Below are 72,089 nucleotides of genomic sequence, written 5' to 3' on the forward strand. Positions count from 1 at the left end.
TGTTGTGTATGACTCACAACAATGAATTGTTCAAAGACCAATAAAAATGCCTTTTAAATTTGTGATAGACATCAAGCTGAGAGATGTAGTTAGTGAAGTGGAAATAGATTCATGAGTCCTAAAGATTCTTAAAAGCTGAAATTATCAACTAAAATTTAAAAGATGAGATTTAATAAGGATAAATATAAAGTCCCACAAGCTGTAAAAACCAACTGCCCAAGCACAGTGGGATAACAGTAGGTCATTCAGAAAAATCTTGGGGATTTTAGCTGATGGGTGGAAACTCATTTTGAGCTAACATATAGTCCATAGTTTCAAAAAGTCACAGAGTCGTAGAATATATTATTACAGGAAGCACAGCGTCACAGCCAAAATATGCCCGCCTTTATTCCCTACTGCCTGGAGCACATTTTGCTCACATTTGAGTAATACATGTTTAGAAGGATATTGACACATTTCCACATCTAGAGAAAGACATCAGAGATGAAAGGAAGGATCCATGACTTTATAGAAAAGGTAAAATCTGAAGATAGTTAGCTTAATGGAGAGAGATATTGAGGGCAAGGACATGGTAGATAGCTTGATATAGTGTAAAATTTTTCACATGGTCTCAAACTTCACAGGAAATTATAAGATGACAAAGTTTAAACGTAAGGAAGAACATTCTAGAAATTATCAATAAAATGGTAAGCCTTATGAAGAAAAGAGATCCCTGTCATTAGATGAATTGAATGCAATGACTGTCAGGTAAATTGTAGAGACTTTCTTGCATCAGTTGGAGGAATCTCCTCTATGACAGTTCTAATTCTAAGACTCTGTGATTCTGTAAACACCCTGGTGGCAGAATATATATGTAAACAAGCTGTGCAATTATTTTCCTCTGGTGAGGGAAGGTCAAATATATATGACCTTAATATATAGAGATCTCTTCTATTCCCAAAATTCATCCATTTGTTTTGCAGTCTATATTTGCATTAATACTTGTTCTTAAAAATCAGTGACCACTTCACACCCACTAGGATGACAATAATAATAATATTAACATAAACAATGATAATTTTTTAAACAGAAAATAACAAGTGTTGGCAAGGTTATAGAGAAATTGGAACCCTCATACATTGCTGGCGGGAATGTAAAATGGTGCAGCCACTGTGCAAAACAGCTTGGCAGTTCTTCTGAGAGTTAAACACAGAATTACCATGTGACCCATCAGTTTCACTCCTAGATCTACCCAAGAGCGTTGAAAACATACGTTTATACAAAAACTTGTATGTTAATGTTCATAGCAGGATTATTCATAACAGCCAAAAATAAAAACAATCCAAGTGTCTATCAACGACTGAACATACAAAGTGTGATATATCCATATCGTGAAATATCATTCAGCTATAAAAAAGTAAAGTACTGTAAGTACTGTGATACTACAAGATGGAGAACTTTGAAAACATGCTAAATGAAAGAAGCCAGATACCAGGGCCACATACTGTATGATACCATTTATATGAAATATCCAGAATAAGCAAATCCATGGAGATAAAAACTAGATGATTGGTTGCCAAAGGCTGGAGTGTGGAGAGGTAATAGGGAACAACTGCCTTGGGTATGAAGTTAGTTTCTTTTGCGGCGGGGGTGGGGGAATGAAAATGTTCTAAAATTAGTTTGAAGCGATGATTACACAACTTCGTCAATGACCTAAAAACCACTGAGCTGTGTAACTTTAAAATGGCAAATGTTATGTTATGTAACTTATGTAAAAATACCAATAAAAAGTACCAATAACAAAGTGAATTATTTGGGATATTCCAATTTCAAAAGGAGAATACATTTAAAAAATTCGGACACATTTCAATTTTCCAACTTTTCCAAAGGATAAGAGGCATTTGCCCCAGCTTTGCTTCCTTCGTGGCTCAGCTATTTTACCATTCTGAACAGCCATATGTTTTTATAGATCGACATGAAATATGCAGTCATTTCAAAGCAATTTTTAAAATAAATTATGAGGATTGTTTTCTAAATTTTCTTCCCTGAGTTTCTTCTAACTCTTTCACCATGGTTTTCCCTGAACCCACCAATTGAGAGTGTAGGTTTCTGAACAGAGAACTGCACAGAACTGGGGAAATTTGAGGGCTGGCAACAACTTTGGCAGGTACTGGTGACCTTCACAACACAGGACAGGGAACAGGAGATTCCAGGTAAAGTAAGAGAGAGCCAGAAGCCAGCGTGGCAAGGCCTCACATTTAGAGCTAAAATTAGGAAAGAGCATCAAAATTTCAGAGCAAGATGTTTGGGAGGTCAGTGCTGTTCCTTTGTGAAGAACATCAGCCTTTCATTTTCTGAAGGATGGTGTGGGGACAGAGCCAGAAGTGCAGTTTCCAGGCTCTCGCCCTCACATGGAAAGATGCTGGCTCAGGTAGTAAATGGCCAACTGTGATTGGATGGCCATCAGCTGTGTCTAGTTGGCCGTCAGCTGTAACCAGTGAGCCATTGCCCACTAATATAACTGCCATGGCTACGCTAGCAGAAAATGGGGGCTAGCAAGAAGATGGTGGCTGAGCTAGCAAGAGCGGATTGCAGCTAGCAAGTGAGGTCGGTTGCCAGAGTGAAGTGGACGGCAAGTTGCGGATAGTGTGGCTCCTGCTTCCTGTGTCTCCAACCCAGCTGCCAGCGAGAATATAGTGGTATGACTCCCCTATCTATGGCTCCGTGGGTGTTCTTTTTTGGCCTCTCCATATCCTGTGTTCTTATGTGGGTAGCGGAACCAGAGACCCCACATGACACCCTGCATGACAGATGGCTGTTGAGTTTGGGTCTTCTTCTTCCATATATTTTTAGTTTGTTACTAAAACTGTCATTACTTCTTAGCACCTTATAAACAGAAAAAAAAAGAAAGGGCTATAACTCCTCTCCTCAGCAGTTAAATTTCTGGAGGGCAATGACAGTCTACAGAGCTGGTTGGTGTCTGGTATACAGCCGCTGTATACATTTTGGCACAGTAGATGCTTTTAGATGATGAAATCAGTGGCATGAAACCAGGTGTTTGTGGGAAGTTCATGAGTTTTCACTCCGTGACTGACTTCAGTAATTTGGAAAGAGCTACATGTGGATGCCATGGAAATACTCTTTCAACCCTTTTATTGTAAGTGATGAGAAATTCAAAGCACCTTTCTGAACTGAATCTAATTCCATCTCGAGTCTATTATGGTGAAACCGCTAGATGGCACAGTCACACTAGATGTGATCAATCTTTAGCATATAAAACAACGTATCTTTCTAGATTACTTCATCAGATACTTAAGGAGCTGTAGTTTACTTCTTTTTCTCCCCCCCCACCCCAGAATTTTCCTACGTGTTAGTAATTTATGTCTTCCAGACCATGTAAATACAGATGTCCTAGAATTAGTCATCCAAGTCAACTGTTCAGTGACTAAAACTGGGCTGTAAAAATGATCACTTCCCTTTGTTTTCAGTTCAAGTATTTTGACTAGTCCTTTGCCATACATTCCTTTATTTTTCATACAGTTACATCATTGCCTGGGTCTCTTTGCTTTTGTAAACATACTGATGGGGAGGAAAACTACCATCTTTAATGTGCTGGAAATTCTTTGACAGTACATTAATTTCCTAACCCTCTTAAAGATGTCACTCATTTTATTTGGTACAGTGTTAGGGAGTTCCAGCTTTTGGAAAGATGTTAGAGAAAAGAAATGTCCCAAGACACAAAATAAATTATTGCTTTCTTTACCCAGTTTTGTCTTTGTCTTTTAGGAAAAAAAAAGTGGAGGTAATGTTTTATTCCACAGTCAGAGGCTGAACCAGCAAGACCAGACATGTTAGTGAGATTGTGTCCTGGAATCACTCGGGAAACGTCATCTCCCAGTCTAAGCCCCGCCCCAGCCAGCAGCCCCTCTGGAGCCAGACACACTCAGGCCCCCAGAGGACAAGTATGGTAGGGCATCATTTGGAGCCAAAACAAGTTAAATAATGGAAGAGACTTAGGCGTAAGAAGAGAGAAATGAGATTTATTTAGCCTGAGGTCACAGTGCCACAGATATGGCTGGCACGAGGCTTCTCATGTGGAAATGCAAAGCCAGACTAACCTGCAGGTTTAAAACCCTGCTGGAGACTTGGTTGTTCCACTTCTTGGCTGGGTTCTTGCTGCTGTCCCAAGAAATGCTTGAGTTTGGGGGTCTCACAACACCTGAAGAAGAGGCCCCGCTGAGGTGATGGCAGCCCCTGGAGTGGGTGGTGTTAAGGAAAGTGTAGCAGACCCAACACAAGAAGGTGGAAGGTGAATGGGATAAAGTAGACATATTGGCCATGCTTTCCTCAGTTCCTGGATGGTGCTCAGTTTCCATAAGCAGAGGACAAAAAATAATAGACTAAATCACAAAACAAGACTGTAACCTAGATTTTGTTGTTGTTGTTTTTTGTTGTTTTGGGGGTTTTTTGTAGAAAAAGGTTGAGAAACAGCCCTCAATTGTGTGGAGAATACTTTATGCACTATTTATAAGTATGTTCCTGAGGTCTCCAGAGATGACCTTTAATTCTAGAAGTATATGGTTAAAGACTTTTTTTCTTTTTTTACTGGTCCTGTTCTTGGTATATAAAAAGAAAGTTGTGGTACTTTGACATTTATTAAAAGGTAGCGTTCTTTTAATTTTTGAATACGTTGGATGAATTTTTATACAGTATTGCATTTTTTTATAACTGTGATTTACTTTTTATTTTTAAACCCCATCTTCCTATCTGTTCTTTTGATCTAGATGTCATGGAATAAGTTGTGACATTATACATTTACATCTTAAAACCGTGTTCTGGGGTTATGGTGCTCTGATTATTTATTTTTAAATGATATGTCCTATGAGAAAACACAAATACTAAAGTAGGGATGGATTCAGTTTTGTAATAAAGTGAATTCTGGGGTGGCAAAGATTTACATATGATTTATATTTGGCATTAGTCATAACAAGTAATGCTGGCTGCAGGTCACAAAAAGCTCAACATTTCAGTGGATTAACATAGCAAAGTTTTATTTCTCACTCTCATGACAGTTTGGCGTGGATTTCTTGGGAGGCCGGTGAGAGCTCTGTTCCACACATTCATTCTGGGATCCAGGCTCTTTATAACTGGTGGTTCTGTCCTCTTCTCGTGCCTTATTTTCCTCTACTAATGCTCAGCGGGTGAGCAAAGAGAACAAGAATGAACAAATAAATCATGCTCCATTTAACTGCCTCAGTCTGGAGGTGACATACATTATTTCTGCTTACATTACATTGATGAGAACTAGTCCCAGGAACCCATGTCAGGAAGAAGAGAACCTAGATGTTGGTATTAAATAGTCTGGTATTTACCACACATGTATACCAGCAATGTAGAATTCAATAAGATATAAAACTATTCGTTTCAGGGTAAGAAACATCGTTTTACTCCTTGATGTACTTTTCCAACAGACCCAGCCCTCTCACACCAGGCCCAGTTAGGCATAAGCAAAATCTGGCCATGGGAAATAGCTTCCTTTATCTAGCACTTGTCTAGATTAAGGAATCTTGGTGAAGTTTTGAGCAAAGAATTTTTCTATAAAACAGCATACTTTTTAAAGTTGATTTAATCTAGTTCTTAAGAATTCAAGCTTAAGTCCCTTGTTAGTGTGCCAGCCTACAGGATGGCCTGCAGCCATTCTTGCCCCCTGATATTCACACATTTGTATAGCCTCCTTCCACCATGAATGGGGCTGACTTGGGTAACTGACACATATTGTAAAAACGACAGACTATGACTTCTGAGAACAGGTCATAAAAGTCATTGCAGCTTCTACCTTACTGTCTCTTGGGGGAAGCCAGCTGTCATCTTGTAAGGACATTTAAGAAGCCTCAGGGGCAGGCAGCTACCAGGCATGGAGCCAAAGACCCAAGGTGATGGGTTAAAAAAAAAAATCTTCATGAAGAAGAAAGATCTTAAGCAACATGATGGATTCAGAAGCTCATGAAAAGAGGCCACAAATCCTAATATCTTCAAAACAAGACCTATCACCTCATATTACAAATGTTGGTGAAATGAAGCATTAAAAAGAAGAAGAAGGAGAAGCAGAAGCAGAAGAAGAAAGAAGAAGAAGGAAGAAGAAGGAAGAAGGAAGAAGAAGGGAGAAGAAGGGAGAAGAAGGGAGAAGAAGGAGAAGGAGCAGGAGGAGGAGGGAGGAGGAGGAGGAGGGAGGAGGAGGAGGAGGAGGAGCAGGAGGAGGAGGGAGGAGGAGGAGGGGGAGGAGGAGGAGGAGGAGGAGGAGGGAGGAGGAGGAGGAGGAGCAGGAGGAGGAGGGAGGAGGAGGAGGAGGAGGAGGAGGAGGAGGAGGAGGAGGAGGAGGAGGGGGAGGAGGGAGGAGGAGGAGGGGGAGGAGGAGGAGGGAGGAGGGGGAGGAGGGGAAGAAGAAGCCCTATGGAGAGATCCATATGAGGAGGAAAAGGCCTCCAGCCAACAGCTGACACCATCTTTGGAATCAAATGCTCCAGTTCCAGTGGGGCCTTCCGATGACTGGTGCCTGGCTGAGCTCTTGACCTCAACTTCCTGAGAGACCCCCAAACAGAACCACTCAGCTAAGCTACCACCCAATTCCTGATCCACAGCAACTATGTGAGATAACATGAAAGGTTGGATAATTAAGTTTGTGAACTTTCTACCATGCACTTACACATGGTTATTGTTGTTTTAAGCCACTAAATTTAGGAGTAATTTATTCTGTAGCAATAGCTAACTAATACAGTTGTACACACACACACACACACAAAATGTATATGTATGTACGTATGTATGTATGTCTATATATACAATCTATTCTCCTGATGTAGGGTGGTGGGTTGACAGTAGACAAAAAGCAGAAGAACGGACCCCTTGATTTCATCCCATTAGTCAGCAATGTATTTGACTTAAAGAGATTCACTCTCTGCTTTTTTAATGTTCATTTATTAGTATATAAATAACCTTAACTAGAGTTCTTTTTTTAATAAGAGAAGGAGGTCATTTAGTTAAGTAGAATATCATTCATTTAAATCTTCACAGAAACCTTATTCTGGAGATTATTGCCATATTTACAGGTGAAAAAATGAATTCTTAGAGAGTTTAAATTGACAGATCATATTTTAAATGACAGTCAGTATTCAAAATCTGGTTGGTGCAATTGTAGAAACTGTATGTTTCATTCATGTTGGTTTTTAAGCCCCCTGAAGTCAACTGTACTTCCCTATCAGGAATTGAGACCCCCAAGAGGAGGGGCAGTATCCATTTTGGAGCATGGTACATGCTGGGCAGTGAGAGACTCAAGTTTCAGCTTGAAGTCAGTTCGGTGCAGTTCAGTAACTGCTTATTAACCACCAACTTGGTAAGTAGCCCCGTAGGTGCTACCAGCCTGTGGATTCTTGATGGTAATAATAGTGATGACAATAGCATGGCACTCGCTGTATGGCAGATACTAATTCATTCACACGTATTGACTCATTTCATTCTCACAACAATACCATGGTAGGAACCATTATTAGCCCTATTTGACTGATGAGGCACCGAGGCAAAGAGGGATGAAGTAACCCTCCCCAGATACCCCAACTGTAAGGGGTCGAGCTGGGACTCCAACCCAGAGAGGCTATAGTCTTTGCATTCAACCTGTGCCATGTACATTTCCAAGCTGCTTAATTGACAAAGTTAGGCTTGTACTATAAATACTGGTCTAGTAACCCTCTGTTATGGGCTGAATTGTGTCTCTCCAAAATTCATATGATAAGCCTGAACCACCAGTACCTCCGGAACATGATGGTATTTGGAGAGAAAGCTTTTAAAGCATTACAGTGGGTCCTAATCTAATCTGACTGGTGTCCTCATAAGAAGAGAAATTTCAAGTATACAAAAGACACCAGGGGCCATATGCACAGAGGAAAGACCATGTGAGGACACAAGAAGGTGGCCATCTGCAAGCCAAAGAGAGAGGCCTCAAAGGGAACCAAACCTGCTGACACGTTGGTCTTAGATTTCCAGCCACCAAAATTGTAAGGGAATAAATGTTTGTTGTTGAAACCACCCAGCCTGTGGTGTTTTGCTATGGCAGCCCTAGCCACCCAAAAACACCCTTTCCCCTCTTCTTCTCCACCTCCATCCTTGCCATGCTTTCTTCTATCCTGCCCTTCACTTCAGACGCCACTCCAGCCACTGCCCACTTTTGCTCAGCTCACCTGCACTGATGCCTTGTGGTCCGCCATGCTGCTTATGTTTACATGATAACCTGTGTTGTCTCGGACCTCTGGGAGCCCTTGGGTGTCTTTTGCTCCCTGCTAGAGCTATATCGGTGCTGAACTGCTGCTTTCCCCAATCTCACTGTTATGGACTGAATGTTTGTATCCTTCCAACTTTGTATGTTGAAACCCTACCCCCATGTGATGGTATTAGGGCATGAGGCCTTTGGGAGGTAATTGGGTTTAGATGAGGTCATGAGGATGGAGCCCTCATGAATGAGATTAGTGCTCTTACAAAAGTCAGAAAGAGCTTGCTTCTCCGCTCTGCCGTCCATTATATGAAGATGCCATGAGAAGTCAACAGTGTGCAACCTGGAAAAGGCTTCTCACCAGAACCTGACCATGCTGGCTCCCTAACCTCAGACTTCCAGCCTCCAGACCATAAGAAATACATTTCTGTTCTTTAAACCATGCAGTCTACAGTACTTTGCTATAGCAGCCTGAACTGACTAAGACACTCCCCAACTTTGATGCAGCCTGAACCAGTCTCCAGATGCTTAAGACAAAGAAGCAAGAAGGTCATTTCAATATCCTGTGGAAAGCTGAAAGGCATATGAACTGGAGCCATGGGAGTACAGATGAAAGGCCTTTTGCCCAACAGGCCCAACTTTTGGAGAAGAAGGCAATGTCTGATGTGGCTGTGAAGAGCTAATCCTGGTCAACGTCAGTAATGGGAAACAATGTCCATGGGCCAAATCCAGGCAGCCTCTGTTTTTATACAGCCTATGGGCTAAGAATAGTTTTTATGTTTTTCAATGATTGAAAAATAAAACAAGAGAAGAATAATAGTTTGCAACATGTGAAAGTGACATGAAATTCTAATTCTCTGTGTCTATAAGTCAAGTCTTATTGGAACACAGCCATGCTCATTTGTTTGCATATTGTCTGTGGCTACTCAACTATGAGAGTTGAGTAGTGGCCACAGAGACTGTGTGTCCTGCAAAGCCTCAAATATTTACCATCTTGCCATTGATAGCGAAAGTGTGCCAACATCAGTCCAGGTAAAAAGGGCACTCCAAGCAGAGACATGAGATGAGAAAACATAGTGTATACAGAGAACTACCTACTATGAACAGTGTTATCAGAGCAAGAAGGGTGAGGCAGGGATAGGTGGGGAATGAGATCGGGGTCACATCATCAGAGTGGCCATTGGCCTTGCTTGGACATTGCTTCATGCATAATGGGAGGCTCTGGACAGCAGGGAAATGCATTAATAAGAACCAAATGTGAAGGCCAAGTTGGGGAGAGGTGGCCATAGGCCACTGGATAGCTTGAGGGGCTGGAGGCCCACAAGTGGAAGAACAGTATAGAAATCACGGAAAAGGAGCCAAGAAGGAGGGAAGAAACCCTGCTTGTCAGGCAATTTTGCAGAGGAAAAGTAACCACCCAGGCATCAGTGTCAAGCCATCACTACTCTTTCAGGTACTCAGTTTATATAAATAAAGGTGTTAGTTTCGTTATTGATTTTTCAAGTCCATAATGAGTATCTCCAGGGGGAAGTCACTCTTTAGCATTTTCTTAGATAAGGGACTTGAAGATATGATAATGTACCAAAAGGCACTTTAGAGTCAGTAAAGTACCATGAAAATGTCAGCTGCTATTGATCAACAGAAACAAAGTTAGGCCTAGATGGTTAAATATCATCTTTTCTTCAATACTTATGACTATTTGCAGTTTATCCTAAAGGTGCTTATTCTCAATTCACAATGTATCACTCCTCGTGATACAATGCAGCACGTGGTTTTTGCCCACAAATTATTAGTTTGGCAAACAGGTTAACTACCTCTTTCCATTCTATTAAGGGAGAACTAGTATAACCATCATCCATTTGATAAGCTCTAGATAATTATACTCAATTTCTTTTTAGGAAGGGAGTCTAAAGATGCATGACTAATTTGGTTCCTCTTTGGTAATTAATCATTCAGATGTTCTTCCAGTAAAGAGGTGAACTGTGGGAGGGAAAAGCACTTTGGGGAATCTTTTTAACCTCAAGTATACCTGAGGAGCATTGAGTCTCGGGCAGTAAAACAAGCAAATGGTTAGGCAGCCATATGAAATGCTTTCTCAGCGCTATTTTGCCTTCATTTACGTTTTTTGGGGAGGAATGAAGTCAGAATAATTTTTAAATAAGAAAGATGATAAAAAAAAAACCCCAACCCATTAAAAGGTACAAATTAAATATTCATGAATATAATCCCACATCCTTAGTGGGCAATCTTCCATGAGGAGGTGGGATGCCCCCTGTTTATTCAGAGAGGGTCATCAATTTCACTTGGAGCCACCCCACTGGTGGCAGTCTCCGGTCCCAACTTTCCACATCCTGCATCTCAATACAACCATCTTTTGAACCTCAGCACTGCCTACCATGTCTGTATTTCTTTACTGTTTGGATTTCCTTTTTAAACCATTGTCACAAATGCAAACTTAGGTTAGGGGAACTGGCCATTTACGCCCAAGGAGGAAATTCTCACCAGTTTATTTCTGGGAGGAGGGCAGACAGCAGAAAAGCAGGGTTGAGGCAGTAAACATAAAGTAGGGTGTGTTTTGAATTAACTAGGGAATATGATATTTCCACCGGCCGTGAAAGCCAGTGACATGAGACCAACTCCCATGACCTTTCTCGCTACAGTTAAAATGGTGACTGATAGTTTCTAAGGACACAGTCTAACTGTGGGAGAGTGTTCCAGTCACCACAGTAGGTGGCAAGAGTACATGTGAATTAACAAATGATTAGACAGAGAATAAACGGTCCTAACCTCTCTCTTATGGAACCTCTCTCTTATAATGACCTGAAAGCAGGACCCACCACATGATTTGTGGGGTCCAGTACAAACTGAAAAATACAGGGCCCCCTGTTAAAAAATTATTAAGAATTCCAAGACTCGAGAGCAGAGCATTAAACTGGAGCCACCACTTCGGAGTGCAGGCCCTGGGCAACTGTGAAGGTCACATGCTCGTGAAAGTGTAAGGCGGCTTTCAAAATGTGTCTAATTTACTCAAAGAGAGTTAATTCACCCACTCAGAATTTGTCTCGTAGAGCAGGATTAAACTGTCCTGAAATAATTTTTCTTTATGAATGCACTTACGATATGTATATATCGAATTGATGCAAATGGACTTTTGTCAGTGGGACACTCATCCTGGGGAAAGAGTCACCGAGGCCTGCTTGATGTGCCTGCAAGTGTCCCCATGTTGGCAGGCAGGATTTAACACACTTTAGAATTGTATTATCTTTGGAAAAAAAACAAAACAAAACAAAATAAAAACCTGACATATACGGCTTCGAAAATACACTTAAATATTTAGAAATTCCATTTCCTTTGTTGCTTTCTCTTTTAATAGAAATCTACTCACTACCGTCTGCTATTACACTCAAAAGTTTGGTCTATTTAGGTGTTTTATTGAAAAACTCTCTCATTGAAGTTATTTGACAAGTCAGTATGAGGAGCAATTAGTGTGACTTTTAGCCACAAGACAATGGGTCAGTAGGTGATGCAAATATTTCAAGTTTTGAAAACTAGCGTGGATGTGGGATCAGGCTAAAGGCGGAAGCCTTGGACGTGGGGGAGGAACCTGCAGATGGGGCATCGCAAAAGATAGAAAGTACCAAGGAAATGTGCTCTTAGAAGTGATAGAGGCTGGAGCACGAGGGTCCCAGGGCAGCTAAGCAGGGAAGAGGCTGAGATGCTAGGTGGGCAACCAGGTTAGTAGCCCCTCTGCATTCTCACACCTGCTTCCGGCCATAGGCCAGGTAACTGAATACTTGTAGAGTGGTACCGCGCCAGGCAGCAGCAGCACTTAGGATGGAGACAAAGGGTAGACCTGGCACTGGCAAGACGACAGACCCCACGAGCACATTTAAGGTAGGTCTCTGCTCAGCGTGTGCCGGCTAACATTTCATTGGCCAGAGCAATTCACATGGCTGCACCCCAAGTGTGCCCCTAGGAAAGTGCAATTCACCCACGCTAGTAGAGCTGGTCCTCCAATCATGTCATGTCATTCAGAACGAAATAATGTTGATGAGAAAAAAGCAAATTGATTCCCTCTGGGGCCAGAACACAGAGGGAACTCTGTGTTCTTTCCATGTCTGTGTGGGTTTTCTCCAGGTACTCTGGTTTCCCCCCACATGACAAAGATGTGCACGTTAAGTTAACTGGTATGTCCTAATTGTCCCATTCAGAGTGTGGGTGTGTGTGCTGTGCCCTGGGCTGGAAGGGCGTTCTGTCCAGGGTAGGGTCCCACCTTCATTCTGAGATGCCGGAGAGGTTTCGGCCACCTGAGACCCTGAACTAGAAGAAGCGGGTAGGAAGATAACGATCTTAGTTATTTTTATTCATCTTTCTTTTTCTCTTATAATTAAAGTTTATTGGGGTGACAATTGTTAGTAAAGTTACATAGACTTCAGGTGTACAATTCTGTGATACATCATCTATAAATCCCATTGTGTGTTCACCACCCAGAGTCAGTTCTCCTTCCATCACCATATGTTGGACCCCCTTACCCTCATCTCCCACCCCCCTTACCCTCTGATAATCACTTCTTCATCTTTCCTAAACGTATTTATAGCTCACATTTATTTCAATGTTTAATATTAGAAGTGTTTGGGGTCTTTATTTAGAAGTTTGGTGATGTCCTTGTGACCAGACATATGCCGTAGGAACTTAACTCTGTTTATATCAATTAGCCTGTGGTAAAAGTGGTTTTGTCATAAGTTGTTTCACTTGAAGTTCTAGTTTCCAAGAACCTATCAACTATATTCAGTGAAAACTTACTGCATAACACATGGTTACATGGCCAAGGGGGTAAAGAATCGAGAATAATCCAGATTGATGACAATGCGGCCAGGACAGTGCCCGCTGTCCTCGAAGGAGGGCTTCCCACCACAGGCCCTGCTCCCCTCCCCAACTCGTTTTCACAAACTTGGACATGAGTCTGGCTTATAGAAGCCCACTAGGGGGAGATAGGATAAGAAGGCCTCAGGCCATGGTGCACCTCCCTGGGGGTGAAGAGAAGGAAGCTGCCTGTGGTGAAGCAGGCGCGAGCAGCTCTGATGGGTTCTGATCTCCAGGCACCGTTCCTTCAGTTGCACTTACACCTTGAATACTGAAAAGACCTGTTCTACTGCTCAGAACATATAGGACAAGGCTAGGGTCTCATCCCTGGCACAGTGACTGCTGGGGACACCAGAAGGAAGAAGTAGGACCAGCCCATGGGCCAACAGTGAGCCGGGAGCCATGCTTATTGAGGATATCTGGCAACAAAATGGAGCTTCCCAAAGTCTAGAGTGTGAGGCATTCATTGTCTATCCCTCCTCCAGGCCAGTGAAGGCTGGTGTGACTTTGGCTTGGCTGCTGGAACCAGACAGGAAATGGGCCAAGGTGAAAAGGGAGGTTTTGCTCATCAAGGCTGAGACAGCAGGTGGATTCTAAGGGAAAGTTTGGCAGTAGAAAAGGTGCAAATGGGTTGAAGAGATGGAGCCTAGAAATATCAGGGAGTCAAGAGCATTGGGGCAGGAAGGTCCATTGGGAGACCCTGTGCCAGGCCCAGGGGTAAGGCAACTGCATAGGGCACCCAGCCCATTAGGACAGCTACTCCATTTTACCAATGAGAATTATAGGGCCTGTTAAAAATCAATGAAAGGGCAATTACTGTAATGCCATTAGGATTATACAACACACTCATTTGAATTATTTTTTGATTATATGGCCGGTTGGTGCCCTGATCCCTAAATCAATATTTGGATAAAAGGGCTTCTACCATGTGAACTGAGAATCAGGATCCAGAGTTCTAAATTTTTTTCCAATGAGCAAATAGCCAATTTATATGTGCATGGTGCCTTTAAATATTTGCACTAAGCTGTGCAAAGTTAGCAGGAATTCCTGCCGGCTGTGACCTTGGGGACCATCTTGCAGGAAAAGGCTGCAGCTATAACAATGACAAGAACTGTACTACTCCAGCCTTGCCCTGAGGCTTGGTTGCTGAGCCAGCTGCAAGCTGTGTAGGGCTGGGGGCGGGGGTGGGGTGTGTAGGGTGGGGTGGGGTGAGGGGCTAGCCCTGCCCTAGTTCCTGCCCGAGTAAGACCTGCCTGCAGAGCTGCTCAGGGGAGATAAGCCATTGTGAACCAAGAGGTTAATATTCTACCCAGGTTCCCTCAGTGGGTCAGGATTAACATATGCATGACGTCATGCTACTTTCAGAACGCTGAAGTGCAAAGGCTCATTCTGTGCAGCCTGGATTTTTTTTCACAGTAAAAATGAAGAAAAAGAAGCAGGAGGGAATTGTACATATATATTACATATGTTCTTTGGAATACATAATATACTTCACAATTTTAAAAATGTTCAAAGAGGGAAGATGAAAGTCATGGGATTTTGGTATGAGATCCCACTGGACAGGTTTCTCATCTCCCCGTCCCCCGGCCCTCCCCCCCACGCTACCTTCTGAGGAGAGCAGAGCCCACATGGGCTGCGCTGGGTGGGTTCAGAGCTTCTTGCTCCAGACTCCGTTTCTCACTGTAGAATGAGGGTGGGGAGACTTGGCTGGATGATTTCTGAGGGTGCTCTGCTCTCCAGCTCTAGACTTCTACGATTCTATACTTCTGGCCCCCTTTGCATAATGGGCACTCATTCCTTTTTTTCTTTTTGGCTGAGTTTTCAATTTATTCCTAAATGATGCTTAGGTTTGTTCTAACAGGACCAAATGCTCAGAAGTGAGAAGAGCATTTCCATTTATTTTTCTTTAATTCCCTGTGTTCATAAGAACAGTGTGGGGCAGGTGGGTTTGGCGGGTACAGACAGCCTGTGGTGATCTTCTGGTGGTGGTTACCGCCAGGTGTCCAATAGCCTTCTCCCTCTAAACCTGCTCATCTTACTACCATGTTTCCCCAAAAATAAGACCTAGCTGGACAATCAGCTCTAATGCGTCTTTTGGGAAAAAAATTAATGTAAGACCCGGTCTTATTTTACTATAATATAAGACCCAGTCTAATTATAATATAATATAATATAATATAATATAATATAATATAATATAATATAATATAATATAATATAATACAATACAATATAATACCAGGGCTTATATAATGCAATATAATATAAGACCAGGTCTTATATTAATTTTTGCTCCAAAAGATGCATTAGAGCTGATGGTCCAGCTAGGTCTTATTTCTGGGGAAACACAGTAGGGATGGCAGCCTTATCCAAAGGAGAGAGAGCACTTTCAAAACCCCTAACTCACCAGGAAGCATTCACAGGGTCTTTGGCTTTGCCCCTTGCCATTAGCCACGCCCCTAGAGGCCCCACCCCTAGCTCTGGGAGGTAGGGTGGTGGCTGTTCCCTCCTCCCCTTCCCCTCTCCCCACCCTGCCCTGCTTTCCTCTCCCCACCCTGCCCTGCTTTGCCCTGCTTTAGGAGCTCTTTCCTATCCTGAAGCATAATGCAGGACCAGAATTTTCCCTTCTAGAAGATAAAATCTATAGGCTAACTTTATGTTTAGCCATTGTATTAAACTGAAATGTCTAACTGAAGCTAGAAAAGAAAGTATTTCATTTCACTTGAAATGAAATCTGGTTTGTTTATAAACAACAATTTAAAATAATTCAGCCCTATTTTACCCTAGGCCCCGTGACAGTCAGCATGAAGTGGTTCAAAGTTAAACCCTGCTGCCAGGAAGGGTGATGGACAAATAGCTTTATTTAGGGAGATCCACAGCATTTAGAGTTCTGCCTAGGGAGGGATTTATTGTTTAGTTTGGACCCAACCTGGAAAAGACCCACCAAAAAGTGAGGGGTTTCAGAGTGCCTTAGTCCGTGCTGCAGTACAGACAGAGTAAGAGGAAGCTGGTTTCAGAAAACAGCTGCTCAGGTTAGAAGGATTGTTCCCCCGTAAAAGACACCATCTTCAGGAGGTAGCTTCTGCTGGCTTTATAGCAGAACTTCTTGAAAAAAAATCGTCCCTACTTGATGTTTCCAGTTTTTTATCTCTCTTTCTCTTTTCACCCTATTCTAGTCAGGTTTTCTCCTACACCTCTCTGTGGACACCACCCTTGACAATGTCGCGGACCATTTTATCTAACCAAGTAGGTGGACAGGTCTCAATTCACATTTACTTGCTCTCTTAGCAACATTGAACCGATTGATCACTTCTTCTCCTTAAATACTTGACTTCCAGGTTACCGTGCTTACATTATTTTCCTTTTATCTCCCTGGTCTTTCCTTCCCAGTCTTTGTCAAGTTCTCCAGGACTCAGTCCTGAGGCTTCCCAAGGTAATCAATGTAATTCAGCCATTGCCGTAGCTTTAAATGTCATTATACATTGTTGGCTCCCAAACTTATACATCTAGTCCTGACGTCTCCCTTGACCTTGGATAACTGCCGACTTGACTTTGCTTCTTGTATGTCTAACAGACACCTCAAACTCAACATGGCAAAACCAGAACTGTTGATTCCTTCCTTCATATTCACCCGTACCCCAGCCTTCTCCGTGTCCCCAGGAGCACAGCCATTACTTTTGAAAGTGATTAAAAGAGATGTGAACCTTTCATGGATTTTTGCATATAGATGTCCTAAAATTTCTGTTTCATTGCCAGTAAAATAAGCAAAAATTCTAGCCCAGAGAAAAGAGTCATTCCTAATTTTAGGAAATCCTGAAACATAGACACTTAACTTGTATACATTGAATGAATGGATAAGAAGTAGAAAACTTAAATAGCCACCATAGGGCTTCGGGGACTTACTGATCTGGTTATACACTTACCAAAATGTTGGTTTTCAGAGGGTTAAGTGCAGCGGGCCTGCCGCCACGAGTCGAACGGTTCCTGACAAGGGGAGTGGGAATGAAAAAAGGCACTCACACTTTGATGATGGCGATCGCGGACCCCAGTGTTCCTGGAGACGCTGAGTTTATTTTGTCCCCAGAATTTATACCTTCTGTGGACGTGCAGTTTAGCAAGTACAAAAATGCATTACCTAGTTAACAGTAAAACTTTAACTTTAACACAGGAGACACAAAATTTACTGAAACTCCCAAATGTAATTATCTTATCAATAGCTCTGATAGGCATCAACCTTCTGTTCTGGGAACTGGCCACTCCCACCACATTCCTGAGCAGCATGCAAGCTCTCTCCAGATGCAGGCAGAGACAATTGCTTCAGGGGGAGGAAATAGGTTAAGTATAAACTGAGCCATTCTGTTAAGGCTTTAAAGTTAACTGCAACCATGGCTCCCCACAGTTAAGAACTTTCTGTGGGTAGTTCTGTGCCTGAACTCTTAGCCCTGAATACACATCAACAATTGGACTGTAAAACTCTGATATTGAATAGCAGCTTAAATTAGAAGCTATAGGTAGAATTCTAGCATATACCAGCTTTTTCTATATCAATTCAAAACATTTAAAAATTGAACACTTGGTTCTGTTTCTTTTCACATGGTTTAAAAATGACTTCTGATGAATGTTCGGAAAAAGAGCAGAGATTATATGGCATCAGTTTTCCATTCCCCATAAAATCGCATGAAGGAGGAGAGGTCATATGTTGAAAGATCAGTTTATATCATCTCTGAATAAGCTTAAGAAATAAAATGGACAACATCAATGTAAGACAGATAGTCACTTTTTGCTTTTAAATTCTTCAATGACATACATCCTTGATATCACCTTCCTTTGGAGGCCAATCCTTTTAAATAACACCAAAGCAAGTCTTAATGTTTAAAGCGTCAGTGATGACATAATGCAAAATGGAGCAGAGAAACCAATAATGAAGGAATGGTGTGAAGTCATTTAGGCATGAAATCATTTATTTGCCTCTAAATAAAACTCTCATTATGTGCTAGAGAACTACAGGTTTATGTCTGAGATTCCAGAAAGGGCTAGTGTCACACGAGTCATACTCTGTTGACAATATGTAGGGAAAGAAGTCAACTGCTTTTTCACTTGGGCTGCCCTGAGACTAATGAAAGGCCAGCAGGACCAGATGTGATGAGGAAGAGCCAAGGACAAAGCATAGGCCGAGGTTTTCTCAGGGCCACTGCACACAGGTGGCACCTCTAACCTCTGTTTTATACTTATATGCATAGTATGTGTGTGTAGACATTCATACTTACATACATAGTTGTGAGTGTACCTGTGTGCAAACTTTTATACTTACATATATAGTATATGTGTGTACGTGTGTGTAGACATCCTTTTATACTTATATACGTAGTATATATATATATATATATATATATATATATATATACACACACACACACACACACACACATACTTATATATACACACACACACATTGTTTATACTTCAGAAACATTATAGATTTAACAGGATTTTGAGGACAGTCTAGGACCAAATCATCATTTACTTCAAAAAGCGTCACTCATACAGGAAACAACTCAATATATTGTTAAGTTCCTGAATTATTGAAGTATTTGTACTTAATCACAAAGATAAATACATTGCATATGATTCCTCTGCTTCCATTTTGTTTGGTTTTCCTGAGAATCCGTATTGAGCCTGGGGAAATACCCAAGTATGTGCTTTCTGAACTTAAAGAGAAGCATTGAAAGGGAGGACAGTTGAGGAGGAAAATGAGTAGAAAGCTTTGGCAAGTGCAGCATGGGCTGATTGGAAGGTCCAGCTGAGTTGTGAAGCTTTCGTTTTTGAGAACAGCTCTCAAAGCACTATTGTACGATTCTATTTTAGAGATTCCCACCACAGGATGTCTCGGCCACAGGATGCTGCAGTCTGGTCAATACTTTCCCCCTCTTACTCTCTTGTGCATTACCTCATTTTAGGCATGAGACATCAAGGCAATGGCCATTTTTCTCTTTACTTCATGCATCAGGTAGAAACTCTAGGTTATCTTGGTTTGTCTTGCTTCTGAGTGTATCTCAAAACTTGGAATTATATCAAATTAGCATCTCAAAGTTCACTGGAGTGAAAAGAAGCAAAAAGGAAAGTGAGATATGGCTTTAGGGATGGGGCAGGGGAAAAAAGATTACTAAAGCGAACGAGGAGCTTTCCTCCACAATCCACCCTAAGTAGGGAAGCCTTAGAAGAGAAGGAAAAAGAAGAGAGTTCCTATTTCTAGGACAGAAAGCTCTGGTAATTCATATACTAATACAGCATATTTCAGCATGGTATCAGAGAAAGAGCACGGACTGGGTTGTCATAACTGGCTGTGTGACTTGAAGTGTGCCACTTCCCCCTCTGGGCCCCAGTTTCCTTGTAAGTAAACCGAATGGGCACCCATGGCAGACCTGATGGTTGCCCACCCAATAACCATGCCCCTCCCCCTCGTATACAGAAAACTAGTTTTGTTCTGGTGACCACTTGCTCAGGGAAGGCCTTGCCCTCAGCCCAAGAGTATGGATCTGATTTCTCTGAAGCAAACACAGTAATTCTCCTTTTGGGGTATTGGGTTTAGGGGTGGGCATGTGTTGAATTATTTCCCCATAAGAAAGATATGTTGGAGTCTTAACCCTCCCATACCTCAGAAAGTGACCTTATTGGTGATAAGCTCTTTGCGGTGGTAATCAAGTTAAAACGAGGTCTTGAGGGTGGGCTCTAATCCAGTATGAGCAGTGTCCTCATAAAAAGGGGAAGTCTGGACATGGAGACAGACATGCATAGAAGGAAGACAATAAGAAGAGACATAGAAGACAGCCATGGACTAGTCAAAGACAGAGGCCTGGAACAGATTGTCCCTCCCTGCCCTTAGAATGACCCAACCCCGCTGACACCTTGATTTCAGACTGTGAGCCTCCAGAACTATGAGATGGTACCTTTCTATGATGTAGGCCACTCAGTTTGGGGACTTTGTTATGGCAGCCCTTGGACATTAGTACAGCTTGTTCTGGTCCGTGTGCTCAGTGAGGAAGTTTTCTTCCTAAGAAAAGGAAAGCACTGTGAGAAGAGAGTCCCCTTCCCTTCCTGCTGCCTTACACGTGATGTGTGAAGCCAGGCACGCCCCAGCACAAAGGCTTCTGGAAAGCAGAGTAGAGAGAAAGCCTGGGGCCGGCCGGACACTGCTGAAACAGTAACCTAACCTGGAACCATCTACTTCGAGGCTTAGTGTTTTATGATATCATTACACATCTTTATGGCATATGCCCACCTTAGATACTAAGAAATAGTTATTTAAGTTCCAACACAATATGATTCTAATTGTTTATCTTTATATGCCCCAAAGCTGGTTTTTCCTTAGTGAGTGATGTTAAAAGGAAAAAAGAAGTTACTGGTTTTAATAGTGTGTTTCCTGCAGAAGGGGCTCAGTTTTTCATTTTGATAAGATGTAGAGACTACGTGTAAAAGGGATTAAAGTCATAGTAGCATGTAATTCATTTCCGGAGAAGAGTGGTAAGTACCAAGTGTGATGAGTGAAGAGAAGCTGGAGAGGAAGAAAGGGAAACTGGGTCTGAAGTGACAAGATGAAACTAGGGCAGGTGGTGGTGCTGGAATAGGCAGCCTGAGGCCACCAACATACAGGGCATCACAATCCCATGTTCATATGGTTCTGACCACACAGGCTGGTGGAAATGGTGGAAATTAAAGGAAACTCTAGGATTGGACTCATTACACATGGTAGATTATTCTGATGCTGTTCTTCAAAGGACACCCCTCTGGCACTGCAATGTTACTTGTCACAGTCCAGCACTGCGAGTCAACACCCTCCTCTGTGATGAAATATGATTAGCCCCGGGAAAACATTCCTTTTCCCTAAAGACGTCTCCTGACTCTCTATCCAGGTTCCTGAAACCCACCCTTAGCAAGTCTTTTCTTTGACTCTTATTAAATATAATTACTCAACTTCTGTTTCTGGTAAGATGGTGGACCATGTTATTTGGGTCAATCTTTGTACTGACACCTAAAAATGCTGGATAAAAAATTTTAAATATTTTCTTAAAACCATTAAAGCATTGAGAAGATAATAAGGAATGATCTTATTAAAATCTAATTAAAAGCTGAAACCTAGGGGGTGAGGAGAAGCACCAAAGTTGCTGTTGTTCTGACAGCATTTGCCAATCTAGGTGAACTTGAGTTTCTGATCCTTCTTTGGCGTGGAGGACCAAAGAGATACTTCTGTGTTGCTGCATGTATCAGACCTTTATTCTTTTTTATTGCTGAGTACTATTCCAGTACATGCATGTGTCACAGATTGATTATATATCCAGCAGTTCATGGATGTCTGGATTGTTTCCAGTTTGGGGCAATTACAAATCAAATTGCCATAGACAATCACATAAAGGTTTTTGTGTGAACCTGTTTTCATTTCACTTGGATAACTATGTGGGATTCCTGAGTTGTATGGAATGTGTGTTTAGATTTACTATAAACTGCTACATGGCTGTGCCATCTTGCACCAACTATATATAAAAGTTCCAGTTGCTCCATATACTCACCAGCACCTAATAGTGTCAGTTCTGGTTTGGTTTGGTTTGGTTTTTTTTGCCGTTCTAATGCAGCAGTATATTACTATAGTTTAAATTTGCATTTTCTTAAAGACTAATGATGTTGAGCATGTTTTCATATATTTATTTGCCATCTATACATCTTCTTTGATGAAGTGTCTGCTCAAAGATTCTGCTAATTTTTTAATTGGGATGTTTGCTTAATATGGAGTTTTGAGATTTTTTTATAATTCTGGATATGGGTTCTTTATCAGATCTGTGAGTTTGCAAATATTTTTCCTCATCTGTGGCTTGTATTTTCATTTTTTAAACAGTGTGTTTTTAAAGATCATAACCTTTTAATTTTGATGAAATTCAATTTATCAATTTATGGGACATGCTTTTTTTTTTTCTATTACATAGAGTTCTTTCTGAACCAGTTTTATGTTTCAGTGGCTGGCAGCTCCCAGGCTTTTATGTGGTTTCTGTCCTCCCTTTCCACTTATAGCACTTTCTCAAATAAATGAAAAGTAAATCATCTAATAAATCATACAAAGCAACGCATACTCTATTGTATGTATAGCATCACCATCTGTCAAAGTCTTGAGAAAAACTTGAGATGAATGGAAGAAGCAGCAGCAAAACCACATTAGACCCTTTGTAAAGAATAAACCATCTTTTTCTATTTCTTTTACTGCTTCACCCGTTCTAATGTCAGTAGTGTGCAGTAATAAAAATGAGATCGCATGCCCGATTTACAGGAGAAAAGTGAATTGTAATCTATAATAAGGAGAGTTAAGAATAGAAGTCATGGGTAGCCAATAACGTCACTCACAAAGAGAAAATAACCCTGTAATGTTGATCTTCAAAAATTTGCTTTATCACTTCAACCTCCCTGTGTAACAAGGAGGGCATGGACATTGAAAGACATGAAAACTACTAGTAATTGCTTATCTGAATATCTGCTCATTTTTTGGATCTTCTACTTTTCAAGGTCAACCATTATGTTTTGAAGGGTAACAACTTAATAGTAAAAGATTTTGCTTGTTTAATGATTGTACCACCTGGAATTATATTATTACTCCTACTAAATCATTAAGTGACTTTAAATAATAGAAAATTCCTAATAATTCATATAGAGCTATTGATTTGTTTTCTAATGATCTGTGACATTTGAATAGGGACTTGGTTTTTTTCAAATTTTTAAGTAAAATTGTTATCCTCCTAAAGAATCATCCCAGTATTTTGGTCAAAAATTTCAAAAATTTGACGATATCTTGTATCTCCTCTTCAAATCTACTAATAACCCATTACATGCCAAAATAACATTGGATCTAGAATCTAATAAAAAATTCCATCTGATTTAGAGTCCAGTGAAACATAGATTAGTACATAATAGGTATGTAACAAGCAAGGTTTATTTCATTCATCATTCAAGAAATATTTTCCAGTCACATACAGAGGTCAAATACTATTCTAGTTGCTGGAGATATAATAAGGAACAGTAACTGATGTTTTCCCTACAATTTGGAGCTTGTGATCTAGTCTGGATACAAGCATTAACAAATAATCTCACAAGTAAATGTGTGATTACAAAGTGTGGTAAGTGTTATGAATGATATTTAAATCATGGCATGAGAGACCTCAAGGGAATAGGGAATGTTTTCCTAAGAAAATGATGTTTGGGTTGAAACCTGAATAAGAGTAAAGATTAATAGGGAAGGCATAGTTGGGCAAGTCAACATTCCAGCAGAAGTAATAGCATATGTAAAGGCCCAGTGGCACGTTCAAAGAAGGCTCAAGAGACTGGGACAAAATAATTGCAGGAGAGAATAAAGTAAAGATGAAGCCATGTGAGAGATTTAGGTCATGTGAAAGATTTTGCTTTAAGAACAATGGGAAGCCTTGTTTCAAGCCAAAAAGGGGATATTAGTGGATGGGTATGATCAGATTTTTGACTTTGCAGCGTGAAGACAGGAAAGAGTAATTAAGGAATACCAGTTATGAGACCATTGACATAACTCCAGTGAGAGGAAATGGTGGCTTGATTGAAGTGATGGCTATGGAGACAAAGAGGTGAGAGAGATTTGTGAGGTACATATCGGTGGATAGGAATTGGGGGTTGAGAGACAGGGAGGCCCTAGGCTTTCGTGTTATAGAATTAGATGGAAGAGAGGGTCTGTGAGTCAGGCAGGAGAAGAGAGTGTTTGTCAGTCAGGTAAGAGAGCCAAAAAGAGAAACAGTCTGGTGCGGAAGATCATGAGGTCATCTTTAATGCAGTTTTGGTCGTGTCAGGTTTGAAATCACCCTAATGGAGATCTTGAATAAGTAGTCAGACCCATAGGTCTGGAGTTAGAAGAGGAGTTTGGGCTGGATATACAAATTAGGGAGACCCTGGGGCATTATAATTGAAAACATAGGGAAGCATGGAACCATGCAGGGGACATTGGCAAGGTGAGAAGAGAGGACCTAGTTAATGGCTAGTGAGAGGGGGATAAGCTCACAAAGAAAGGGGCTCTGCCAGAGTCTGCGGAAAACAATCAGGAAAGTTATGGCATCGTGCAGCCCGCTGGTTGAAGGCTGCTAAGAAGTCAAGGGCCTAAAAAATGTACATTGCACTCAGTGACCTGGAGGTTATTGTGGTTTTAATAGGATTATGAGGGAAACAAATGGCCAGGTGAAGTGGATTGAGTGGTGAATAGGAAGTGAGCAAATGTGACAGTGAGTGAGGATAGCTCTTGAGAAGTCGGGCTTTGATGAGAGACAAAAGATGGTGTTGGCCGAAGGGACACATGTGGTCAAGGTTAAAATAATCAATAAATCATATAAATAATGGCAGGTGAATATATCGGAAAAACATTGTAGGTAACACTAAATATGTGCAATATGCTATTAAAATGCATCTAACTGTGCTTCATTAAAGCACAGTTCATACATTAAAATGCATCTAACTGTGCTTCTATTTTAGAGATTTTTCAACCTATTTTTTTTTTTTTTTTTGAAGATTTTATTCAGGAAGGGGAACAGGACTTTATTGGGGAACAGTGTGTACTCCCAGGGCTTTTTCCAAGTCAAGTTGTTGTCCTTCCAATCTTAGTTGTGGAGGGCACAGCTCAGCTCCAGGTCCAGTTGCCGCTGCTAGTTGCAGGGGGCGCAGCCCACCATCCCTTGTGGGAGTCGAACTGACAACTTCGTGGTTGAGAGCCCACTGGCCCATGTGGGAATCAAACCAGCAGCCTTCCGCATTAGGAGCACAGAACTCCAACCGCCTGAGCCACTGGGCTGGCCTCAACCTATTTTTAAAGAAGCTGAATCCTTTTATTAACCTAAAGTTCCACTTGTAACCCCACTCTGTAGAACAGATAAAAGCAGAGGTGGTCCTTAGGACACCTGCATGGAACACTAGGCTCCTCTCAGGACAACGGTCTTTGCAAAAGTATGGAAAGGTAGCACGCTTGCTATTAAGTGGGTATTCAACAATGACTTACTTTAGAAATATATTTACGTGAGGCAACATCCAAAGGTATATAAAATACAGAAGAATAAAAGAGAGGAAGGAATCACAGCAAAGTTAGCTGTCAGAATAGCATTCCCAAATCCCTGCTCGTTCTGTACAGCTGCTGGACAGGCGAGAATTTTGCCTCTCAGCTTCCCAGTAGCCAAAGCAAAGAGATATGCACGATTACTCACAAGAATCACAGCTTCCTTAACGTAAGGTGCCCAGCTGTTCAGGAAAGGAGCTTTTCATGATAACAACGCCCGAGAAAGATGTCTCCTGTGAATTCTCAGATGGGAGGAACCAGGATGTGATGGGCACATCCTCAACAATATCTCCTTCAATAGATACAGTGACAAATTTTGTGCGCCTGTTTCTTAGGTTCCTCAAAAGGTCAATGAATCAAAGTGCAGCCTAATAAAAGCAATTTCCAAGGGTTTAAGGAAGCGTGGCAGAGAGAGCAATTTCTGAATGTCCAAAACACAGCCCTTTAATGATGTTGCCAATTTCCCCATTTCCCCCCTTAACACACGTGTTTACCTTCTCTAGAAAAAAAAGACCAAACTCATTTGTTTATCATTTTTCATTCTTACAAACTAACGCATTCATTATAAAAATGCAAGTAATTCTGCAATATAAAGCATAAAACATGTAATTTCCAGTAACCTCATCCTTCAAAGATAACCACTGATTTCAGTTTAAGTGTGTTCTGCTGAGATTTTTGCATACATATACAGCACTAACTTATGTAAATATTTACAAAATGGCATCATACCCTACCTAATGTGAAGAACCTCATCTTTTCATGAGGATTAGCTCATTATATGTATGTAAATTAATCAGTCCCCTATTAATGGGTATTTGAGTGTTTCCATTTTTCTGACTGTTAAAAATAAAGCTTCCATGAATTTTCCATAGGCATAATTTTACAAAGTTCTTATCAGTGTTCTCAGGATTCCCCACCTGAACCCCTTCCTGCCAGCAGGACCTGATGTGAGCTCATTACCTTCAAAGTTATCTTGCGTTTCATTTCTTAATGCCCTGACCTCTCTCTGATGACTCATAGCTTAGAAGACAGTAACTCCCTGCTCAATGTCACTGAGTACTAATGGCCTTGGAATTTTCTCTCCCAGTTAGTACATTTCCATTGCAGTAACCTCCTTCTAGAAACAATTCTTCATTCACAGATGTGAACTTTTTGAAAGAGTCAGGTGGGCAGGTGATGCCAAATATAGTAGGTCAGCTGCCTAGAAACCCAACCAGTTTTGAAAAGTGTTCACAAAAACCCAGCTGGCTGCCTAGCACAGTGGTGAAGGGTGTTGACTCTGGAACCCAGCTGCCTGTGTTTGAAAACTGACTCTACGGCTAGCTGCATGTGACCTTGGGCAACTTAGCCTCTCTCTGACTCAGTTTCCTCATCTCTAAATTAGATAATTAGAATGCTATGAAGACTAATTGCATTAATAACTATAAAGCACTTAGAACAGTGCAGGCACATAGTAAACTATTGAAGTATTTGAAAAATAAATAAAATCTACTCTCAACCTTCCATACATTGATGCAAAGGCCTTCCTAACTTTATGCTGCTATTAAACAGCCCATGCTGAGGATTTGCAGCAATCAGTGCCCAATTTTTCTGTAGCCAATCAACTCACTGGTTGCTAAATCAGGTCTTCATTTATTTATATACTCCCTGCTGTACTCAGAGTTTTTCATTAAACACAGCCTAATTAAGTGCCATTGAAAGCACTTCTATGACTACAAAAATTACTATTTCTTTGGATGAATTCATAACAGATTAGGCATTCGCTTAAGAAATGGTTACTATCCATAAGTTTTTAATAGATTAAATACTTTGGATACTAGAGAACATAGAAATTATTGAATTACATTTTAATACATTTAATTATTACATGAGTTTTTTTTGAATTCCCAATTCTGTTCCAAAACAGATTTCAAGTAGCTTGACAAATATCACTTAAGAAAGAAAATACTTCATCAGTGTACCTCTAAGGACAGAGAAATTTTCCAAAGCAAATACTAACCCTGCAATGGATTTTACTAGGCTTTTTTCCAAATTGGCCTATTCAATCGGTCTGATTATTTTTTGGTGAAGAAAGGCTCAACAATGACTAGCTTTATTCACCTACAGAAGCATATTGTAGAAACATCCTTCTGAGTACTTACGAATAGTGACCTGTGTATATCTGTGTAGTCTCCCACAGGAGACTAAAACACCAAAAGTGTTCATAAATATACACATTTAGCTCACTGATTTCTTCTGGGAAGTTTTTCTGGGCTGCAGTGGCTGCCTACCGTGCCACCTGAAATACGAAGTAGTTTCTTTTGTTCACATAACTAGCTCTAGTTACCTAATACCTGTTCAGCAATTGTCATTGCACATATGAAATTATGATTTTTAGGAACCACATCCACCCCTGTAACATAAAATACCTTGGACTAATAATGCTTAGCGTTGCTTCTTTTTTATGGTCTGCTATATGGCAATACCTCATTAGAATCTACACTAATGAAACTCTGTATTGACACTAAAAAGTATATTCACTAATCTGCATGATACGACAAAAAAAGACACTTCTATCTCCTTCTTTAGGAGAAAACATGAGTTTTTCATTAGTCTGGGCTTTAAATGCATGAACAAACATAACAGGATGCTTAATTTTGTGGGAGTTGTCATTTTAATAGATAAATTGGTGCATTGGTTAAAAAAATTGAAACAAAGAGTCAAGTTACCATCTCAAGCCTAATTTAAAAAGTGTTTTTCTGAAAGTGTTTGTTCTGAAAGATTCCCTAAAGAAGGTATTTTTGCTCAATTAAAGGCGGGGACTATAACTTTTTTTACTTCTGTAGTCCTATCACAAGCAAGACATGATAGGTGCTCAGCAACTGTTGAATTAAATTGATTGTTAAGAATGGGCACTGAAAAAAAGAATTTGGTGAACATTTTGTTTTGGATGCTTGTCATGTGATGGCAAGAACATGAACTTTGGAGTCAAACATACTGTGGTTGAAAATACAGGGATACCTCGAAGATATTGTGGGTTCCGTTCCAGACCACCCTCATAAAGTACGGCAATAAATTGAGTCACACAGTCTTTTTGCTGGTGGAGGGTCTTGCCTTCAGTTTGTAAAATGTGTGACATCTGTGAGGCGCAATGAAGCAAAGCACAATAAAAGGATGTATGTCTGTCTGTCTGTCCTGCTTGCTGGCCGTAAGTCCAAGGCAGCTGGATCATCAGACCATCTCCAGGCTTCTCGTCGATGAAAGGACACTAAGAGCTACGTCTCTGGGCCGCTGGGAAGAGCAGTGATGGTAGATGGCGGGCACCCAGTACAATGAAAAGCAGGCTCTGATGCTGAGGATTGTGAGAATAAGGTCTTGGCCCTAATCATCAGAAAATGGGTTTTTCCCTAAGAATGCCAGTCAATCAATCCCTCTCTCTCTTTCTTTGTTATTCATTCTGTGAGTTGATATTTATTTCTAAAAACTTGGTTTGATTTCCTGCTGTAGGGTAAACTATTGAGCCTAATTTTTTCTTTCTGATGTTTGATGAGGGGCCTCAGAATAATCATCCGTTCTAAACACCAGGTAGGATTATTGAGTCCGTGTTCATGTAGAAAAGTGTAACAAACCGGGTTAAATGTGTATTGGACCGAACACATTCTAGATGTTTCGTTGTTTCTTTTTTTTCAAAAGTCATGATATCAGCTTGTTTCCTTTAGATTGCCTGGCTTCTGTCCCCTAAAAGTGGGGTGCAGAAAATATTTATGTGGGTGATCTTACTGGTTAGTTCCAGGGAGTATTTTAGTGAGCAGAATAGATATGCCAGCGGGACATACAGCAGTGATCTGTTGCTTTAAGAGGGCGCAAGAAAGGTTTCAACCTGCTCAGGTTGAAGAGGCTCTATCTCAGAGGAGGGTAGGCCAAGCAAACAGGTGCCACCCACACAAATCACAGGCTAGGCTCACGGATATGAAGTGTGAACAGAACTGCTCACCACTTGCGGACTTTATCAGTGACAGCCACGTGTGCTGGCACACAGGGCTCTTTGTGGGCCGTCTATGGGGGTCATCTTTGAATGAACCAGGACTGCAGCACAGGGTATCTGCAAACAGCTTCTGCACCCATAGGGCTGCGTTTAGAGGGTGAGTGGTTCCGAAGCAGTTGAGGGGCTAAGATGAAGAGAGACGTTAGTTTCATCACCTTTATTACTTTAGGAAGGCCTTGTCAAATGTGAATGAGGGATGTTTGCTCACACAATGGAGGTCCTCATCGCTTGACAGCAAGCTGAGCTGCCCCTGTCATCAGAGAGCTAATGAAGTGGAACAGCGGGTTCTTGTGTGGCTGTGGAGACTAGACAATAGCAATATGCACCATTTCGCCTGTGGAGCCTGTTTTTCCAATCAAGGCGTTTGAAATATTCCTTGCGTAAGGGAACATGAGTATCATTTTGAAATCAAAAAGAAAAGAGATGTTTCTCCAGCTCAGGACCCGATCTTGGTTTTCAGGGAGTTTCTTATGATCCTCAATGGGCAGGCATGTTGCCTTCCAGGGCTTTCCTCCTTGTGTCGTTACCATCTCCTGGAAAAGATGTTCTCATGGGGGCCTGGTTGTCTTCCTTCTGCGAGTGTGGTCCTCGGACCAGCAGCTTCAAGATCGCGAAGCATCACTCCAAGTAATGGCGATAGAGAAAATGCTGAAACCCTATAGAACATTTCTTGGTTTTTCACTCAAACAGACCCTTAAGGCTGGCCCCTGGGTCACACACTTGCTTGGCACTGGAGTCTCTCAAGGCCTCTGTTTTTGGCCCCATGTTCCTTCTTCTGGCCATGCTGTGTCCACACCTCTGACCTACTACTAAAACCAGCTCACACGTTACCATGGGGGCTATGGAAAATAAAGTAGCCACCCAGCTTTTTGGATTGTTTCCCAAGGGTCATGATTCCTGGCAATTGAAAAGTGCTTCCAGGGACAGGACTTACGGTGGGGAGGAAAAGGGAGGGGAGGAAAGTGAGATGAATCCTGCTGACAGGGTGGAAAAGGCTGGCTGAGAGGGCCCCTGAATCAGCGGGAGTTCACCTTCCTTCCTGTCCTGCTCTCCAGGCCCCAGGACCAGGGTCAATAGTTCAAGCGTAAGAAAATCACGATTCTTTGGAGCAATTCAGGCTGCCAAATCCACAGTGACAGCCCAGTCCACTTGCTCTGTGTCAAGCACACTGGACAACTGCTCAAAGGGAAATGAGGGAACTGTAGTGTATAAATGAGTCAACTGGCCTTTACTCAACACAACTTGAAATGAACCTTTTACTGATAGTCAGATGACTGTGTGTGGCTTTACGTGGACGTTATCATAAAACATAACACAGATCATGTACTCTCAAGGTTGGGGGAAGAGATGAATTGGGCATCATGTTTAGTCCAGGTCCTGTCAGCAAGATGGGAGGCAACATGCTGGGAACATGCGTTCATATTTTAATGATCTGCCATGAGGAAGGAGAAATAATGAAATTAGTCCAAGGTGGTAGGTAACTGGCCCACACTCTTCCTTCTCTTTCCATCCAGCCATTTATATCACCCTCTTTCTGGGCGTGGCTGGCCCTCTGGGGAGGCATGGACAAGTACCGTGTTTCCCCGAAAATAAGACCTAGCCCGACAATTAGCTCTAAGGCGTCTTTTGGAGCAAAAATTAATATAAAACCCAGTCTTGTTTTACTATAAGACCGGGTATAATATAATATAATATAATATAATATAATATAATATAATATAATATAATGTAATGTAATATAATGATACTGGGTCTTATATTAATTTTTGCTCCAAAGGACTCATTAGACCTGATTGTCTGGCTAGGTCTTATTTTGGGGGAAACAGGGTAGACATCCAACACATGACACTGTGAGGACTGAAAGGAGGTTCAGGCAGGCTGAGGGGATAGAGAGGTATGTGCAGAGCACGGTGAACCTGTACCATGGATAATGGACAGTTGGCTATGCAGATACCTGGACAAATATCAGAAAATACTTTCAGTTGATACAATACTGACCAATGATATGGGCAAAGAGATGAGTCCATGCCAGGGAATGGTGAGTAAAGAATCATACATACTGTATATTTTGACAAGATGGGATTGAGGCAAGTCCTTTTTCATTTAAGAGAAAAGTGGAGTTTCCCCATCTTCCAACTTACGTTGGGCTACAGTGATGCTGCTGGGAGAAAAAACTTAGTTCATGGTGGTGTCACCTGCTCCGTTTGGAGGCATGAGGCAAAGTTAATCTCAGAAGGTCTTTCAAGACTTTTGTGATCCATGTCAAATAACTCCATTGCCCCCAAATGGTTGCTTTTACAGAAGAATTTGCGATACTCACTAGGTTCTCAAAAACTTTAGCCACTTGGACATACATTTTTAGTTAGAACCCTATTAGAGAGGTGTATGCTCCAAAGAAGGAAAAGATCTTTACAGTTAGTATCCCACTAATCCCCGACCGATACCTGGTGGGAGAACAGGGAGAGTATCTGCAGAGAAGCCCCCGTGACACCAGACGCCTCTTGAGGTTGGCTGATGCAGTCACGTGATGGCCCTTCGTGGTATAGCTTCCACCTCACCTGGAGAGTCAGGAGAGAGCCAGGGTGAGCGTCTAGTTCTCCTGACGTCTAAACCTGTGCTGGACCTATTAGCCGTCCTGCTCAGTGTTTCTGCTTGGAAATTGATTCCTTGGATTGTGCTAGATACCTGCAAGGCTGTGTGTGCATGCGTGTCTGTGTGTACACTTGTGTGTGTTTGTGTGTATATGTGTATATGTGCATGTGTGTGTGTGTGTGTTGGAGGAAGTGAAGCTCGCCTTAGAGATTCTGAGGAAAGAGATACCAAATCCTTCTTGGTGTCACACAGTTCTGAAGAACTGGTCATAGCACTGGGGGGACAAGAGAGTTCCACCAGGTAAACTGAATGAGCCCTGGCAGTGCCAGCTTGGTTGTGGGGGAGGAAGAGAAGTCTCCTTCTAGAAAAGTGAACTATTGTGGAAATGAGGGGAGAGTGTAGACATAGGGCCCGCATTCAAAAGGGTCTGCAGAGGAATTGCTCAAAGGCTGTTAGGGTTGAGATCAAGGCCCAGCCTCACAGTTCCTTCCAGTAAAACCAACCTGGGAGGAAACTACGGAGATTAGAGTTCAGGGTTCTGAGGAATTTACATAAAACTGAGCGAAATTCTCGGGTCAACTGAAAGCAGCACTGTTGTTCATTGTTTGGGCCTGGGAGGTGGTGGCTGCCCTCCAGGATACAGCCTGTACAGGTTCAGAGACAGGACAATGAGTTGGAGGAATCTTTTCAGTGTTGTTCTATCCTTTCTTCCTCATTTCCTTGTTAGGTTCTCAAAACACAAGAGATTATCTACATATTCAGTTATTAAACTTGAGGTAAGTAGAACTCTAACATCTTGCTCTCTATCCCACATCAGCCACCCACCCCCTGGTCTCACCTTTGACCCTGACGTTACTGTGAAGGCACCACCTCCACAATCTCAGCTCCGGGAGCCCCACCAGCAGCCCACCCCTTCCTATCATCACAGCCCATTGCTACTATGCCCACAATTCTTTGTCAGAATCCACAATCCATTGTCTTGACACATTTTTCTAGGCCACCCCTTAAATATCCTCACTTTCTTTACCCCAAATATTCCATGCCTCCTCATCATCATCATCCCCCTTCTTATACCCCAACATTCTTCTTCTTCTTCTTCTTCTTCTTCTTCTTCTTCTTCTTCTTCTTCTTCTTCTTCTTCTTCTTCTTCTTCTTCTTCTTCTTCTTCTTTTGTAGAATAACTGGCATATTTTTATTTTAAAGAGTCATTTATAGCCTTTGGTTAGCTTGTGACAAAGCAACCATTACTGACTTTTGTTTTTCTATTAAGGTGTAGTTGACCTAGAGGGTATTATGCTAAATGAAACAAGACAGAGAAAGATAAATATGGTAGGATTTTACTTGTACATGGAATCTAAAAGAAAAAAAAAAAAGCCAAATGAAGAAACAAAATAAAACAAAAACAGACTCACTTCAACACTCTATCCTTTCTCCTTTCAGTTTACTCAACTGGAAATAACCCCGACCCTGGTTAAATCCAGCTCTCTACCTCTAGCCTGCACCTGAGTAACTTAGGTGGCTGGAGGCAAACACACATTACCATCAGTCAACACTGCCTACCAATCTCACCATATTTTCTTGGAACATTCATTCTAACTCTCCCAGACAACTATTTCACACCTTCTCCTTTCTCCCCAGCAATCAGCATTCCTCCCCCTCCCAGCTGGAAATCCTGTTTTTCATTTGACTGATAATAGAACCTCCCAGAAGGTATCCTTATCTTTGCATTCCCAAACTTACCCATCCAACCAGACATCCTGCCGTCCCTCCCATTCATGGGACACTTTCCTGCTCCCTGAGACCAGCTCCTTCCTTCTGCATGGGTTGCTCAGAAGCAGATCCTGATATGAAGGTTTGGTTGAAGCAATTTGTGAAAATGCTCCCAGGAGAAACCAGTCGTGGAGTGGGGAAAGCAGAACAGGGAGGAGGAGAGTGGGGTGGGGGGCGATTTCAGAAGAAATCCCTTGGAGCATTGCAGTAGTCTGATACTACAAAAGTCTGGAGTGTCCCTTACATCTTGGATTTGTCCTGCCTGAAGGCCCAGGAGCTGGACTCACAGCCCTGCACTTATTAGCCACTGCCCAGAGGGCTGCAAGTTGCCAGATGTATTTCGGTTCAGGCATGGGTGCTCCCACACCTGAGGAGGGCAGGCTGGGGAGGGTTTCAGGTGCAGGCCCTTGGAAGCAAAACATGCTGATATATATAATAAGTTTATTATGGGATACACTGGACCACGGTAGTTATGGAAAAAAGAAAAAGCAGAGTAGGAGACATTGGGGCTGTGAGATTTGGGCGAGGAGGAAGGGTTCCGTGTCAAATCAGGTGGTCAGGCTAGAACTCATGGAGAAGGTGAGATTTGGGCAAAGACTTGAGGGAGGCGAAGGAAGTAGTGAAGCAGATGTCTAGGAAAGAAGGCCAAAGCCGAGGAATCTGCTGGCCCCTGAGGCTGTAATATGCCTGGCAATAGTGATACCCTCGTCTGGCAGTTTCTCTCAGCAGCATTTTGGCCAGTGTAGCTGGTGAGGTGAGAGAAGGAAAGAGAAGCAGGAGGTGAGGTCAGAGAGGTTGTAGGAGAAGGGCCAGGTCACGTAGAACTTTGTAGAATTTTTCAAGTATTTTTCCCCACGGTAATGTACAGAGCCCTGGGGTTGGAGGGTGGAGGTTGAGCAGAGGACTGGCGTGATCCGACATATCTTACTTGTCCTTACTCTCCAGCTCCCTACCTGCTTTATTTATCGTCCTAGCACCTTACCGCCTCTTACAAAGTAGTTTATATTTGCCCCCTTGTGTGTTTATGTTCTGATTCCCTGATAAGCATCCATGCGCCATAAGGGTAGGGGCTGTCTGTCTATGTTGTGCTCATTCCTCTGCTCTCACTGCCCAGAGCAGTACCTGGCACACAGCCAGCCTTTCAGGAATACTGGTTAAAATGAATGAATGTGGGAGTCCCTGTTGCTATGCGAATCGGTAACCAGTGGGCTGGCAGCTCTCTTCCCTTTGTGATTGGGTGACAGTGGACCCCCAGGACCCCCAGCACACTGGTTCACCTTCTAAAAGTACCTGTCTTGATAGGTTGATTTTTTTTTTTTTTTTTTTTTTTTTTTTTTTTTTTATGAGCAGTGTCTTTAAGGGAAAATTGTCCCTTCCCACCCAGGACAGTGACCTTGGTCGCCAGTGGATCCAAGCCATTCTCACTTATAATTGCAACACAGATTTGTACACAAAGAAACATTGAACTCATAAAAATGGGCAGTAACATTGTATATAAAGGTCAGACTTGAAGCCCCTAGCAGGATACATACTCTTCTAAAAATGCAGGTGGGGGAAAAATATAAGAACTTAAAAATCAAACAAAAGTTAAATGTTGAGCTACATTATGTCAGTTGGTCTAAAAGCCTAAAAGAATATTTCTTTTCCCAAAATGGACAGAAAATACATTTCTAGCCACATTCTTTCAATACTTAAACAGTCAAAGCACTAAATATTTATCAAAGACACGGCATTTCAGCAGTAACGATGGTTGACGAAATCTGCTCCGTTAAGGGTACTCTGCCCGGTATATTCACTCCACCTTACTTGGCCACACAGAAGCTACACCGAGGAAAACAGGAGATGATTATATTGGCCAATCTTACCCCCAACGGTATCTTTACTTCAATAGTAAAATTCGTCCACATCCAAACATTAATTCCATCTAAATATTAATCTAGCCTGGTTGCACCATGATTTTTAGAAAGTTCAATTTTTTTATTTTACAGTTAGTGCATATATATAGTAAACATTTTTTATTTGCTTCCTCCAATCCACTCCCCTTATCCTGGCCACAGCCCCAGGATGGAAGTACGAAGAAGGTACTTCTCAATTCATCAGTGTTGATGATGTTTACAGAAATTTTATCTGCTTTGGGCCTGTAGCCTTTTCTTACATTTACTATCCAAAAAATTTGCAATTTTACTTGTACATGGAAGTAAAAAAGGGGAACCTTTTGTATTATTTGTATTATTTTGTATTATTTGTTTTATTTTGGTGGTGTGAGGGGGAAGCAATATTCGTTTCATGGAAGTTGACAAAAGATACTGCAGGAATGTGAGGTCTGGCATCATATTAAACCAGAATCCCATGATAAATCTGTGTTACAAATATCAAAGAGCTGTAATAAATTCATGCTTTTAAAATTAGGTAATAATTTATGAGTATATGTAATTTAAAAAGTGAACACTTACAGTGGCTAGTAAATGCCAGACACTATTCTAAGTGCCTTATATTAATTCATTTTACCCACAGCAACCCCTGAGGTAGATACTATTATTATCCCCATTTGATAGATGAGGCACAGAGAGGTTAAGTAACTCACTCCAGGTCACACAGCTCCTAAGCAGCAGACCTGGGACTCAACCTGGAAATCTGGCTTGGGACCCTGTTCTCTTAACACTATATGACGTAAATTGAAGTGTCCATTCCCTGTGAGCTAGGCTTTCAAATATGGTATTTTTCATGCTCTTGCCATGGCTTGCTGTACACTAGCTCTTCCCCAATTCTTGGTTATCCAGTTCACTCTAGAAGTCAGACGTGTGCTTAGTTAACCTGGTGCAACCTGGTGTTAACCTGGAGATCTGAGACAGGTTTCCTTGCTAATTCAGGAAGCCATAAAAGTGAAGGGAAATGTGTTTTGTTTCTCTTGTATCATTCTGCTTTTTCGTTTTGTTTGTTGTTGAATTTTTTTCCCCTCTTATCTCTGCTCTTCTGGTTGGTGTAGATGAGCCCCAGGTTTTCCTCTATTTAAAAAATTCTGGATGTGAAGTTAGTAAACAATTTACGTGACTGGACATGTGTTACGGAAGTGGAAACAGCTGGTGCTGGGGAGCTGGCAGCCATGGGTTGTTTTTATGTGGGGGAGTCACTGGAAAAGCTCCCAGATCTGACCTGGAGCTTTCATTAACTGGCTTCTGTGGATTCTCCCTTCCCCCCTTCACTCTTCTCCTCCCTGGGCTCTTTCTTCCCTACCCCCATCTTCTTTCCAACCCCCACCCCCTTCCCAGGTTCCCTACCTCCCTCCTCCCTTACCTCCCCTCTCACCTTCCTCTCCACGCCTGTCCTTCCCCTGCTTGTGCTTTAATATTGAAAAGCACAAAGGCTTCCTTTCCAAGCTCCTCACTGCACTGTTTTTTGGAGAGGATGGTTACGACCCTTGTTTTTGCCTCCAACCCTACAGGACACACACGGGTGAGAAGGAATTCAGTGGGTTCTGTGGCCCAGGGAGTCTGCGGCCTGGACACCAGTGACATGTGACCTAGATGTGGGCAGCCACTGGTTGAGAGGCAGGACAAGTCAGAGGGCCCCGTGAAGCCCCACGCAGGGCGGTGCACTGAGGGGATTGATTGGAATTATGACAGCGTGGAACCAAACTAAATGATTCTCTTTTCATTAATAACAATGGCAATATTAATATGACTATAGTAGCAAATACTTATACAGCACTTACTCTGTTCCAGGTACTATCCGAAGTACTTTATATATAGTAACTCTTCTTCTGGTAATAGACCTTTGAAGTAGGTATTATCATAATTATTATTATCATCATTATTATCTCTGTTTTACAAATGAGGAAACAGATGAAGAGAGGTTAAGTAACTTGCCCTAGGCCACACAGCCAGTAAGGAACAGCGCTGAGAGCTTTTAAAGAGGTAATTAAGTTAAAATGAGGTCATTTTAATTTGACTGGTATCCTTATAAAAAGTAGAGACTAGTATACAGACACGCAGGGAGGAAAGGCCAGGTGAAGACACAGGGAGAAGACGGCTGTCTACAAGCCAAGGAGAGAGGCCTCAGAATAAAACCAACCCAGAGGACACCTTGATTTTGGACTTCCGGCCTCTAGAACTGTGAATAAATAAATTTCTGTTGCTGAAGCCACCCAGTCTGTGGCATTGGTTATGGGAGCCCTCAGAAATGAATTCACTGCCTTACCTCACCAGCCTGTATTGAATGAAAGAGTCCTTCATTGGATCAATGCCTGTAGAGAAATTCGTGGTTGAAAGCTCCATGATTGGTAAATGAGAAATTCAGAGAGAAAGTCACAGTTCCTTGTCCTAAGGAGTTTTATGGTCTGAAGCAGCACACCAAGAAGGGACATCTTCAGTCAGACCTGGCCTCTTCGCATGAGGCAGTTTCCAGAATGCTCCAAGTCAGGACTTCCTCTTAGCCCCACTCAGCCAAATGTTATAATAAGATGAGATTTCACAAATGCATATGTACAGCACATGCGTCAAACTTGGGATTCCGTGGGTAGCAAGATTCTAAACCCTTCAATTTGTATACGAGTTAGGTTTGATGAGCTTTAATACCACATTCCATCAAAAATATTTTCTTCCAGAGTGGGACTATAATTTACTTATAAAGAGCAGATGGATGAACACTTGGAATCTGAGAAGGTTTGAAAAGCACTATTTCCAGGGAATCCTTGAACAAACTGAGCAACTGAGTTTTTGTTTGTTTGTTTTTTTGTTTTTGTTTTTTCTTTCTAAATTAGCAAAAGAGAGAATTGTGCTATTTTTTTCTAACCTAGCATGATTTAGAAGGTGATTACAAACCATTCTCACCTAAGACTTATTTCTAGTAATAAAAAATTAGCAGATGGGAAAAGACTGCTTATTAACCAGAAATCCTATGTAATTACAGTGACTATAATGTATCTTTCAAACTAGGACATTTTTCAGAGTGACAGAAGACACTATTAAAAATTATGCCAAAATAAAGTCAGAATCCAGGGTTTTTTAAAACAAACATATAATCATTGCACTAGACAAATATTTTTGCCCTACTTACAGATGTCACTGGGTATCTTCCAGTACATTATCTCATTGTGAAATCTTAAAAATCACAAGCATACTTTTTTCTTCAGACAAAGCTATTTGGATAAGCTCATGATAGCGTGTATTTTCAATATTTCCCAAAGCTTTGCCATCTGAAGGACTGCAATTTTGGGTACCCACATCTGAAGGCCTTATGTGAGTTGCAATTCTGCTGACTAATGGAGCAAAGGAGGATAGTAGAAATAGTGGTAGTCTAGGAGTTAGGAGTCTGAAATTCTGGATCCTGCTTGGCTAATACTGGCTGGGTGACTATAGATAGTTTTCTTACCTGTAAAATGTGAGGGTTAGACCATGTGATTTCTAAGATTGACCACAGCTCTAGCATTCCCATATAGGAAAAGCTTATGGAAAGGGGGAGGCTGGGGGCAGGGGGCTGTCCTGAAGCAGCATTTATGTTAACACTTTTCATAAGATTGAGGAAACAGCGATTGTCCATGTCAAAAGGGAAGGAGGATGCTGACAGAAGTTGCTTGGGCTAAAGCAACTCTGTAGTGTTATTTCTATAATTCAGCCTAAAGTTCTGCCATCCTTATATGAACCCAGGATTTGGTAAGAAAAAGCATAGTGACAATAAAAGACGGATATTGACTACAAGATTGGAATGAACCAGAAATGTTGAAATTCTTAGAGAAAAGTAGAATATTAGGATAATTATTTAGAAAGAAAACCATGAAGATGCATGCGTGATCACCCTAGTAGCTCTTTCTCATCAGCAATAGCTTCACTTGCAATGATTTTTAGGCTATAATTCTGTAGTGTGGTCTTCATTCTTGGAGACCTACTACATAATCCACAGAAGTTTATCTCAAAAGTTGGAAACTACACTTTTTACCAAAAAATTAAAGGTACAGTAATAACTAGTGATACAGAGGCTATCAGGAAATGGACACTTGTATGTTGTGGGTAGGAGTATGAACTGTTTGAACCATTTTTTAAAAAATAAACTTTTAAATTGAGGTAGGGTTTACTTACAATAAAATGTACCCATTTTTAGTGTACATTTTGATGAGTTTTGACTATTACATCCATAAATCACCACCACAATTATATAAAGCACTGCTATCACCCCCCAAATGTTTCCTGGACCCCATTCTAGTGAATTTCCCTAATCCCCCACCCCATTGGTCTGTTTTTTGTCATCATAGATTAAACTTGTCTTTCCTAGAATTTTATATAAGTGGAATCATATGTATTCTTTTGTGCCTTCTTTCAAATCTGTATCTCTACACAATGTTTTTAAGATTCATCTGCGTTACTGCGTGTATATTTCCTTCTTATTGATGAGTAATGGTCCATTGCATAGATAAACCAGAACTTGCTTATCCACTCACCTGCTGATGGATATTTGTGTTGTTTCTAGTCTTTGGAGGTTATGAACAAAGCTGTTACAAACATCTGTGTACAAGTCTTTGTGTGGATATAAGTTTTCCTCTTATTTGGGTAAACACCTGTGTGGGTTAATGGCTTATGATTCTTAATTGTATGCGTCAACTTGACTCGCCACAGCATGCCCAGATTAAACATTATTTCTGGATTTTGTTGTGAGGATGTTTCTGGATGAGATTAACATTTGAATTGGTGGCTTCAGTAAGGCAGATTGCGCTCCCCAATGTGAGCAGCCATCATCCAGTCCATCCAGGGCCTGAATAGAACAAAAAGTGGAGGAAGGAGGGATTTACCCCTTTTTTCCTGCCATCCTGTCTCCTGGTTCTCAGGCCTTTGGACCCAGACTGCACTACACCAGTGGCTTTCCTGTGTTTCAAACTTGCAGATCGCAGATGGTGGGACTTCTCAACCTCCATAATTACGTGAGCCAGTTCCTCACAATAAATCTCTATATCTATCTATCTATCTATCTATCTATCTATCTATCTATCTATCATCTATCTAATTTACACATATCTCCTTATTGATTCTGTTTCTTTATAGAATCCTGATTAATATAACACCTAAGAGTAGAATTTGTTAGGTTTTATGATGTGTATATTTAACTTTACAAGAAATTGCCAAACTGTTTTCCAATCTGATAATACCATTTTACATTCCCACCAGCAATTCCAACGATTTATGTGTAGTTGGAAACCTACTGTGGTTTTAATGTGCATTTTCCCTGATGATTAATGGTGTTGAAAAACTTTTTGTATGTTTATTAGCTTTTGTGCAACATCAGTTCATTAAGAATTCTTTACATATTCTAGATGGAAAATATTTTTGGATGATACATTGAGAATATATCAATATTCACTAAAATTTATTTTGAGGAACAAGAATTACTAATTTTGATTAATTTAATTTTGATTAATTAAATTTGATTCTATTGACTATGTTATAAATGTATATAAAATATATATACAGTGTGAGTTGGAGCTCAAAGTTCATTTTTTTCCCTTAAGGATATCTAACTAACCTAGAACCATTTATTGAAAAGACCATTGTTTTCCCCCACTGAATTACAATATTTATTTTCTTATTATTGAATTGTGAAAGTTCTTTATATATTCTAGATGAAAATGCTTTGTTAGTTATACGTATTGAAAGCATTTTCTCCCAGTCTGTCACTTATGTTTTCATTTTTCTAAACAACGTCTTTTGAAAAGTAGAGGTTTTTCATTTTGATGAAATCCAATTTATCAGTTTTTCTCTTTTAAGGTTTGTGCTTTTTGTGCTCTAAGAAATCTTTGTATAAGCCTTGGCCACAAAGATTTTCTCTTCTTTTTTTTCCTAGAACTTATATAGTTTTAGGTTTTAGATTCAGTTCTATGATCTAAGTTAATTTTTGTATATGATGTCAGTAAGAGTCCATTTTTGTACATGTGTCAATAAGAGTCAAAGTTCATTTTCGTTATTTTTTTATTAATAGATTTAATTTTTAAAACATTTTCAGGTTTACAGAAAAATTAAGCAGATAGAAAATTCCCACACGTCCCACACCCAATTTCCCATATTATTAACATCTTACAGTAGTATGTTATGTTTGTTACAATTAATGAACAAATACTGATACATTATTATTAGCTAAAGTCCACAGTTCATTCAGATAGCCTTAGTTTTACCTAGTCCTTTTTCTGTTCCAGGATCCCATCCACCCACCCCCTTACATTTCGCTGTCATGTCTCCTTAGTTTCCTCTTGGCTATGACAGTTTCTCAGACTTTCCTGTTTTTGATGACTTCGGCCTGCAGCTCCTGTATGTATACCCTTTTGCCCTGCTCTCTGCCAGTCCTGAATGTATGACTCCATCTAACAATGGATTGCTGTTGGAGCTACCCAACCTTTTGACTTGATGAGTCTGATAGGACCTCACTCATGATGGGCAGCTCTAAGCACATGGATTCTCAATGCCTCATGCTCAAATGCTCTCACCTTACCAGCGGCAAGTAGCATACCAGGACATGGTTTTCCAGGGTTGTAGAATTCTCTCCTATAGAAGGCATGGTCTTTGTCTAGAACTCCAGGGTCTACCTTGAAGGTTCTGCTGTTGAAGCTTGCCTGCAACTCCACACAGTGACTTTTCCCACCACAGATACCTCTAGTGCTGTGGTGTCTGCTGGATCACATGGCCTAAGTGTCAGGGACGCTCGCACTTCTGTCTGGACTTAATGTAGAGCCCTTTCCTGCTCTTGGCCTGATTCAAATCTTACAGCCTTGCGTAGAACTTAATAAATGGGCCAAGCAGCATTCTCAAGTGTGAAATATGCTGGTTCCAGAGCCAGAAGTGACCTATCAAGAACTGTGTTACCTTCTTAGTGTTGAGAATTAACTGATGCAATAACGTGTCCTTTAAGTTGATGGGAATTTCTGGCACACCCATAAACACTTCGCTGATGTGGCGGGCCCCTGAATTTTCATAGAGTTTACCTCCCACTTTTATGGAGCGTACCAAGGCCTTCGGTCTGCTAGCCAACTTCTTGCTCATCTGATGAACACAATGTCTTTGCTGTAATGGACTAGTGTGGCATTCTACGGAACGTCCAAGTGGTTCAGGTCCCTCTGGACATATTATGAGTGAAGGCAGGAGAATTCACATAGTTTTGGGGCAATGCTGTAAATATAGACTTCTGTCTATCCCATCTGTAAGAACTCTTTCTGATCCTCCTGTCTAATAGAAGTGGAAAAGAAACCATACATCCAATCAGTGGTTTCATACCATGGAGCTGATGCTGTGTTTATCTGCTCTAGCAAAGACACCACCTCTGGCATGGCAGCTACAAGTAGGGCATGAAGAGAGGGAGTGTGGCAGAAGATGAGACTTGAAATGTAGATTGGTGCCAGATTGATTGCAAGTGGGCCTGAAGGGCTCGTCATGGATTGGATTTTAGCCTAAACACATCGAGGAGCCTTTACAGGTTTGTAAGCAATATGTTCTATCCACTCACTAGTTTCAAACAGAAAACTGTTTCCTAACATTTTTATAGCTTCTAAATGAACTGTCTCACTAGGTAAAGTGGGTGCTATGTCCTGTGATGAGCTGCCCAGATCCCACCTTGAGGACCGAAACACTCTTCCAGAAGTGTTGGCGGCTTGTGTCTCACAGCTGTGTCCTAACCACCATTATTTCCAGAATGTAACAATCCCTTACTCCTTTGTATTTGCTATTCTTTCTCTGGAATATCCCCTCCACTTCCTATGCCTGGAGAAATTCTACTCATTCTGTAAGACTTCCTTAGCTAGCTCCTCTCACCACAGATAGGATTGACTGCTTCCTTTTGTTTCCAGAGTATTTTGTTCATAATGTGAGTTCAGGACTTGAAGAGATACTGTGTCTCATTATGGGTGTCCATGTACTTGGCTCCTCTATGAACTCTGGACATCAGTCCAGGCCATGTCTCATTTATCTTCTTGTCATCAGAGGGTTGCATAGAGCCTGGCACACGTAGACATTTAATTGACTCTAATTCTAGCGGTAAGAAAGGGGAAAAACTTCCAAGCTGAAATGCACACATTTATTCTTTCATAAAATGCGTATTTGTTGTCACATAACAATGGGCTCCAAGAAGACTTGTTTAAGCTGATGTCATGTATCATTCTGAATTTGTAAAGTAAAACTATTAGAAACCTAAACCTTTTCTTTAACCTTCCTTCTGGATTGGAACTATTTAACCAGGAATACACATGAATCTAATACCTTTACAAACTATTTAATTGTGTGTACGTGTGTGTGTGTGTGTGTGTGTGTGAGCTTATGTTTTGAAACTCCCAGACATTCTTTGATTCATTCATGTTTTATCCTCAGTTACCTCATAATAATTAAAACAACAAAATAGCACTGAGAGCAAAGATACCTTTGTTTATAGTCTCAAAATTACAACCTGGTTTTTAGTTTAACACAAACCCTAATTCTTTTTAAATTTTGACTGAGGCATAAACTATTTACTGCCATGAAACACTATGAGTTTGACATATGTTTACACCTTTGCAGATGCAGATATACAGTGGAAGGATTTCTGAACTAAAGTTTCCAGCACTTGACCATTTAAAAAAAAAAAATGTGAACCACAGATTGACATACATGTATCAGTGCTTGTGTGCGTTATAGACCAAGTGTATGCATTTTGGACAATACACAAGATGTTCAACCAAGCTAGAAATTGCTCACTGTATTAGTTAGACCCAATTCACCACTAACTTTAAGGTCCCAAATCACAGTGGCTTAAACGTGATAAGAAGGTATAGACTGCACTTCTCCCTCATGCAAAAGTCTGGGTGTAGGCAGCTCAGGGTTTTTATGGCTGCTCCAGGATCCTCTGGGCCCCAGGGGTCTTCAGCTTCCTCTTCCACCAACCCAAGTGTCTGATCCTCATTCTTATGGTCCAAGATGGAGCACTGGCGATCGTATCAATATCACAATTCTACATGGGTAACAGGCACAAGAAACATCCCCTATCTCCTTTAGGGACCTACCCTAGAATTTGTGGCTATCACTGTCTCTCATATCCCATGGCCAGAACTTAGCTCTGGTAGCTACAAACAGCTTTCAAATGAGACTAGGAAAATCCAGTCTTTATTTAGTATGGCCATGTGCTCAGCTAAGTATTGGTGGTCCTATTACTGAAGAAAAAGAGGAAAACAGACATTAGGGACCACTGATATCTTTGCCATTCGCACACATGCCAAAGAGAAAACACAATCCTCAGATGACATGTTGCAAAATAATAAATTGGAGGATTCCAGCTTTGGAATCTGCTTGGTCTTTGTCTTCATTTCTTCCACTTGCCCAAACATAAGTCTCCCACTCCCATTTCCTGTTTTCATGTGTGAGGCCATGTGTTCCTCAGAGCCTCTACAGCTTGGCAGGCTTATTTCACAGAGGACCTTAGAGTTGGCTTTGGTTATTGAGGAATGTATCTAATTTTCCCTACATGCGCTCAACTCTGAGCATCAGGATCATTGGGCAACAATAACTTATTTATAAATAATCATTAACCTTTTCTTAAGTTTTTTGTTTTGCATTTGGTTTGCTAAAAGTAAAACACTGGCTCTCTGAGCGTTTAGAAAAACACTAGCAAGTTGAGAAAAAGAACTGGGGACATGAGGTGGGAGTCGGAAATTAAAGTTAAAAATTGCTTAAATTTTGGAGCTGCTTCAACTGCCAGGGGACTAGGTTTTTCCATCTCGTTCTCTTTTAACCTGGAATTTTCATCACTCTCTTAAGCCACATCATGCCAAAAGGTTTTTTGGGGGGAGGAAATTGCTATAAGCTTAACATATTTGGTGCTACAAAAAATACGTAAGAAGTTTATGTCCTGGACCTCGGGAGGTGGCCTACTGTCGTGGGAAAGACAAGAGTATGGATCTAGTCAGGATAAAGTAGGCTATGCTGCAGTAACAAATACATTGCAGAATCTCGGTGGGTTAACACAATAAACATTCATTTTGAAGTCTGAGGCACCTGACAGCCATTTTCCATCTCATAGGACGACCGCCTGGAATTCACACCCCTAAAACTTGCCGTGGCAGGAGAAGGAAAGACAGGGAGCTGAGCAGGGTATTTTTAAGTTTCTTTTGTATAGGCCAGAGTTTAGTCACTTGGCAGGAATTCAAGTGCCAGGTCAACTGAGGCTGGGAGCCTAGTCTCCCTGTGCGCTCAAGAATAGGAAATGGTGCGGTGAACACATACATGGCAATGTCTCTGTCACTTGGGTTTAACTTCCAGCTCTTTTGCTTTTTATCTTTATGATCATGGGCAATTCACACAGTTTTTCATCCTCAGTTGTCTGATATATAAGCCATAGTAAAATCTATTGTTTGAGTAAAACATAAGTGCTTGACATCCAGCTATTCATGAAATCCTGATTCCCTTTCATTTTATTTAGAGGCATCTATGGTCTTGGAGACAATGCTTTACATATATGCAAAAACTAGAAGCAGCTATAGATTTGTCCTGACTATCTGCCTCCCACCCAGACAAAAAGGCCAAAAATAGGAATCTCAGGGGTGGGCCTAGGAACCTTCATCTTGTATTCTCTTCCCAAATCATTCTTTAAAAAAAAAAAAAAAAAAAAAAAAGTTGTGGTAAATTTATGCATAACAAAATTTACCATCTTGGCCATTTTTAAGTGTACAGATAAGTAGTGTAAATTGCATCCACATTATTTTGCAATCAATCTCCTGAACTCTTTTCGTCTTGCAAATCTAAAATTCTGTACCCATTCAACAATAGCTCTCCATTCTCCCTCTGCCAGCCTCTGGCTACCACCCTTCTATTTTCTGTTTATGAATTTGACTATTCTAGGTACCTCACATAAGTGGAATTATACAGTGTTTATCTTTTTTGTGACAGGCTTATTTCACTTAGCATAATGTCCTCATGGTTTATCCATGTTGTGTGATATGTTAGAACGTCCTTCCTTTTTAAGGCCGAGTAATATTCCAGGGTGTGTATGTGTGCAGATATAGATATGCTACGTTTTGCTTATCCATTCATGTACATTTGGGTTGTTTTCACTTTGGGCTATTGTGAATAGTGCTGCTATGACTCGGGTGTACAGTATCGCTTAGAGATGCTGCTTTCAATTTTTTACAGTATGTACTCAGAAGTGAAATTGCTGGACATGTGGTAATTTTATTTTTAATTTTTGAGGAACTTGGTAATTCCTCTGCCCATCGAAGTTTGAGAAGAACTGAGCTAGAGTACAAGAAAGGATATAACCAAGTGTCAAATGTGTGCAATGAAACAATAAATACTATGGGATGTTAGGAAGGAAGAGGAGAGCAATAGAAAGGATAGGTATGGGAGGCAAGTGCTACAGAGAAAAAGTGAGGTTGAGAGAAGCCTCCACGCACAGGTTTGAATAAAACAAAATGCAAAGAGAAGGCAGTACAGGTAGGAAACCACAGAAGCAAGTCAAGGAGAAGGCCAGAGTGTGGTAGATACAGGAGGGAAAAATCATGCTGAAGGATCATGGAAGATGAGGTCGTCAGGAGAGGGGAACTAGAGTATTGCAAGCCTTGGAAACCAGGCAGACGAATTCAGATTTAATGCAACAAACAATAATAGGCAACCTCTGAAGGCTCTTGAAGAGAAGCATCATATGATAATTATTGTGTCATTATCCAGGAAAGTTAATATCACCAACAAAATAGCACTGAAAGTTCATTTCTATATAAATTTCATTGTAGTGAGAATTTCAATAACTTTAGATAAATTGTTACTGTAGTATTATAAATGAACAAACTATATAATTACATGGTCCTCCTCTGCCCACCAGAAGCTTCTACTAGAATATATATATATATATATATATATATATATATATATATATATATGTATATATGTATACATATACATACATATATAGGTATATATACATATACATATATATGTACATATATATATATACATATATATATATATATATATATATATCTAAAGATATATCTGGTGTCTTCCACAATACCTGACAAAATGCAAAATAGAGGTTTCTGTCTGAATGGGATAAAGAAGATGAACATATCTGTTCATATCTGTAAGAAAAGTGCTGTGTCTTTGGGGTTTTATGAAAAAGCTAGCCAGTTTAGTGGTGTTTGAAAGGTTTCTATGTTATAGGTCTACCACCTATTAGTTATGTGATGGTAAACAAATGTACTTCACCTCTTATGTTGTAGTTTCCTCATCTGTGAAATGGGAAAACAGAAGGACCTAACTCATAGAGCGCTTTGTGATCATTTAATGAGTTAATGTATGTAAAACACTTAGCACAAGTCTGGTGCTGAATAAAAAATAAACACTATCTTAATGTTATCTGTACTTTTCAAAGAAATAACTGAAGGCACCTAAAATAATTTCCTGTTCTAAAAAGAAATCAAGCATCATCAACTTTCAAACTTTTACTTTCCCTCAGCTGATCTAGAACCTGAAGTCTTCTCCACGTGGACTTTATTTGGAGCAAAGCAAAGTAAGGCATTGTTTATAAAACACCTAAAGTTTCATAACCCTCCATAGAACTTCAAAGCCTTTACTGTTTTTCTGCTCAGTCCAATGTTCTATTCTTTTATCCGCTTTTCTAAATGTTCTATGTCATTCTTCTTAAAATGCACTACTCTAAATAATAAGGACCTCACCGGGAATGCAACTCCTAGGACTGGCTGGGCTGATACGTCTTGGGGGCAGGGACCATATCTGTTTTGTTCAGTGCAGAATCCTATGCCTGGCCCACACCTGACATGTAGGAAGAGACCAATCAAAGCAGCAGTGACTTGTGGCCTCCCAGGTCATCCTTCATCATCACCACCCATCATTGTCGCTATTACTACTTCAAAGGAGCGGGTAGCAATTTGATGAAAGACAACAGATTATTGCATGTGGCAGCGTTGACAGTGATGACCTCAGGAAAGAATTTTAGCAAAACTTCTGACTAGGAAGAACATTATCGCCCCTCCAACAAGTACAGAGTTTAATAATTGACGAGCCAAAGCAGGACTGGGGAAATGATGTGGAAGTAAAAAGAAAGGGATCAAGGCAGTAAGAAAAAGCAAATGTTAAAAAACACAAAATAAAAACAATAAACTATATTTTGCCTTGGCGCATGCATTTCTAGGTACGTGCACATTTAGGACGGCAATTTATCATGGAGAATTACTTGCAAATACTGGTCAGATGTTTCCGGGATGTAATGATCATTAGAAAATATTTTGAAAGTTTATAATCAACAAAGACTAGATGAGGTAGTCTGTTGACATGACCAATGTTTTTGGGGCCATATATTCAGACTATTAAATCATTGACTCACTTTAACCCCTACTGAGCTCCTGAAGATCACTGACGCAAGAGGCCCTGCAAAGTTAGAACTTTCTGAATCATGGTCGTTAGTCAGTGTTTACGAAATGGAAACACTGTAGGATCAGCATTATGTGCAGAGTTAATGCTTCTGGACTGTGATTGTTGAGGCTCCCATTTGGGTCAATGATAGAAAACCCCAAGAGCTGTGGATTTACTTATGAACCAAATTAAACCCCTAAAAAGGTAGCAAGAATAAAATACTAGGAGACCTTTAAACTCTGTCCTTAAAAATCCAAGAGAAGGAGCCTAGGATTTGGCTAGGTCACAGACCACCAAGACATACAGCTAAGCCGTGACTAGGGAATATCTGTTATGTCGAGTGACAAAAAGCCAAACATCTTTCCTGATACTAAAGGGAACCCTGAATATCATAAAAGAGCACTGCTCTCTTTGCTTACCCAGTCAGGGTTATCTTTGTATTATAAAACAGAATTATGTGAGTTGGGGAGGTGCGATGGTTAATTTCATGTGTCATTTTGGCTAGGCTATATAGAGTCTAGTTATTCAACCAGTCACTGATCTAGGTGTATTAATGCCTACATCACATAACGAATAGGTGGTTAATGACTACAGTCAGTTGACTTTAAGTAGAAAAGATTACCCTTCAGAATGTGGAAGGCCTCATTCAATCGTTTGAAGGTCTTCAGACCAAAACTGAGATTTCCCTGAGAAAGAAGAAATTCCACCTATAGATGTGGACTGCATCATCAGAGCCTGCTCTAAGCCAATGCCTTGATTATCTATCTATCTATCTATCTATCTATCTATCTATCTATCTATCTATCTATCATCTATCTATCTATCTATCTATCTATCTATCTATCTATCTATCTATCTATCTATCTATCATCTATCCATCCACCCATCCCTGTTTCTCTGGCAGAACCCTGACTGATATAAGAGGGAATCATGAAAGGATTGAAAACTCCAAAGGGAAATTGGTGTAACTAACTAACTAACTAACTAACTAACTAACTAACTAACTAACTAACTAACTGCAACAAAAGCAATGGCCTCATCACTTGTTAATCATCCATTCCTAGACCTAGACCAAAAGCTCTGAAACAAAGCCATGTACTCCTGAGATGAGTCACAGAGTGTTCCACTCTGGCTGTCTCAAGTACAGACCTGCTCTGCCGCAGACTCGGATCTTGACCAAATTTCTAAAACACTGAATCATAGTTTCTGTATCTGTAAGAATTTTGTTTAATTACAGTGAGTATTAGATGAAATGATCTATTTAAAATACGTAGTAAAGAGAGCAGTAGCACTTGGTAGGTCTAATAAATGTAAGTTCCTTTCTCTCCCCACTCTGAATTGTTTCTCCTAAAACAGAGCTTCAACTGTTTTGCTCTTTTCAAATGACATATGTGGAAATTAAGCCATTAAAATAAGCTCCTTGGGTGTCCATGATACCTTTTTGGTTTGCTTGCTTATTTGTTTTGAGGTCTTTGGTACAACTCTTGAGATTAATAAATCAGGGAGCGTCAAATAATGGACCCACAATCATACATTTCCTTCCATAATTAATAACAAAATCAGGCCCTCAGAAATACATATATGAGCACCAACTAAAGTGTATAAATGTTCAATTATCCTGCCTGCCTGGTCTGGACACATTTCCATTGGAAAATAGAATTATTTTTCAATACGCACTTTCAATACAACAACACAAAAGAAGCAGACATATTTTTTAATCCTCCATTTTTGCCAACCTCTTCCTTATCCTCCCATGCTCTGTAGTGAGACCCGGCCATGGCTTCAGCCCCACCCTACAAATCCTATCTAGGTTTTCCCCCACACAAATTTTCTGCTTTAGTTGATTCCCCCTCCTACCTCATGAACCAGACTTAGTCCTACTTCCCTCTACATCTTAGGTGGAAAGCTGGTGGCATGAGGTCCGTATGTGGCCCCAATACCTGCTTTGTGTGGTCTTCACGTCAAGACCACATGGGAGTTTAGGGTACTGAACTTGGACCCAATGGAAGCAGCCTGGCCTGCATCCCACCTGACCCACCGCTGGGCTTCCCACAGGTTTGCCACCTTTGCTCTCTGCCTATGTTCAGATTGTTCCATTGGCTTGTCTACCCTTCTCCTCACATCCTAAGTGTCCTTTAAAATCCTGTTGTGCTCCCTGCTTTTCCTCGTCTCCCTCTGTGTCTTACGTGCCATTTCAGCTCATCTTTAATGGGAGTGGCCTTTATAGGTTGGTCCTGGATTATTAGGTTTTCTTTCTATTTGTTCATGTCACAAATCATTCCTGGCCTTTAGCAATTCTGGCTCCCTCACAGGGACAACCAATTTTTACAAATTTTGACAAAACATGGCCATGAAATGCAAAAAGCTCCTTTAATTCTTCAAATTCAAGATGAGTACAAATAGATATGATTACAAACATAAGATTATTATCATCATTTCTCTAACAGCGGTGATGGGTTATCGGGGCAATCTATCCATCTAGCCTGGTTACTGCGTGAGCCAATGTACAAACTTGAGCTTGTAGCCAAAGAATTTAATTTTGAATCAAGTTGCTAAATAAGAAATAAGCAAACCATAGAGCAGCTCTTTCTGTCTACCCAGTGACTCAACCAGAAACAAAAGACACATTCAGATGCCCCTACCCGATTCAGTCATAGCCTCAATGACACTTTCTTTTGTTCAATGTCAGAAACTTTTTTCAGTTTCTGAAATGGTTGCTCACCACCTTGACAGTATGCAGAATGATTTGTTTCCTGAAGGATAAACACTGACCTAAAATCCTTTTTGTCAATAAGTCTGGAAAGAACCCGTCTTCATGTGAGCACTTTTTCCGGTCCTGCTGGGGTTGTTTGTAGCCTCAAAGGCCATGGCAGGATGTTTCTTTCCTAAGTTCCTCAGGGCTTCTCATCCCTCAAATGTCCTTGAACAACTAAACAGGAATGACGTAATGCTCTAGAGGTCTCCTAACCCACATTCATGGAGAATAAAGAACCTCCCTGTGCCTGACCTTGTAGCTTTGTCTTAGTAAATGGAGAACTATTATATGTATACTATGTGTGTGTATAGATGCACATATATTTATATGTGTTTGTGTTCATATGTGTGTATGTATAATGTAGTATACATATATGCACATTTATTCATACATGAGCATATATGCACATGTAGGTATATATAAATGTGTGTGTGTGTGTGTGTGTGTGTGTGTGTGTGTGTGTATGTAGCTTCATCTACAACTATACTTCCACACGAACACTTCAAGAAAACTACTGAGGGCATCTTAACATTTTTGAGTGTCTACTGTGTACCAGGTAACATGCCCGTGTCACATACTCCTGTGTGATGGGTACCATTTTGCAGATGAGTAAGCAGGCCTGGATCACACAGCTAATAAGTGCCTGTGCTGAGACATGAGCTCAGGTCCATCTGGCTCATGGCTTCCTCTCCATTTCCTCTCCTGCTCCTTACTCAGGCTGCTTCCTGTGGAAGCCGCTTCCCCTTCCTCCTGAATCTGTCCATCCTTCAAAGTCTGCTAAATTCTGTTTCTTCCTGAAGACTTCCCTTCTCCAGCCCTCAGGATTCTCACCTTGGTGGGGTGCTGGAGCCCACTCGTACTAGCTCAAGCTGATGCCCATGGGCCAGTTGTTAGCTTTTCTTCCTGCTGCTTGTTCAGTGGCATCACGTTGGGAGCTTGAAACTGGGCATGGTGGGACTATTTACACCACAGAGACGGTCAAACAATGCAAAGCAGAGCTTTCTTTTTGGAAATCCAGTTGTTAAATATTTGCTAGCAGAACACCCTCCTCCTCTGAAGTTTAAACTTACATCCATTTGTGATGCATTTATTCGTTTTAAGATTATTCTTCACATATGCAGTCCTCATCTCTCAATTATATTGCATGAACTTCTTGAGGGGAGGGATTTCATTTTTCTACCTCTTTATCATCTCGAGAGACCCAGGGCTCTGGAACTAGAGGGCATCAATGAACACTTGGTTGATAGATGATGATGAGCTAATTCCCCTTATGATACCACCAGTACCCACTCACAGAGTCAGTCACTTCTGACCCATCCCCTGCTATGCCTACTTATGTCTAAAGCTTTCTGAGTTAAAACCTACCTCCCCATCCTTTCTCAGCCCTCCAAACACCCAATTCTCCAGCTGTTCAGGCCTGGAGTTAGTTGTGTGTTACTTGTCTCTCTCACCATCTGTATGAGTTTCCTAGGGCTGCCATAACAAATTGCCACAAGCTGGGTGGCTTAAAAAACAATAGAAATTTATTCCCTCACTGTCCCTGAGGCTGGAAGTCCAAAATCAAGGTGCCAGCAGAACCATGCTCCCTCTGAAGGCTCTAGGGAAGAAAACTTCCTTGCTTTTTTCAGCTTCTAGTGGTTGGCAGCTTGCACTGGTGTTTCTTGGCTTGTAGCTGTGTCACTCAACCTCTGCCTGTCATTACATGGCCTTGTTTTCTGTGTGTGTATGTGTCTCTGTACCTTAGTATCCAAATTTCCCTGTCTTAGACACCAGACATACTGGATTAGGGCTCACCCTACTCCAGTATGACCTCCTCTTAACTTGATTACATCTGCAAGGACCCTATCCTATTTCCAAATAAGGTCACATTCACAGATACCAAGGGTTAGGACTTGAACATATCTTTTTCGGGGAACACAGTTCAATCCAAAACACCACCCTAGCTCTGTCAACACTTAATTTTTTGCTAATTTGCCTCTGATCTGCTGCTTCCATATCAAGAATGTGGACATAGGATAAAGGACTTGTCTCAGCTGCTGGAGTGTGGCCAGCAAAGAGCTCTTAGCTCTCAGCTGCCCAGGGAGCTTGTCTCTCTACAGAGAGCTGGCTGCTCAGGGCCACACCCCTTCCTGGGGAGGCCAGCATCCAGTGGCTGATAGATGTGGGGGAATAAAGGCCTGCTCATCTGGCCACAGCTGGGGACAACTCTGAAAGGTCACCCCACTTCAAAACTCTCTGGGGTCAGCTAAGACCCCATCCAGACAGAATCGCCGCTCAGCTTTACCTTCTGCCACCCCCTCTTCCTCCTCCCCTCCCCCTCTACTCTCCTTCTGTCCCCACTTCTCTTCCACAGGTGATAACAGTGTTTCCTCCAGAGGATGGTAAAACAACTAGAACAGAGTGAGTTGACTGAGTCCAAGGGGTTTTGGGCTCACACCCTGATGAATTAAATACAGTGCAGTTCATTCAATACACCACTCAACAACAGCTTCTAGTGATTCTTTCGCTATCCACAAAATGGGTAAAATAGTGCTATATCTGCTCCTTATTTCACAGAGAGCCCCCAAAACAAACAAAAGGTGATTCAAAATCTGAGAAAAAGATAGTCAAAGGTCTAAAGGTACTATTTTTTTAAATTGATTTTTTTATTGAGATAACAGTACATTGGTTTATAACATTATATGAGTTTCAGGTGTGCGGCCCTCAGACTAGCACCAGTAAGGTGACCAGAAGTAGGAGGTAAGGAATTTATCTGAGTCACATAACCCAGTTAGTCATTAACCCACTTTGCGAAGTGAGCTTAATAGAAATGACACCGGCCATGTGTTAGCCCTGAGCAAATGTGAAAGTTTGACCTCTTAACTGGACTTTTTTTGAACCTTTGAAGACCTCTAATCACTTTTGGTCAGAGGAAAGATTGACTTTTGGAAAAGTGCTTTATTCATTTAGTTGAGCTCATGTCACTAATGGCTCAAGAACAGAAAACTTGGTTTGTCTGTTCAGGGGTGTGAAAGGCATGGGACAGCAGGTTGCAGCCCCCTGCCTGTTCTCAGCAGGTGTTCAGGCACGGTTGTGTCTGAGGAGTTTAGGGAACCTAAGAAAAGAATGTGCAACCAGTCATGTCTTCACATCAAGGGTTAAACCATTACACACACACACACACACACACACACACACACACACACCAAAACAAAACACAGGTCAAAAGGAAGCAGGAAAAAAACAAAATATACTTTATCCACCAAATGTATTTTTAAACATCTGTTTTTCCTGTGCAGCTGTCTGGCCTGATTCCTCCACTGAAGAGCAAAAAGTTAATAATAATAATAATAATTAATAAATTCTTTTTTTCAATTTACCTCAGGATTAGAGTATGTTAGGATTGGAAAAGCTCTTATAGTTCATTTACTCAAACCCTTATTGTATGTAGGTAAAGAAATGGCACCAAAAGGTGATTTGCTTGTCAGTGACGTGACCTAATTCTGCTGACACAGGGTGGCCCACTATAATAATCTCTTATGCGTACGTTTATTGTATTTTTGACTAATCATCTCACTTGAGAATTTCCAGTAGGTGTGATAGGTGTTGTCTCCTCAAACAATAGGTGATTTACTTCAAATCTCACAGCTAATAACTTGTCACCCCCATTTAAAACTCTTCAATGGTTCTCCACATATTTCCCATCCCGCCCTCTCACTGGCCGCACCCTCTTATTGGCTCCACCCCCTGACTGGCTCCACCTTCTTACTGGCCCCTCCCTCTCACTGACCCCACCTTCTCTCTGGTCCCTCACACTCTTCCAGACCCTGTCTCAGCCCTGGTGTGCTTTCCCACACGGTGCCCCTGGTGGCATGCCCTACCATGTAGAGGCTGCTGGGGCAAACAGCAGAGTCCTACGGGGCAGGGCTGGGGGTCTCAGCTCCAACGCCAGCTGTGCCAGGTGAGCCCTGTGGTAGATGCCCTGAGATCCAGCTTCCTTACCTGTGGAGTGAAGCCGGTGCTAGGCTACCTCTAGGGCTGCCTCCTACAGGTCCGGCCTCTGACTCTGACACAAGACACACAGAGTGGCTCAGCCATGCAGCTCACAAAGCCCCACAGCCTCCTTAGGTCACACTCCTGATTCCCCTTTACTCCCTTTTTCTAATATCATGTCAGCTGAAACTAAAACCAGGTTCCCAGGGAAAGACTTTCCCATTATCAGTCACTTCCAAGCAGACATCAAGTGATTGGTGTGCACTGTTAAAAGCCTCAGGGTATTTCGTGAAGGTTATTGTCAATGCAGAAATTTTATTTTCTTGAATGGGGATTGTGAATGAATGAATGAATGAATGAATGAATGAATGAATGAAAAATATAAATGTTTCCTTCAGAACTCAATTGAAATGTCACTTTTTCAGGGTTGCAATCTCTGATGTCCTTAAGTCCCTTGTTATTTGCTGATATAACATCTGGTAATTTTCCTCATCAGGGCGATAGTAAAATGATTATATATGCAACTTTACCATCCACTGATCCAGCTAGAATGTAAACGCTGTTTCTCCTACCTAGTAGAGTATGAGAAAGCTCAGCAAATATTTGCTGAATGAATGCATAGCCAACCTGACTTGGTTCTTAAAGGGTGGTTGGCCTGCAGACCAGCAGCAGCCAGCCTCACCTGGGAGCTTTTTAGAAATGCAGATTATAAGGCCTAACCACGGCCTTACTGAATCAGCATGGGGTGGGGTGGGGGGTGCAGCCCAGCAATCTAGCTTTTAGAATAAGCCCTCCAGGTGATTCCAAAGCACACTAAAAGCTTCTGGTAAAACAGGTTAAGGTTTAGCACAAGACTCTGTCCCATAAGAGATCTGAACAATAAGAAGGGAGAAAGACAGAATATCATGCGGGGCGGCCTGCGGGGTCTCAGCTCCCGCTCCCCACATAAGAACGCAGGATGTGGCTAGGCCAAAAAGGAACACCCACGGAGCCACAGGTAGGGGAGTCATACCACTATAGTCTCACTGGAGGCTGGGTTCACACGATGTGCGACCTGCTGTCCACTTTTCTGCCAACCCACCTCACTTACTAACTGCAATCTGCCCCGCTAACTGCAATCTTGCTAGCTCAGCCATCATCTTTCTGCTAGCATAGCCACAGCAGTTATATTAGTGGCCAATGGCTCACTAGTTACAGCTGACGACCAACTAGCCACAGCCGACGGCCATCTACTACCTGAGCCAGCACCCTTCCACGTGAGACCGAGAGGCTGGAAACTGCTCTCTGGGGCTCTGTCCCCACACAGAATGAAACCTAAACCTATAGCTTTGGCAAGCACAACCGAGGTAGGGAGGAAGGTGTGTGTGTATGTGTGTGTGTGTGTGTGTGTGTGTGTGTGTGCGCGCGCGTGCGCGCGCGCGCGCAGAATGGGGTTGCAGCTGCCTAGACACAAAGGACTCCCCCCACCCCTATACTAAATGCTCATTTGAGGACCAGTTCCAGCCCCCGAAGACTTAAGTGTGTTGAGACATGAGACTTTCCCCATACACACTGAATGTACATGTCCCTAGTAACAGGTTCCCTGTTTTTGGAGTAGCCAGGTATGGTAGAGTCCAGATTTGTGACCCATTCATGGGAGAGATTGCTGGCTGATAAGGCCCCCCCAAAAATCTCCTGGAAATTGTTCCCTTCAGCCTAGGAATGAAGTAATCCATTTTTTTTAAGTTAAAGTTTATTGGGGTGACAATTGTTAGTAAAGTTACATAGGACCCATTTTTGAGTATGGGTTGGCTATAAGGATGACTGTTTTTAAATCCATTTCCTTCCTCCCTCAAGAGCTATTAGGTGACTCACTGCAAGTCCTGCCTGGTGGTCTGAGGACTCCTGGCTCAAGATTGTCCAGCTCAGCTCCATACTTCCTTTTCGAGAATTACTTACCTTGAAAAACGATGTAGAAGTTTGACTTAGAAATTACACATTTTGTAATGCTTAAGATTATTTAAGACTCATGTGAGTACAAAAGAGGGAATGGATTTATAATAGAGAAGACTTGGATTCAACCACTTGAATGACTATCCCCAAATGAGCCAGATTCAAGTTTACCATCTCCCCCTGCCTTTTGCTTCCAGTTAGTGTTCCTCCCTCCCTCCCACTCCCCAATCACCTACTCCTCCCAATTCTGCCCTCACTCTTTGTTACCCTGAGCATGGTTTCTTTCCCTCCCTGGAGCTCCCAGCATGCCACGAGGTTGGGGCTCTGCCTGATATAACCCTGTCAATGATTAACTCATAGTTCAATGAACTACTTTTGTGACTTCCCTCCTCATAAGAACATTCTGTTTACTCCTCCCAGCCAAATTTGCATATTTCATAAGAAAAAAGGTCAATGACTGTATTTGTGTAGAAAACGGATCCATGTTGGATACAGAGATTTCAATGGGAAAGAGCAGGGTCCTAGTAATGACCAGGAGCTGGCATTGTCTGGTCCACTGATGGACACATCATATCACTTTATGGAAATGGTACATTTGAGATCAGCTGCTCAAGTACATTACATGAGTAGGTGGCCCAGACCCACCACATTACCAGTCTCTAAGCCTTGCAGCCTCCATTGTCAGGATTATGGCTTCATGGGTGTTCCTATAACAAGCTAGGTGAGAGAGAGGAGAATTTAGAATGGGGTTAGAGTTTCCAGGCAGGAATTCCCTCTCGTTCTCAGGATTTTTTTTCACGTTCCTGTTCCCGAATCTCGAGAAAACTCGGTTGGGAAATCGGGGAAAATTGGCTCCTTGAACCCAGTAATACCCACAATGGGAAATAAACATACTACTCACAATGTATCTCTTAGAGATTTTTCCTATTTATCGCTAGGGTTTCCGGGTGGGAATTTCTGCCCATTCTCAGGAATTTTTTTCACTTTCCTTTTCCCGAATCCCGAGAAAAGTTGGTCGGGAATTTGGGAAAATAGACTCCTTGAACCCAGGTGGTTGGTAGTATCGGCCGTCACTTTGTGGAAACGATTCATCGTGGAGAACAGAAAACAGTTTATATCTCAGTATTCGGGAACGGGAAAGGGAAAAAAATTCCTGAGAACGGGCAGGAATTCCTGCCTGGAAACCCTAAATGGGTAGAGGAGCAAAATGCCAAAATCAACGTTTATTTCTAAGAAAATTACCAACTGATTAAAATACACAGAAAGTATTCATAATGCCTTTGGAACAAAAGTCAAACTTCATTGTATTGTCTTTCTAGTTTCTTTCATTATCTGAACTGCTCTGTTTATTCTTCCAGATTATTTCTGATGGTACAAATGTTCTTCCAGAAATACTCTTCAGTCTATTTCCAGTGAGTAAGAAAAAATGAGCAAAAGAAAAGCCAGAGCTTGAGCTGGCCTGTAGGCTGTTCTAGCCCACTATTAATATTAATAATTATTTTTTCATAAGCGTGTGTTTATTCCCTATGGGTGTGTCCTGGATTCCTGTCCTGCAGACATCCTTGATGGCTAGAGTAACGTCTTCTGATGAAGACTCAATGCTTTATCCTAAACGCCCCCACTAACTTGCCTGAAACAGATACTGTGGCTTCCCCTGGCCAGTTTCAGTCCCATCCCAGTAGATGAGACACTGTATCTCTTGGACACCAGAAGCACTTCCTGATTTCCTCAGATGAGATGAGCTACTTGTTTAAGGGATGACCCCAATTTCTTGGCTTCAGCCAACAAATCAAAGGTGTGAACTTAGTGAGAGCACGTACTTTATCTGTAACACGTAGCCTTAAGAAAATTCTATTGGATTCAAAATAGCATGTTCTTCTCCTAGTGAGCCAGCAACTTCCCAAGATGATTTTGCAAAAGGAGGGATAAAATCCTCTCAGTAAAAAAAAATCTTTATGTTCTGGAGAAGGTAAGCGGAGAATTGTGGACGACATATAATATTTCTCAATAAGAACTTTAAGATTTAATTAAAGCCTCAAAGTGATGATAAAGCCCTTGTTAAAATAAATATAAGGGCGACATACTTCTGTGTCATCTAATCAGCACTTCTCAAACTTCAACGTGCACGCAAATCACCTGGGGATCTCATCACAAGGCAGATTCTGATTCTGAAAGTCTCAGGTGGGGCCTCAGAGTCTGTATTTCTAGCCAGCAACACATACTGCAAATATTGTTGGTCTGTGGCCCACACTTTGAGTAGCATGGATGTACGCTCTTCTTAAAGCAGTGTTTCTCCAAGGCTGTGCATTGGGTCACTTGTATGAGAGTCTCCTGGGTAATCTGTTAAAAAACAGAGTCCTGTTCTCCATCATGGTTTACTAGATCCAGTGTCTAGAGTGGAAGCCTGGGAATCTGTATTTAACAAACTGCCCACATGATTCTTATCAATGCCATAGCTTGAGAATGAGCACTGTCTAATGGATAAATGGCGAATTTCGGATGACTAGGAAATGTGTGTGAGGAAGGCTTTGGCTGTGGTAAGGACCTTCTCGTGCAGTCAACAGGAATGGAAGGTGCCAAGAAGTTAAGCAGGTGGGGCATTCAGAAATTGGTAGGTACAAGTCATTCAGGGAGTATAGACGGTGGGGAAGGATCTCAGATAAGCATTCATGATGATATGATACTGTACTAATTTCTGCTGCTCAAATAATCTTTAATTTTCAGTATTTAGCAGATTGTCCTCACTTTGAAAAATTGTAATTTGGAAAAGGTTGCAGAAAATTCAGTTTTTGTGTTATCTTCTCACTGATTAACATGGAACTTCTCGTTTACTTGAATTCTTCCATTGGTGATTATGTCCTAGTGTTTTTGCTTTTATGTGTTTCTAGTCTTCGGGCCTCAACTCTTTGATGGAGGAGAAAACAATTTTTAAACAAATACTTTTACCGAGTTCATTGCCTCTCAGAAAAAAAAACAAAAATCAAATTATCAAAGATCGTATTTATTTGGTAATAATAGCTAACATTTCCAATGCATTTATTATGCACTTGGAACTGTGACAAATAAATTTGTAATTGCAATGAATCCTAATTATGAGAAATGAGTCATTATTATCCCTGAGGGTAGGTGAGCTTCAAAAGGTCTATTGAGTTGGGAGAGAATGTGTTGCTGGCTGGCTGTGGCCAGTGTGTCAGTCTGCAGTGGTCTCCATCTTTTTTCCTTTCATAGAAACTTCTCAGGTTGTCAGATCAGGTGTTGCCTGCTCCCTGCAGCTTTGACCAAACCCAGAAATGCTGACCCAAAGGGAATGCATGTGTTTGGCAGCACTGTCCTGCTCTACATAGAAGAATCTTACTTAAGAGAAGCCAAACATGATCCCTTGGTTTTTTAAACTTGTCACAGAGAATCGTATCACCTTGAAAAAGGTAAAATTGGTAGCCGTAACAAACGACTTTACTTGGTGTCACCTTAGAAACGGACAGCCCCATCCGTGCCACATTAATTGCCATTTATAATGGAGGAGAAATCAGTAGGCAAAGAATATTTAACATGGAATTTTTACATAGTGCTTATTACCAACTGGAGACTGTTAGAAGTTGTGGGTGGATCTGAATGAGGGTGTGCCCTCCTTATCCCTAAAATAAACAGTTTTCACCTTGGAGTTTTCACATGGGAAGACATGATTCACCATAGCCAAAGTGTTAAGAGAAAGACAGAGGAAGTAGAGATTAAGAGAGTGAAATTCTCTTTGTCTGGCAGTAATACAGCCATGGCTGCTGTCTCTTGATACTTGTCTGGGACAGAGCCTCAGAGAGCAGTTTCCAGGCTCTCGGTCTCACATGGAAAGGTGCTGGCTCAGGTAGTATATGGTCATCAGCTGTGACTAGTTGGCCATCAGCAGTTACCGGTTAGCTATTAGCCACTAATATAACTGCCGTGGCTACGCTGGGGCATTTGTTGGCTGGCAGAGAAGCGGTTGGCGGATTGCGGATCGTGTGGATCCTGTTTCCTGTGTCTCCAACCCAGCCGCCACCGTGAATATAATGGTATGACTCCCCTATCTATGGCTCACTTGTTGTTCCTTTTTGGTCTCACCATGTCCCGCATTCTTGTGCAGGGAACAGGAAATGAGACCCTGCATGACAGTCCCATAACTTTTTTCATCCTTTTCGTTTTAATCTTTCTGGTTGCTCATATTTTCTATGCCGTTGTAAACAGCATAATACTGAGCATTTTTTAAAAAATCCAAGCCAACAATTTCTGCCTTATTGGCAGGTTTACTGTATTTACATTTATTGTCACCTCTGAGATATCTGTTCAGGCAAAGAGCATTAGAGTCATCCTTGACGCAGCTCTTTCACATGGTATGTGGAATCTATCAGCAAATCCTGCTGTAGGTTCTGCCTTGAAAAGCTCTCCAGATTCTCCAGCCTTTCTCACCACCTTCACTCATCAAGTTGCAGTTGCCTCTCATCTGGGTTCATAAAACAGCATCTAGAAAGATCCCCTTTAAAAAAAAAAATAGATCATCTTTCTCCACTCAAAAAATTCTCCAAGACTACGCATTTTATTTAGAGTAAAAGTCAAGTGTTTTGAGTGACCCCGGTGGTCCTATGTAATAGGTTCCTGGGTCACCTCTAATCTCACCTCTTCCTACTCTCCCCATTGCTGTATGTGGCCTCATTTAGCATATGCTAGCCTAAGGATATTGCTTTGCTGTTTCTCGGTCTGGAACGCTCTCTCGCCATACGCCCACATGGTTCAATTCCTTACCTCCCTTATATTTTTTTGAATGTTGCTTTTTCAATGAGGCCGTCTCTCACAAGCCTTCTTCCATCCTTAACATATTCACTGCACCTGTTTGTCTTGTGCTTTATCATCATAAGACATGCCATGTGATTTATTTATTGATCTGGTCTATTGTGGTTCCCCCTCACTCCCACTAGTGTAGAAGATTCATGAAGGCAGGTATTTTTCTATGTTTTATTTACTGCTCTATTCCTGGTTCCTAAAACAGTATCTGGCTTTTAGTAGGCACTTTATACTATAATTGTCGAATGAATGAATTTGTTTTGTTTCTACCATCTTACTTTTTATGTTTTTTTCTCCTTTCTTGCCTTTTCTTAGATTGAGGTTTTGTTTTAGTTTTCATTTGTGCCATTATACTTGTTTGCAAGACATATTACTTTTTATACTCTGTGTTCTTAACAAGGATAACCTTTCAATTTTAATTTTTAATTTAATTGTGCATAAATGTAACCAAATCTAATTAGATTCTAATGAAGAATCTAATCAGAATCTTAACCCTACAGAACAATATTGTTTTTGCTTTTAAGCTGCTGATTTCAAACTGCCTTCCTGGGTCATCTCAGTACTTAATTTTTTAATAAGATTTGAATATTCAACAATAAAACGAGTAGTCATTACAAAAAAAAAAAAAGAGCTGAAGGAAGGAAGAGAGGGAGGGAGGAAAAGAAAAGCATCCATCTTTCCAGATGTTTACATTTACTGCGATAGAGTTGCAGCACAATAGTCTAACGTTTCTCTTTGACCTTGGAGTTTTTAACGATAAATTCCACCTTACTTGATTCAAATAAAAAGGAATTAGGAATGGAAGTTTTATATTTGATACATATTTTTTATTCATTCCTTTATTTTCTTTCTTTCCTAAAACTTTATGTGTAGTCTTTATAAACAAAAACATAATACTTGTCTTAGGGGAGTTTAGTCCAATCACATTTAATGGACCTACCACTAAACTTAATTTTAATCCTTCCCTCTGGCTTTATGACTTTTCTTTATTTCACTTTGTGTGTGTGTGTGTGTGTGTGGTTCAGGCAAGTTATTATTTCTTCCCTATATTTCCCTCTATTTGTAGAAGTCCTATTCAGTTTTACTACTAGGCTAAAGATTATTGCTTCTGTCCCTATACTAATAGTCTAACCCTTCATTTTCTACTATTGCAATAAAACACAAGGTTGGGTAGCGCCAACATCCACCCCTGTTCATACTTAGGTAATAAGGGGCCTGAGAAGCAGAAATAGTCATAAGGGACAAACTGAATCCCTTGTGAGCCTTCTAAATTTTTTTGTCAGCTATTTATTATCTAATACTTTTTTGTGTAAAATTTCTTCATTGATCTGTTTCTATCCTTTGTAACAATAAGGGCTTGAGAGTGGTCCAAATGTAGGCAGGGGTGGAACATTCCAACGAAAAGCTCACCTCAGAGAGAATGCCAAAACGGGCCACATGAAATATGTCACAAAGGAGAACAGGTCTTGCTCCCATCTCTGGGCTTAGTAACTGACCAAACCAGGCTGTGTGAGAAAGAAAACTATCGACTATTTTGTAGGATTCCACTAGATTCCAATGATAACAGGTGCCATCTTTTGGGGCATTATTTATACTCTATTATTATATTTATATTTTATATTCAATAAATATGCACTCCTTGCAAGCAAGTTCGGCAACAGAACAAGTAATAAGAAGAAAATGGAAATTGTGATGATCTCTCTATCCAGGGAAAACAACTGCTAATCTTTAGGTGTATTTTCATTCAGTCTTTTGTTTTTTTTTTCCCCCTGTGTTCACATTCATTTAAATAATTTGTTACTCTTATACTTCCAGGATTGATTTCATAAAAATTTCAAACTTAGGCACAGTGAAAGATTGTACAAAGTTAACAGGGAAATGTCAAATTGAGGGGAAAAAGAGACCAGTATATATGTCAGACAAAAAGTTCCCATTAAACAGTAGAAAACTCAGTATTCTAACCTAAAAAAAAGGGAAGGTCCAAGAGAGAAAGGAGGAGAAAGAAGGAAGGATGGAAGGAAAGAAGGAAGGAAAGAAGGAAGGAAGGAAAGCAGAGAGAAAAGGGAGGAAGGGAGGGAAGAAAATAAAGAAAGAAAGAGTTTGAAAGAGAAAGAGAAAGAAAGAAAAAGAAGGGACCACTTAGGGGAAAACTATCTATTGCTCATTATATGTGAAAGTACAGAATTCCTGGTGCATGACTGTCTGGACTTTGGGTCTTAAAGAATATCTATTTACATCCTGTTAAAGTGCAACCATCTAACAGTTTTCTTTCCATACCACCCCACCATGAGACACACTGCTTCAATTTTAAACCAAAAACACAATTAAATAATTTAAATCAATAAATCATTTAAAACACAATGATTCAATTTTAAATCATTTATTTCCCTCTTCCCCCACTAGTGCAAACCCAAGAAAATAGAGTTAAGTGATTTTTGTTTTTGAAGTATGATCCTGTAGAAACTTGTGACAATTTCTAGAATGAGAATACATGTTAAAACTACTTCAGGCACAACACCTATCACATATGGCACCAGAGCGGACTACAATTAGAATAATGATAATATACGCACACTCTACAGCCTTAACTTATTGTAAAAATTACAGAAGACAAACGACTAAAACCTGCTATTATTCTTTAAATTTTCGGAGAGTGTAAGGTTTCTTCTTAACATAGAAATGAACTCTCTCCAACTGCACTCATGATTTCCCTGAATAATACACATCAACAGAAAGTCACCAGATTACTTAACCAAAAAGTGTATGTTCCAGTTAAATATTACAGATTAGCTTTTGCCTTACTGCTTTTAATGACTCCCAAATCGAGGAGTTGGGCTATTTTTTCTTTCCTAAATCCATATTTGGTGAGTATTTCTTCAGAGTGTTCTCCTAGGACCGCAATGCGTGTGGAAGGGACAGAAGCTGGAGTTTTGGACAAAAATGGAACTGGCATGGGAGCTACCACATCCTGTTGATCCGTGATAAAAGAAGTGCTTCCCTTATTCTTCAAAAGCTGAGAAATATCATCAAATGTCAGAACAGGGCTCACACATGCATCCAGGTCGGCAAAGATCTCACACCATTGTGCTTGCGTCTTCTTCGAAAATATGTCTGCAAAGAGTGTCTTCAGCCTCGGCCAGTCTGGCGAACTCATCTGCTTGGGAAGTTCTGAAGGATTGAGCCTGAGGCCCTTCAGAAATTTCTCGTAGATGTGGGGTTCATAGGCCCCCACGGCCATGAATTTCCCATCAGACGTCTGATAGGTTTGATAGAAGGGCGCACCACCATCATGTAGATTTTCTCCCCTTGCTTTGTTATAATTGTCCATATTCCGCAGGTACCACAGCGCAGAACTAGCATAAGCTGCACCTTCTATCAAATTTACATGAACTGTTTGTCCTTTCCCAGACTGGGCACGTTCAAAAAGAGCCATCACAATGCCCAAGGCCCCAAGAACTCCTCCTCCAATTGTGGAACCCTGCAAATTTGGGGGTGCCTGTGGTATCTCATCTTTCCGGCCAAATTTGGACAACACACCAGACAAAGCCAAAAAGTTAATATCATGCCCTTTGCTTTGGGAATTCTTACTGGATAAGTCCATTCCAGCAGAAAACTTCACGTAGATGAGTCTCGGATTCTTCTGTAACATGTCCTCTGGCAAAATCTTCCCTCTCCCCAGCGCCCCTTCGCGTGTAGGATCAATCAACACATCAGACTGAAGACAGATTTGCTCAAGGACCACGGCACCTTCTGGAGTTCTCAGGTTTAGAGCCAGCGACTTCTTACCCCGATTCACAAAGTTTGGGAAATATTCATGGTCCCAAACCACACGAGTCACCTGTGCTCCGAAGTCAGCTAGAATCATGCCACAGAAGGAAGAAGGATATCTGCCATCCAACTCCACTACCCGCACTGTGCTCAAGGCCATGTTTGCTTTACACACAGAAAACTGGGAAGAGCTGGAGTCTGCTGAAGCTTTCTTTATAACTGTAAGGTCAGGACTGTCTGGGGAGGCACTAAAAATGAGAGCCCCACCCATGGAGAGTGAATAAAAGTCTTTAACACTTGGCAGTCTACCACGTTCCACTGGTTTCTATAAACCTGCTCCTTCAGTATGATTACTAAATGGAGGTAGGACAGGGGATGTATCTATAAGTAAATTAAGCTGATCATGTCATTCTCTAATGAAAACTCCTACCGTCTCCTCGGGGTATGGTGGTATCATCTGCTGAAATGAGAAAAAATGGGAAGGATCATATCTATGGAGACGGGAGAATGAAATTACAAGTTTCATATTGGACAGCTTAAATTTGAGAACATGTGCAATATCCATGTAAAGATGTCAAGTATCCTGGTAGACATAGGATGCCAGAACTCACAGGAGAAGTCTTAGCTGACCATAAAAATATGGGTGACATCAGCCTATGAATGGCATTTATACCTCTAAATATCTGTTCCTCTCTCTACAGGACACTCAGGGTGAACTGGTTTAATGACTTTATCCTAAGCACACCTGTGCACGATGAGGAAAGGCTGTCTCTCAGACTGGAAACAAGCACGTTTTGTTAAGGAACATTTATATACAGAGAAAAAGGAACATGAGTTCTCCCACACTGAAGGAGACACAGAAAAAGTACAGTAGTCCTTATTTAATGTCATCGAACATTCTTGGAACTGGGTGTAATGACGTGTACTCAAAGCAATTTTACTTTAGACTAATGATATAAACAAGACTTAAGTTCCTACAGCATCTGATCAACATTGTAACGAAACATTATTTGAGGACCTGATGTAATTGCAAATATCAGTTAAAAAGTTGGCCAAATTTGCAAAAATCCTTCGAGAAGTGTCCCTCTTTTTGAACTTTTGTCTCTAACTTCTACATCTTGAGAGCCACCATTATTGTTAAGTAGGTCTGGAAAGACTCTCCCTGATTTGTGAGATGTGAAGTGATGTATGCATCAGGGTTTGGAACGCTTTTCTAGTCAGATAGATGACATGAAACCTCCATTGCTCTTACCCAGTGCTGTGTCTTTGGGCATTCTTAATTTCTGTGCATATGTTCACCTGCCAATTAACGATAATAATACCTCCTGTTGTAAGATGGAGAGATGAAATGTGTTCACAATGGAACTCACTCTTGGGCCTAGCACAGAACTGCAGGTAGAATAGAACACTATCACGGAGAAATGTAGAAAACACTTTTTAGAGCAGCACATTCGCATGACATTAAAGCTAGTTTATACATTCGTAGTAACTCAGCCTTAGGGATTATGAGTGGACAAGGGACCACAGAATTGACATGGAGAATACTGTCATGTGTGGGGGGACTGAATATTCCCTAAAGGGTCTCCACATGCCTGTACCCACCATTCGCATCCATTACTCTTTCTTTGCTGTGGAGATTGGAGACATATCTATGCACACTAGAAGTAAACTAGGTTATATGCTGCATGATGGAATGGGTAAAATGCTCTGCCCTGTCGTCCAGGGCATGGGGGCCTGAAAAAAATAAGAGCGTAGACATGACAACTTCTGTTTTGTCCCCAGAGTGAGTATCTTAAAATTGTTGAAGTTAAAAAAAAACAAACATTGTAGAATTTGAAAAAACTGCCAATAATTGGGGTCTAGGGGTGTGAGTGACTCTGCATTTTGGTTGGCGTGGAGACCAAATTACCTTTTCTCTCTTTGTTCTGTAAGAACACTTATGTTTTCCTAGTCCAGAGGGCGTTTGGCAAGAGTCCTCTTCGAAACAGACTGACCCAGGGAAATCATCCATGTACAGGTGTGTCCGAGAGTGAGGGTCCTGACTTGTGGGCACAGTTGGAGGTCTGCAAAGAGGAGGGAGATGATGCCTGCCCCTCCACCTCTGACAAGAATCCAGGAGGAACAGCCTCAGGGACAATGGGTTCCCACTGGGGAGTCCTTTTTAGAGGAAGACAGCCAGTAGGAGACCCCAGCGAGCCATGACTCATAGTTTTGGGTGGTGATATGTGATTTTGACTTTAGTTTTCCTTTTTAACCAGTTCTACTAAACGACTATACAACCCCCATCAACAGCAGTTACAATAAAGACTTACACCTTTATAGTGGTGTTCTAAGCACTTCATATAGTGAGCACAGGTAATCCCACAACTCTAAGGGAAAAGTGGTCTTACTATGCCCACTTTTCAGAGAGATGAAGCAACTTGCTCACCGTTACTCAGCTAAGATGGGCAAAACCATTATAATCCCCATGTACGTTATAGCCAAACCTTTGTTAAACTTATAGAACACTCAAGTCTATTGCTAGCTGAGTTTGGGGAACTGAGGTAGGAATTATGTCTACGCTTTGGGTAAGTCAGTGAAGAGTGAAGAACAGGAATAAAAACGGGAGGATGAAACTGAGGGAGTGCATATAGAATACAGTAAATCTTTCTAGAAACTTGACTGAGTGGAAAATGGGAGAGATGGGGCTCTAGTTAGGAGTCAACGGCCACCTTGTTAGGATAGCAGATACTTGTGCACATTTAGAAGCTGGAAAGGAAAAGGTAGGCAAAGGGGAGGGTTGAAGATCTAAGAGAGGAAAGGGATTACTATTAATACAAGGTCTTCCCATTGGAGGGGAAAGGAAGTGGGATGTAGAGTGCAGGTGATGCCCTTCTGTGACAGGAGGTGGCATGACACACCTGGCCTGACTGCCCTGGAAGGATGGAGCTAAGGAGGCATGCAGGTGGTCAGGTAGTTGATGTGGTTTTTAGAATATTGATATAATTCACACCTGACGACTTTAGGTTTCTTCAGGAAATAGGACGTGTCTTTGGCCAAGGGTAAAACCAGGTATTTGGGTCGGGATTTGAGGAGACAAGTAAGATTTGGAACAGTTGCTGAGGGGTAAGAGGTGAGAGGCCAACAAAGGATAAGAAAAGGGATTGTTCAAAAGAGTTAAAGGTGCTACTGAGGGAGGAGAGCAGGAGTTCAGAGTGGATCCAATATATTCTGTTGTGTAACTTGCTCAAGGGACACAGCCCCATTAGTAATAGCGTGTCAGACTAATCCATGGATTTTGCTTGTCTGGGGAAGCGCAGAAGATGGACAGGGGTTGAAAGAGCTGAGAATGATTGTGAGAGTCACGATCATGGTTGAGCAGATCACTGATGTGGCGCAACTTGGATCAAAAAATTAGACAAGGAAAGGTTGACTAGGACGGGAGACATGGAAGGATATGTTGCAGGTATAGTCAAGAGCAGGTATAGCAGGGACAAAGCTGGAAGGATGTGAGGTTGTGGCCAGAGATGGGAATATTAGAGCTTAAGATTTCAGAGGCGACACCATTCTGGGCGATGACGAGTCTTGGGGTGTGCAGATACAGCTGGTAGCAGAAATGGAGAGGAGAAGAAACTATCGGAGAGAAGGATATCAAGACCCTGAGGATGTAGCTCTGTGTGTGTTGTCCACGTTACGTTGCCATGAGCCCAGATGGGGGCAGGACATGAGGCTGAGAAGATGGCTGTGGTCTCAAGGCCTAAGTCTTCTGGGAAGATCAGGAGTGACCAGGATGAGCCCGGTGGCCTGCGTCACCAAGGAGGCAGCCTTAGTATGGAGAAGAGGCCTGAGTGCGGCAGAAATGCCTTGTTTGTGTTAATGGCACAGACTGGGAGGTAAACTAATATGGGTTCAAATCCCAGTGCTGCCACTTAGAAGTTGTGGGACTTGAGCTAAGTTATGGCCTTGTCATTGTCAGTTTGTTTTTGGCCATAAAGTAAGGATAGTAATATATACCCTGAGTCTGTGAGGACTGAGACCTGGTGTGCAGTGTGGGCAGTGATGTCCTGACACATGAGAGAACCCCATGAAAGGCAACTTCCATCTGCCTCGGATCCCTTACCTATCACTTGCTGAAAGCCCTACTTTTCTACTAGGATTCAGGTCAAAAGTCAGGTCTTCTCCGTGACGTTTTCTGTATTCCCTGAGCTCTTGGTCCACACTGCACTCCCAGGGAAGTTCATGATTTTCTCCTGCAATTGTAGTTCTTACAGTTAGTTCTCTGCAGGACAGTTCTTCTGGGACATGTCTTTGACCCCTACTAGATTACAAACAATGGAGCAAGGAAATAGGAGCTCACTTGCCCAAGTTTCAAGCAAATGATCAGTAAATATTGGGTGAATGTTTCTAATTTTCTTCTCAACACCATTCTAATCATTAAAATTATGTCATAAAGCTTTATAATTGATCAGAAAAACCAAAAGCTTTTAAAGTTCCTGAGAAAAACCTTTGTGCCAGATAGTCTGAACCCAAACCTTAAGACCTTTGTGAAATGGACTGTTAGATTACATCCCCAAATTGGAGCTTTCGTTAGTTCTTGGGTTGAAAGGTTTCATGTGAAAGAGTGAAATCCTTCTCAACCTTAGCTAAAGGTAAAAATATGTTCTAAAATCAGGCAGTGCACTAGAATCCAACATATATGTCTTATTTTAAGCCAATTCTTTCGTTTCTTTTTCATTTTACCTTGAGCCACATAAATCTCTATTTGTTTCAGGTAAATGAGAGAGACAGAATTTTATGCTATCTTACTACAATATGCCAGTGCCATGAAAGACAAACTCATATCTTCCTCAAAATCCCCCTTACAGCAAGTACGAGGCTGCAGAAGGAAACTTCTTTTCTCCTCTATGGACATAACAAGCCACCAAAAGGAAGGAACTACTGACACACACGACATGGATGAAACTCAACAACAGTAAGTTGAACAAAGGATGCCAGACACAAAAGTAAACACATGCATGATTGCATTTGCCTGAAATCTAGAAAACTAATCTATAGTTTGTCTGTGGCTTGGGAATGATTGCTTAGGGGCAAATGGAATCCTCGGGGATGATGGAAGTGGTCATATCTCCATTGGAGTGTGGGTACCTGGATGTAGGTATTTGTCTAAATTCACAGTGGAATACATTTAAAATAAGTGCATTTTATTTGGAGTAAGTTATACCTCCATAACCGTGATTAAAGATAGAAATTTTAAAATGCTGACAGAATTCAGGTTAAGGCGACCAGTTCTCTGTGGTCACAGGAGAGCCATTGTTATCAGCATTGTTTCCTAGAGTTGATAGGATGCAGGAGGCACGTAATGAATCAAAGAAGGTGAAAGTGGTTGTTTGAAGCAGCAATAATAGAAAGTACTTCGCAAGGCCAGTATTTTCTTTTCTCTTTGTTTTAAACAAAAGAGATGGAGGAAACACACCACTGAAAGTGGGTGAGGGTTTTCTTCTGACAGAGCCATATATGCAGGTCCACCAGGATCCACGACAAGCATAGGCCGAGTGAAAGGCTTATGTGCGTGCTTTGGGAGCAAAGCTGCATGGAAGACCCACACATTCAGGAGCTAGGAAGCAATCCCACGACATTGTATAACTCATAAAAGACACTCAAAAGTGGTTATTCTGAGCAGTAATTGATAACAGCTGAAAATCAGGAAGCTGGTTCATACCTTCTCTTTGATGGGTGTTTCTTAATATTGTTCTACATATGGATCACCTAACTAAATATAATAATTAGAAACCTTATCAAATTGTGTACTTATTTGGTTTAATAGAGTTTATTTTCATTTACAACATCCTATCTCATTGGTGGATAAATTCTCCAGTCCTGTGTCTGGAAAGGTTCCATTTCTTTGGACCAGGAGCATTTGGTTCAGGTAC

General features: G+C 41.2%; 1 long non-coding RNA gene and 1 pseudogene across 1 annotated transcript; both read right to left on the reverse strand.

Annotated features, from left to right (window-relative positions):
• Positions 1 to 30,070: 30,070 nt before the first annotated feature.
• On the reverse strand, positions 30,071 to 33,705 carry LOC141571914 (uncharacterized). The gene is made up of 3 exons (XR_012496959.1): positions 33,553 to 33,705; positions 31,665 to 31,778; positions 30,071 to 30,652 (listed from the first exon to the last, which is right to left on the reverse strand). It is a non-coding gene; the product is annotated as an uncharacterized LOC141571914 (long non-coding RNA).
• A 31,486-nt stretch (positions 33,706 to 65,191) lies between these two features.
• LOC109449312 (alpha-methylacyl-CoA racemase) lies at positions 65,192 to 66,340 on the reverse strand (annotated as a pseudogene).
• Positions 66,341 to 72,089: the final 5,749 nt, after the last annotated feature.

Source organism: Rhinolophus sinicus, linkage group LG05, assembly GCF_036562045.2.
Source record: "Rhinolophus sinicus isolate RSC01 linkage group LG05, ASM3656204v1, whole genome shotgun sequence".
NCBI lineage: Eukaryota > Metazoa > Chordata > Mammalia > Chiroptera > Rhinolophidae > Rhinolophus > Rhinolophus sinicus.